The following is a 53,121-nucleotide window of genomic DNA, read 5'->3' as shown; positions in this document are numbered from 1 at the left end:
GGCAATTGAGGGGTAGAGTGAGAAGTGCATGAAAAATAGCTGAGAAACAAGGAAAAGAAAATCTATCACTCAAAATAGAGGTGTTGGTGCCTCTTTCTAGCGTGATATAGTAGCCCCCATTTTACGTAGGACAGCCTCCTCTAATTTATTTACGACTGCTCGTTTAGACCAGAGGGGGCTGTCCCAAGTAAAAACAGGGCCAATATATCATTTCCTGAAAATATTTCTTAGTTAACCCTACAGGTGCAATTTGAGTCGGGTTAAGCCGAGCTTTTGGTAAAAATGAATTGGAATAAACCCTAACCGCTCCATGTTTTTGATAAAAATTAAACCAAAATTCCCTTATAACACTTTATTTTTCTCCTCGAGCTGAAATTTTTCCAAAACGCAGTGTAAAAAAAGAAGCAGCATTGGCATGGGGACTTCGGTTCAGGTGACTCCCCTTTGCGGTGTATACAATGAAAACCCTCTCTCGTATTTGCTTTCCATCGATGGGTTTAACTTTCTCATCGACTGCGGATGGAACGATCTCTTCGACCCTTCTCTTCTTCAACCCCTTTCCAGGTTACATTTCCCTTCTCTCTCTCTCTCTCTATAACTTTGTTTTCTGAGTTATGATTCTTTGTTTTTGTTTATGGTTTTGGGCTTTATTCGATCTTAGTGTGGAAGAAATCTACAGAAACACGCAAATCTCAACTACCCATTTGAAAAATTTCCTCATCCCTCTCTCTCTCTCTCTTCCCCCTTTCTTCTTTGGTTTGATTTGCTTCTCTATGCAGAAGTTTTTAAATCCAGTAAAAAAGAAAAGGGTGTCTGCCTATGTTACTGTCCGGGGGGGGGGGGGGGGGCGCTGCCTAGGTATGGGGACTAGGTGGGACCAAGGATTTAAATGTCGGGTTCGGTGTCGATTTCGGCCACCACCCGGTGGAAATTTCGACCAAAATCGTGTGAAACCTTGATAAAAATTTCAGTTTTAATAAAATTTCCACTGAAATGTATAAAATTTTGGTGGAAATTTCGGTAATATCGGTGGAAATATTTAACATTTTGGTTGAAATTTTGTAAGTAAGAGTCAAAATTTTGAAATTTCGGCGGAATATTTTTCTGATTCAATGTACTTTCGGTTTTGGTCCAAACTGACACCGAAATATTTCGGCCCAAATTTAAAACTATGGGTGGGACCCAGCATGTTAGGGACGGGTTTGAAGGGCCTAGCCCAATATGTTCCATCATGTCTGAAGCTTTTGGGGTATTGGTTAGGTACTTAACATCTAGTATCGAAGCTGCTACCACATCCTATGTTTGAGTCACAGAAGGCCGGCCCGTCGAGAGGACCTTGACATTGAGAAATATGACCTTGTCGGGGAAATGGGTGTTGAGATTCGGTGAAAGAAAAAGATGCCTTTCGACAAAAAATCATTGGGGCTAAATATGGGTTCCGATGGGGAGGAGGGTGGGTTTATAAGGGTTATGAAACATGGTGGTTGGTTTGTTCAAGTCAAGATAGGACTAGTGGTCACTTTTTTTTTTTTTTTGGGGGGGGGGGATTATATTTTAGGTTTCACAACGTCTTGTGGTTAGGTCTGGTTCCTTCTTTATTGTCATGTCTTTTCGAGCTTGTATCATCTAGATCTAGTTGATCTTATGAGGTATGTACTAGGGTGTGTGCTATGAAGGGGAAGGTGGTATGAGCAAGGTTTAAAATTTCAATTTCAACCATCAGTGAAACCGAAACATTTTGGTTTCGGGCTAGTCAATAAGCTATCACTGGTCAATAGCCTTAGATATCTTCATATCCGACCCCTCCCCTGATGGTATTCAGCCTTTCTCTCTCGTCAGTTTGGCTTACTTAGCCTTCTCCCCCCTTACGTGGTTGGAACTTGTCTCAATGAAAAAAAGAAGAAAAAGACCAGAATGAGCAGCAAGCGAACTGACTAATGGGGGGGCAATTGACCGAAACTTGTAAACTTACGTAAACATTTAGGCACAAAATCACGGCCACCGCCGAAATCCTTGTTAGATTCTTCACCACCGTTTTTTTTTCTTTGCCATTTTTAAAAGAAATATCTTAAAGGAATCTCGTTGTTCTCTTTTCTGCAAGTGTAGTTGATTTTTGTTAGGGTTTCTGTTGAAATGTCCACATTTTCGATATAAATTTTACTTTTTTTATCTGAAAAGTTCAATGTTTCACATATTTCAACCCAAGTATTATGGCAATCCCGAAATTTTGTGCGAAATCTTGTATCTTTCGGAATCCTTGTGGATTTCATTTCGGTAGCAGCCGAAATCAAAATACTTCGCTTGAAACAAAATGTTTTGGCCAAAATTTAAAACTATGGGTTCAATGGTCAGTGTTTAGGTGAACCTCAAACAAGAAGAAAATAGCTTTGTTGTATCTCTTTTTATTACGTGCCTCCATTCGCTTCCCAAGTTGTTAGAAGAAGGCCACATATCTCCTTTCAAACTTTGTATCCATATAGATGCTTTTCGGTAAACTCTTTTTCTTCGTTGCTTGTAGCTTGCGATGTATCTCCTTGTGCACATACATCTAGGGTTTTCTCTCTATTTCTTCATTGAGTTTATATGTGATGATGGTCAAGCATAAACATGCGAGACACATAATAAAAGGAGTATAGGCTTGCTAATGTGTCCTTTGTAGGGAAGAGGAATAAACTTTGGGTCATGTCCTCCGTTGTAAAGTGAGACAAGATTTGAATGACTATGTATCATGCTATCACGTGGATTGTCTTTGTAAGGTCAATTTTGTATATTTTATTGGCCAAAAGGGTCCTTTAGGGGTTGTTCTTATCTAGGGTAAAATTAGTGTTTAAAAACACGGATGCGGTGCGGAACGCGGCCGAAGAAAATCCTAGTGGACTCTGCACGACGTGTTCGATTACTTGGTTGACGCGATTGAGCACTTGGCTGACGCAGTCATAATTCGGGAGAGTCAACGAAGATTTTATTGACTTTGTAGGGGAAAACGCGGAACATGGCCAAGGTAAAACTATGGGTAAAATTATTTATGGAAAAAAATTCCAGGGTCAGTAAGGTTGACATGTTCTTAAAAAATAGGGAAAATTTTCAATTTTGGGAAAAAATCTATTGTAAATGAGGGACGATCAGGGAGGTTCACACCTTGGATTGATGAGTTTCACGAAAGTGCAGAAGGTGTCTCTATTTCCTACTTGCATGTGAGGAGCTCGGCCAATGGTGAGACCGATAGGTTAGCTAGGGTGGGGTTTGCAAGAGTATCCTTGGAGCTGATCGATTTTCTCCCCCCTTGAGGTCCTATCTTCAATATTTTGTTCCGTCTATCGCTTTTTTCTTTGCTATCTTGGACCATCTCAGTCCTTTGTATTGTGTCTTCTTTTAATAATTGCCTTTCAAAAAAAAAAATCCATGGAAAATGAGATGGTATTCATTGGAAAGAGAAAATTTTACGCTAGCTCCAGAGAAGAAGGTAAAATTCTTTGGAAAGTGTTTCCTATTAGGTGATATGGAACATTTGGAGCGAAAGAAACATGCGAATTGTTGACTGTAGAAGTGGAATGATTGGGAGGATCATAGTGGAGATTAGGGTGTTCTTTTTTTTATGGTAAGCATGAGGAACGAACTACATGCTATCTTGGTGGGTGATGCACTTAAGAATTGAAAGGTAGTGTCTATGAGCTTCCCACTGGTTTTAGGTGCGTTGTAGCAAGACGGTGCCCTCCTCGGAATATTATCAAGCTAATTTCGATGTGAGTTGACGACTTCACGTGTTTAACTTGGGACTGGCTACCATAGGAGTTATGTCTAGATTAATATAGAGTTGACTCCAGTCCTATTGTGATTGAGATTCTTATGAAGTGGAAGTGGGATCACTACTAGTAGGACTCTGGTTATTCAAGCTGGTATTATTTGAAACTATTTGTGTGAATTGCAACTTGATGAACATTGTAACATGGGCCAAACAATGTGCTTGAAGATTGACCAATTCTATCTTTTAGAATTAATCAATTGTAGCCGGGAACTGGTTCTTTTCTTTCAATACATCCCAAGGAGTACCAATAAGAGGACACTTTTTTGTATTTGACCGGATCGAACTCTGGATTGGGCTGGTAATGCCTCTCTTGTAAAAACTGTTTTTGGTTTTTTACCTGCTTTTCTTCATTAATAAACTTTCAACTAATTGCTCAAAAATAAAAAACTTCATCTTTTTCTCCTTTGGTGAAAATGTGCTTTAGTATTTGTTTTTCTGCGTGCCCATCTGGAATTATATGGCATGAAACATGAACATGGTATGATATGCCACATCGTGCTTCCTTTGGTTTGAGTTGTTTCCATCGAATTTCCTCTTAATTCCTTGAAAATGGTTGTGATTTCGCAGAATAGCTTCCACAATCGATGCTGTTTTGCTATCCCATCCAGATACTCTGCATCTCGGTGCTTTGCCATATGCCATGAAACACTTTGGACTTTCTGCTCCGGTTTATTCAACAGAACCTGTGTACAGACTAGGTCTTTTGACTATGTATGATCACTATCTTTCTCGAAAGGTAACTTCCTTTCTCACTCCTTTTGTTTTGGTTCTTTGGAATATTTATTATCCAATCCTGTCGAGGAAATTTTCTAAATTTGTAAGGCATATGGCTCTGATAATGGTTGTGATTTTCTAAATGAATAAGATGTCGCAAAGCTATGTATGGATTCATAGACTTCTAATACTCTTCTATTATTATTTTTAGTAAGTGATTAAGTGTTACTATGTAAGAAGACTATAGCATGAGTTTTCAAATTAAATTTTGATGGTGGGTCATTGGGCAATTTGAGTTCACGGGTAACTCATGTGGCCTTTTCCCACGCTTGTAGGGTTGTTTCTTCTTTTAACCATACTTCATTCAAGGATTTAGAAATACATATAGATGACTCATGCCTGAAATGCTCTATTTCCGACAACATCATTGATTCCTTTTTATTTTTCTTTGTTTGGATAGGATTATTAATCACTAATGTCTTTTGTCTTAGACTTAATTTTCTCTTCCTTTGCAGCAAGTTTCAGATTTTGATTTATTTACTCTGGACGACATTGACGCTGCTTTTCAAAGTGTGACTCGACTGACGTACTCTCAGAATTATCATATCTCTGGTTGGTTTTTGACATAATTTTATGAAGCAAAGCCAGAAAAAGTCAACTATAACATCTATCAACTATTTTTTCTTTTCCTTTTTTAGGTAAAGGAGAGGGGATTGTAATCGCACCTCATGTGGCTGGGCATCTCTTGGGAGGTACTGTGTGGAAGATAACAAAAGATGGGGAAGATGTAGTATATGCTGTGGACTTCAACCATCGTAAAGAACGGTTATATGCTCTTTATGTTATAAAATTACATACACCAAAGAAAAGCTTTGCGCACACACACACACACACACACACACACACACACACATATATATATATATATATATATATATATATATATATATATAGAGAGAGAGAGAGAGAGAGAGAGAGAGAGAGAGAGAGAGAGAGAGAGAGCTTGAAGCTCATATAGCTTATATGAGCTTGAGGGCCCAAACACATGGGTCCCACATTTTTTGTGGTGATCAAACCATTCATTTGCAAGGCCCCATCATAGATAAGGTGTGTACCAAAAACCAGCTCCATTGGATCATCCTAACCCCTCCAAAAGCGGAGGGCAAAAATGGGCAGATTTGTGGCAAACGGTGTCTGTCCATTTTGCCCTCCACTTTTGGATGGGTTAGGATGATCCTATGGAGCTGATTTTTTGTACATACCCTATCTATGTGAGGGCCTTTCAAATGAATGCTTTGGATCATCCTAACAATGTGGGCCCACATGTGTTTGGGCCCTCAAGCTCATATAAGCTATATGAGCTTCAAGCTCACAATCATTTTCCTCATATATATATATATATATATTTCTGTTACTATGAGAATATACAACATGCTTACTGGTATGGTGTATCAGGCACTTGAACGGAACAGTTCTAGAATCTTTTGTGCGGCCTGCTGTTCTGATAACGGATGCTTATAATGCTTTAAACAATCAGCCTTCTAGGCGGCAAAGGGATCAAGAATTTCTAGGTAGTCTAATCTCTTGAAGTGTTTTTTATTTTTATTTAATTTATTTATTTTTTTGAAAAAAGTGGTTATTTTTTTGCACTATTTTCTTAAGTTCTTGCTTATAGATTGCTTTAGGATCATCTTAAATTTTGCTGTGATTTTTTCTGGGAATTCGTTTAAAAATTTTTAGGTGAATTTCCTGATATTTAAAGAGCTCCATTCATTCTAGAAACATTTTATTTACTATTATATGAGTTTGGAGGACTGCGTTTAAGAAGTTTGGAGCTGTTAATATGACTTTGCTTGATGCTATGCATGACCTTGTTTGTTACTGAGTTGATTGGTTTCAAAGTGTTATTTGCATTTTATAGCTATCTGTTTTACTTCATGAATTACTAATAAAAATTCTCTTTATACTTTTTAGAAAAAGAAAATGGGTTTCCCTCAATCTCAATTGAGGATCACCATTCCTAAGTTAAAATTTTATAATTTTAATGGAAAGTCATTATTGTTATATCCTGCTAGGGGTGTAAATGAGCCGAGCCGAGCCGAGCTTGGCCAGGCTCGGCTCGGGCTCGGGCTCAAACCGGGCTCGGCTCGGCTCGGTCAGGCTCGGCCAGGCTCGCGAGCCTTACTGAGCTCGGGTTATATTATGTTCACACCCCTCATCTTCCCTGGACAGCCCTACTAGTGTAATTTGACTACTTTTTTTACACTATGGGGGGTGGTCCTAGTAACAAATGGGGTTCCAAAAATGAAGTGACATATTTTGCCCCCCCCTTTCACTCCATGGACAACCCTTTTAATGTATATATTAATATATAATATATATATTTAAATATATTAAATTCTTAACGAGCCTTAACGAGCCGAGCCGAGCCGAGCCTAGCCTAACTCGGGCTCGGCTCGGCTCGTTACGGATTCGAGCCGAGCTTGAGCCGAGCTTTTTTCGAGCCGAGCCCGAGCCAAAATTGACACCCTTATATCCTGCTCATGCAAAACAAAATATCAGTTTGTCTTGATATATTTACCTAGACTATGCCAGATTCCATTTGTTTGTCAGCTGCAGTCTCTGATTTACTAATGATTCTAGGTGGCTGTTATGTTCCTGCAATATTTAATCTTTTGAAATTCTAAACATTTTCTGACATTTTTATGGATTCTCTTTTTATATTGCTATTAGATGCAATACTAAAAGCCCTTCGAGCGGATGGGAATGTACTCCTTCCTGTTGATACTGCCGGACGAGTGTTAGAACTTATGTTGATATTGGAACAGGTAATTGGAAGTAAATTTTTTTTATTTGTCTTTTCTTCTGTTGGGTAACCTTCCAAAATCCTCAAGGACATATTTTGATAAATGTTTCAGTACTGGACGCAACATCACCTGACTTATCCCATCTTCTTTCTGAATAATGTGGCAACAAGCACGGTCGATTATGTCAAGAGTTTCCTTCAGTGGATGAGTGATTCAATAGCAAAATCCTTTGAACATACACGTGACAATGCTTTCCTGTTGAAGTGAGTATTCTATTTAATCATATTGTCCAAATAATGTGTCATGTTTTATAATATCACTTCCTTCGCCTACATTGCTTTCTCCAGTCGTTTTTCTATGTATTACAATAGTCGGACTTGTAGTTATTGCGTTGTTAGATTCTAATATTTATTTAGAGATGTAACTCAAACTTGATATGATGCATATTTACTGGAAACTTCCTACTCGAATGGGAAGCTCGCTTCCCCGGAAACTTGCTTCGGAAGCTAAGGTACTCCCGCTTCCTGAATTTAGGGGAAACAGACAATTCGTACATGTTTCCTCTTAATTAAGAGTACGGTTTCTATTTAGACACTTATTTCTTCCTAAAAAAATATTTTCTCCTTTTGATAATGTTGGAGCATATTTGAAAAAAGAGTGCATTTAAAACTTAAAAACTAATCTTAAATGTCAAATGGAAATTATGTGGATTATTTTTCAATAACTTAACATTAACTATACATGAATAAAACATGTGAAACTTTAACCATTAAAAAAAGAAGAAGAGAAACTGTGAATTTCTAACACTTGTAGTCCTAGTTATTTGTGATGTCTTGTTTTCTACTTGTAATCCTTAACTTTCATGTGGATCAATAACCTTCTTCAGTACCATCACAAATCCTCAAACGATTTCCCACATCAAACTTGCTTTGACACCAATTGATGCAATTAAACTACTAGGAATGCTCCATAAGTAGAGAACTCACTGAAGAATTGAAAAATGTTTCAAATAATCCAATAGATCTTGCTTTGATACCAATTGTAAATTCCCAGATCTGGCCTGCGATCATTCCAGATCTAGAACAGACCTCTAAAACCCATAAGTTTCAAACTTTTACCTTGCTAAACCTAGCCTACAGCCCCAATCACTCGCTACCTATGTACAGTCATTTTTTTACCATTCCAAGCTTTGCAGACCTCCTACCATTACAACTTACAAGACACCTTCCTGAAGCCTGTTACAGGCATATATTCATCCTGCAGTGAGGTCGTGAACCGGCTGTCACCTCCGTTCAGAATTTAGCTGTCTTTTAGCCCTTTTAGCTTTACCTAAGCCTTCCACCGCCTTTTTTTCACCTTATTACAGACCCCCAACTGGATTTTATTTCTGCTACAAATTATCACCCTACTATCTGCCACAGATTTTTCTAACAATCTTACCCTGTCTCTGTGATCTGTTACAGAATTTTATTTCTGTAACCGTCTTTAAACATTCAGCTTTAATCCTTATTTTTCAACCCAAAACTTTTCCTAAAACCGATATTCAACCTAGTCGACCATTCCCATTTACCCAGAAACTTCAGAACTGTAGCATGGACATAATTGTGGCCTGTAGAAAGTAAATGTATTAGAATGATTTTAAGCTGAGCTGAATAAATACTTAGAGAAGTTCTAGGAGGAGACCGCAGTGAGGACTCCAGCCTGGCATCCTCACTGTGGTGTCCTTGAATTCTTTTCTTAATGCATTTTTCATCTATCAATTGACATTTCAGACTATTATTTACTTTTAATCAGTTATTTATATTGTTAATTCCAGGAATGTCACGCTCCTAATCAACAAGAATGAACTTGATAAAATACCAGAAGGTCCTAAGGTAAGCAGCTTGTTTTTCTTAATGAATACATAATTTCAGTATGGCATGAACTGATACACCTAATTTAGGTTGTTCTAGCATCCATGGCCAGTCTTGAAGTGGGGTTCTCTCATGATATATTTGTGGAATGGGCAACTGAAACAAAGAACCTAGTATTTTTTACAGAAAGAGGCCAGGTATATTTATTCTATTGCATATCTGCTATGCTGCTTTATACTAACATATTTTATTTTACTGAGGTTGAGAAATTATGACATGAAAAGATGGTTGCTCTGATATTTGCAATTTATATGATTATACCCTCTGTTTGCATTTTTATGATCACATATAGTAAGCAGGGAATGTGTTTTTTTAATGGTGTTTAGAGTTCGTTTAAAGCAGGAAATTTGTTTAGAGTTCGTTTTCCGTCAAAGATTCATTCTCATAAAAAAAAAAAAAAAACTAACTGTAAATGGACCCAAACTCCAAAATGCTAACTTATCTCTTAAGCTATCTCAACCTTTGTTTCATTCCAGTCTTAATGAATTGAAACTTAACCTAAAGATACCTTTTTCAGTCTGAGGTACTTACCATAACAGAAAAATAAAGATCGCCTCTAAATCTACTATTGATGCTTTTCATGATAGGCCCTACCAAAAACCCAACTAAATAACCCCCAAAAATCATGTCAAAAAACACCAAAATTCTATATAAAAAAACCATCTCACCAATTTTCGGTGCAAAATTGCAAATAGAGACCACAAAAGCCCACTTCAAGAACTCTTCTTGCATTAGTTTCTCGATTTCTCATTAATTGGTGAGAACTTATCAAGTTCTTTCTCGTCTTTGTGTTAAGTTTCTGTAGTTGAGAATTCTGTGAAAGGTGTCGGGAATTTCTTTCCATGAAGGTAATTGGATTAAACACTAATGTTTTTTCATGCTTGTGCATCATCTCAATATTGTGCTCTCTCTCTCTCTCTCTCTCTCTCTCTCTGAATGGTAACACAAAAAAAAAAGTCTTCATAGAAAATTTAAAAAAAAAACACTTTCAAAAGTCTCACCTACTTTGACAACTCCAATAAAATTGTTGTTTCCTGAAGCTCCCATTTTTTCAGTGTTGCTTTATGGAGCTAAGATAATACATTAGATTATCAATGTGTTTTTTAATCAGAAATTTATTCTCCATTGATTTTATTAGAATGTTCTCCATCAATAGGATTGTCCAAATTCAATGAGTTATTCTCCTGTTAGAGTACACATTAAAGATAGGGCCTCCAACAGCTTACGTTACATCACCAAGATATTTATCAAAGATTACAATCATTTGTTCTAAAGCTTTGAAGAGCCTCTCTTCCAATTCTCCATGTTCGATACATTGTCTTCAGATCTATCCAACACCTCTTGGATGTATTACATCCTCAAATTCGTATCAGTTGGATGATCTTAGCCATCTTATAAATCACATTCTTTTGAATGATCAAAATAAATGTTATTGATTGTTCCTATTAAAAACAATGTTATTGATTGTTCAAAAGAATCAATTTGTTTGATGGTTGAGATGAAGATTTCCAAACAATGAGGTGATCGATGGATTGGTTTGTTTGTAGAGATGAGATGGTTCTCTGGTTGGATGGCATCTGGAGTGCAGTATAAACTTACATAGTGTAGTGCATTATTTAATATTTCCTCAGTTTTGATCATTTATAAGAATGGCTTGCCTATTTAACCCGTGACTTCACTCTTCTATGTTATGTGTTAAAGTTCTATGACAATGTAACTTTGTTCGAAGGTTTTGGGTGATGGAACACATTTTGATCTTATAGTGTGGAAGCTTTGTGGTTGGATGGGCTATGATTCAGAAATAAGAATTTTGAGTCTTTTGACGGATTTTTTTCATACCGCATTTCTCAAAATGCCTCCCTTGAATTTCAAAATTCAATCTGAGAATCCTTGTTTGCAGAGTTCATTGCAATGTTTTAGACTCGCCAGGTCAACATTGACTTGCCTGAGCCGACTATGTTGGATTTTCCTTGTCATTAAAAAACTCGCTTAACTTGCACAAGTCAATGGAAAAACTTACCTGTTTAACCATTTACTTGCCCGAGTCGACTCAGTTTTTTCTTAGTCGATTTTGTTAACTGAGCAGGAGTTCTTAAACATTGGTAATGTAATCGAAAGTGTTCTCTACAAGCCTCACTTAACTCTATGTTTTTTTTTTGAACAGCCTCACTAAACTCTGAATGTTCTCAATGGATGTTGTTTTTGTCTTGCAGTATTGCTTTCTTTTTAGTTGTTAGCATAGGGATTCACAGTCAAATTCTTTTACTATAGGAATGCTAAACTGATGAATTTATTGTGTATACGAATCTGATATATCCGTTATCGGTTCAAGCATATTATGTTATGACAAATCCTTATCACATATAAAGTCTGCACAGCATTATGAGAAAGGGAAAGATGCACCCGATGCGGTCAATGATTCCCTAGCTTTGAAAGTTGAAAATGATATTTTGGTCTTTGTAGTGATAAATACTTCTGATATATTAGAAGATTCAAAGGATTGAAAGCAGTGGGCCGGTAGGGGCTGAATTTCGCGATGATCTTGACCCATAAAGGCTGAATTTGGCATCGATCTTGAGCCATATTACTTTGTGTATCTGCTTTGTAGAGGAGAATGAAGGGCGTCCCTGCAAAAATCAGCTTCTAGGGTGTCCTTATTGGTTGATTTCTGCAAAGTCAACATGGTTTCCATTTTTTTAGGTGCCACCCACTTTTTTCGGCGCCTCACTTTGCAGATTAACCAGTAGGGGGCGCCTTTGAAGCTGATTTTTGCAAGGACATCCTTCATTCTATCATTTCTCCTGTTTTGTATAATAATAGCTGTCCATTGTCGTTTCACACCTGATTTTCTTGAGTAATTGTTAACCATGAGATTCCGTATTTATTTCCAAAAGTTGGGTAACATAGGCACACTTTCACATTTTCTGTAATTTTTATCTTTGCAGTTCGCAACATTAGCTCGCATGCTTCAGGTGGATCCACCTCCTAAAGCTGTAAAGGTTACCATGCGAAAGAGGGTTCCTTTAGTTGGGGAGGAGTTAATAGCTTACGAAGAAGAACAAAATCGAATAAAAAAGGAGGAAGCTCTAAAAGCTAGTCTTGCCAGAGAGGAGGATTTAAAAGCATCCCATGGATCTGATAATCTAGCTGATCCCATGGAAATTGATGCAAGCACTGCCAATGTTTCGTCAGATGGTATGCCGTTGATTTTTTGGTTTCGTGTATGCAAGAGACTTCGTCTCTATTTTCTATGGTTTGCATTTGAAATTTTCTCCCCAATAATATTATTCCAGTGAATGATTAAAGTTGTTAAGTTTGTTTATTGTCCATTTAATTTCGAAGTGTATTTAAATATGCTTTCTGGAGGGAGATCTACTTAGCGGAGTATCACATGTCAAATGTTGGTGCAAGGGAAAAATTCTTGAACGGATGGTTACTAATCCAACGATTAAATAGCATTTGAGAAACGATTGAACCAGCTGTACCTATTTTCCAATCATTCTTTCTTTTTTCTTGCTAAATTTTGGCATTTAAAATCTTTACTGGGTTATTCTTCTCTTGTTAATGTCAGACGTGAGACCAAACAGAGAATTTTAGAATCTGTCAAAATGAAATTTCTCTACACATTCTTTTTCTCGGTAGGCACTTGAGCCATGAAATTTCTTTGCACATTCTTTTCGGAAACAGTGTTTTTTATAAGCTGGGCTTGTAAGTTTTGTATCAATGTTTCACCTTCCCACCTTTACTATTCCTCCCACACAGACTTGGCTATGAGATGCAATTGGGGCCTTTTCCATTCTTTGTTCTTTTTTGTGCTGCCCCCAACTTTCTGTACAGATACGCATGATCTCATTCTGGTGTTGCCTATTATCTATACTATATATAAAGAGAAAACCCCCCCTCCTACTTTTAAGGAGTACAGCCATCGAGATGATCCGGGAAATCCAGAATCGGGGAGTATTACGAGATGATCAAGGAAATGTCATATGGGCCTATTTGGGCCCATAGGAGTCTCGGATGCAAATGAGGCAGAAGTGCGAGCCGTCCACCATGGTATTAAGCTTTTAATCAATGTCGACTTGGAAAAGGTTGAGAGAGAAGGAGACTCAAAGAATGTGATAAGTTAGATCAATGGGACACACTCAACACCGTGGAGATTCGCCGCCTTCTTTGATGAAATCCAAGATAGAGTTGAAGGGACACACATAAATGCTTATTATGTGAAGAGGTCCACAAATGGCGTAGAGGATAAGCTAGCCAAAGATGGGTATCCAGGGAAAGAATTGAGCAGTTTGACTATCTTCCCCCTTGAGTTTTCCTTTGACTTTTATATTCTATTGTAGCTTCTCTTGTATCATTTTTCCGGACGGCCGGAACCTCTTGGTCTCTTTTTCTTAATATATGTTCTACCTACCATTAAAAAAAGAGGAGTACAACCATCGACCAACGAAAACATAAACATATTTAAAGCAGTCATTATGACTGTTAAATGAACTACTAATAATGATGTGCAAGCATGGGATGCCGAGTTTCTATGTCTTAAGCTAATTTTTCCTTTGGTAGTTCAGCTGATCTATTCAAGCCAGTAAATGGAATGATGATGAATTCTCTTGGGTAGTTATGTTGCTAGATGAAAGCTCACTGACTCTCACATGCGAAATTAGTCGTCAAATGATGGGTGGATGTTTTTATTGAGGGCCTTATAATCCTCGTCTTTGTGTATTGGTTTAGCTAGTGTTGGGAAAGTTTTGCTTTGTTTCCCACAACTTCCGTGGGAAGCAAAAGGCAAAATAGAAACTTTTGCTCTCTAGGTTTTGGAAAAGCCCAAGTATAAAATCCTCTTCAAAGACACAAGGAAATGGGCGGCAAAGAGGAGGCATGGGCTTGAGAGAGAGAGAGAGAGAGAGAGAGAGAGAGAGAGAGAGAGAGAGAGAGAGAGAGAGAGAGTTCTCTCGGGTTTGCTCTTGGATACCTCTTGGGCTTTCTTCTCGAGTTTCCTGTCAGGTTATTCTCGGGATTCTCTTGTGTACGGTCTTTGGTTGAGAGGGCAAGTAAAGGGGTGCGGGTTTGTGGGTTTTGGTCAATTCATTGTAATCCTAGTATATTGTTTTTCTGATAGTGGAGACCGTGTTCTTACCCGTGGACATAGGCATCTTGGCCGAACAACATAAAATCTTGTGTGCATCTTGTGGCTTGTGTTTATTTTTGCTCTTCCGTTTACTTATGCATGATCGAATTGGATTTGGCCGACTGATTTTCTCAACTAGTGGTATCAGAACTGCAGTTGGAGTGATCATCGAGGTTGGGTGGAGTGATCACGGCTGTTGTGATTGGATCACGGCTAGAGTGATCATCGTGATTGGATCACGGTTAGAGTGATCGTCGGAGGTTGAAAGATTGTTCGAGAGATCCTCGTTCCAGGTGGTGCTTCATATTGAGGGTGATATGAGATAGCGGAAAAATCGAGTTCTACCCAGCTTAACATCTATAGGTTTGATGGAAAAGGCAGTACAATGGGGACTAGTAGTCCCACTAGATTTACATAGTATGAATTGCCCAGAAGTATTCTCCTTGGCCCAAAAGAAGACCCGTTACCCCTTACATTACCCAATAGCCTCAATTCAAACGAATCCAGGAAAAAGTGCCATATTTGTGGGGCCGACGAAGGCAAGATCGTAATCAGGGCCAAAAAGGCAAGCAGAAACAACGGGAGTCAGATCCTTCCTGCACCAAGCGATGGGCAGATCTTACACTCCGCCCAGACCAAAAGTTCGAATCCTTCTCAAAACCCTTAGAGGATTGTCTTCCCCTAGCATTAAACCCCTTCTAAAGCCTTTATAAGCCTCACCAAAATCCTGGAAAGGCAACGCATTCATCAAAACATACTTGTTATCACCATCTAGATAGCCATTCAGTTTGTACTTTTAAACAATTCGCCTATGCCGAACACTTTTCCAACTCCTCCATAATATGCTGAATTTGGAAATCTGGCATATCAAGGAAGAGGTCCTCCGGAATCTGATCCAAAAATCCAGGATTTTTTCTGCTCGCAATCCTTTCTTCCACCAGACGGATTCCCACCGCCTTAGTAGCTTACCAGTTTTGCTTCCTCGTAGTCCTTTCTTCAATCACGAGTAGCTTAAAGAAAGGGTGTTTGTACAACGACGAATGTGTGTCTTTGATCGTAGTAAACCCACAGAGCACATTGCTGTGTTTAACGGGCTTGTGGATCAGCTCCACAAGGTTGATGAAAAGTTGAAGGAAGAAGACAAGACTCTTTTGCTTCTTACTTCGCTTCATGATTCATATGCAATCTGGTGACGACTTTATTGTATGGTAAAGATACGATGAAGTTAGAGGAAGTTATGACATCGCTCTTATCGAATGAGATGCAGAAGAAGCCTGTTCTTGATCGGAGTCAAGAGCATGGGCTGGTTGTTCATGGTGGAAATCAAAGAGGAAGGTCATCTGACAGGGGATCAAGGGTGTGCAATGTTATCGTTGCAAGGAATATGGCCATATCAAGCAAATATTGTCAAAAGTGCGCTGAAACATCGTACAATGGTGCTACAAATACGGTGGTGGCTATAATAAATGAGCAGAGCGAAAAGGTTGGAGACTTTCTCACAGTCTCCACTGGTAATCCCACTTTTGCTCATGATGAGTGGATTTTAGATTCAGGATTGCTCTGTTCATGTATGCTCCAGAAGGGAATATTTTGATGTGTTTAAGGAGACAAGGGCATGTGTAGTGTCCTTGGGTCTACTTGTGATGTTACGGGAGTTGGAATGGTGAAGATCAAGATGTTCGATGGAGTGGTTCGTACTTAGGGTGGTGTAGCATGTGTCCCAAAGATGTGGAACAATCTAGTTTTGCTTGGCCGGTTGGACTCCAGGGGTTGCATGTATTCAGCTGTAGAAGAAGCCATGAAAATCACACGTGGCTGTATAGTTTTGATTAAAGGAGAGAAGTTTGACGAATTATATCGTTCAGTCGGGGACATGGTGACTAATGTTCCTAAGATTTCGATGGCTTGTTGGAAACGGGGTGGTAGCGTGTGCACGCATAGGGTCTCTTTCTTAGTTAGTGTAGAGACAAGTTTTCAGGTTGCAGACGATGGTGAGAAGGTGACAATACTTATATTGGGGAGGATGGATCGAGATCTCTCTCCATGGTTGACTGGGTGAGTCAACGGGTAGGCAGCTACACATGTGCGTTGGCCGTGTTGATCGAATTGACATGAGTCAGAACCAGGATGATTCGAGGGTGTGAAACTGGTACTTCAGAATGCCAATGGGGGCTTGCGGCGATAGAGGACCATTGACGCCATCAACGGAAAATCTTCATGTGGTTGGGAAACAAGCCAAAGAGGAGATTGTTGGGAAAGTTGCCTTGTTTCCCACAACTTCCGTGGGAAGCAAATGGCAAAATAAAAACTTTTACTCCCTAGGTTTTGGAAAAGCCTAAGTATAAAATCCTCTTCAAAGACACAAAGAGGTGGGCGGCAAAGAGGAGGCTTGGGCGAGAGAGAGAGAGAGAGAGAGAGAGAGAGAGAGAGAGAGAGAGAGAGAGAGAGAGAGAGTTCTCTTGGGGTTGCTCTTTGGTTCCTCTTGGGCTTTCTTCTCGGGTTTCCTCTCATGTTATTCTCGGGGTTGTCTTTTGTGTACGATCTTGGTTGAGAGGGCAAGGAAAGGGTTGCGTGTTTGTGGGTTTTGGGTTAATCCTTTGTAATCCTTGTATATTGTTTTTCTCACAGTGGAAGATCGTGTTCTTGCCCGTGGTCCTAGGCATCTTGGGCGGACCACGTAAAATCTCGGTGTGCATCTTGTGGCTTGTGTTTATTTTTACTTTTCCGTTTGCTTGTGCAATTTCGAATCGGATTGGCCCAACAGATTTTCTCAAAAGCTAGTTCATTTTGTCTTGGATTTGCCTTTTCTCTTCATAGAAACATTCCTACTCTAAACTTCTTGTTGTTGAACATGCTTTAACTGCATTAGCCTTCTCTTAGTGTCACCCATGAAATACTTGTTTCCTAATAAAGCAATTGGTTTGGAAAAGCAGTACTTCAAATTGACCATCTGTTCTTTTGGTTGTCAAGTGTTGGAATGAGAATGATTCTATCTATAGTCTAGGACTTAATGGATTTTTCTTCTTGAATTAAATATATGCAATCGCTGTGGAGATTATAGTGATTAATACCTTTTTTATTTACTTTTCAGTCACTAGCCCGCGCATTGGAGGACATCGGGACATCGTCATCGATGGATTTGTTCCTCCATCTACGAGTGTTGCTCCAATGTTTCCCTTTTTTGAGAACTCTTCTGAATGGGATGATTTTGGGGAGGTCATTAATCCTGATGACTATGTAATCAAGGAAGATAACATTGATCAAAGTTACATGCATGTAAGTTCTAAGTTGAATCTACACATTAGTTTTTGCTCTTCTTGTAGCATTTGACAAATAGATTTAGAATTTTGTTTTTTTCCCATTTTGTCTGAACAAAACCACCTCTATGCCGATAGATCTCATGTTGTGTAACTTGCCACCATACTAACCGACTTTATGGATGATACCAAACTGTAAACTTTTGAACAAACTGCCTTATTCATCACCACCTATTCTTGCATTGAAATGACCAATCGACCACTTATCACCATCCTTTTTTTATACTTATAATGCTTATTATGTCCCACACCCGTGCTTCTAGACTCCTAATTGAACAGAAAAGATGCTTGGGCAGTATTTGAATATGCCTAAATTTCATGTAGGCTGTGGATCTGATGATTCCTCTTTTTATTTTTTTTACAGGCCAATGGGTTGGATCTGGATGGTAAACTTGATGAAGGCTCTGCCAGTTTGCTCCTTGATTCTAAACCTTCAAAAGTTGTTTCTAATGAAATGACAGTAAGTGAATGTTTGTCTTTTCTTAGAAGGGATTTATGGACAACATGCAACAATAAAGCATAAGTGCCATGGATGTTGAAAATTCTGAAAGTTCCATGACCTCTGATCATATCACTTCTGTAAATACACACATTGTTTCTTACTTTTGACTTTTTTTTATGTCTCCTTCAGTATACATTAGTTGCTTAGGATTTTTCGTTCTTACACATGGGCATAACATGCAATTCAGTGATATGGAATCTGATAAAACTATTTATGCATTTAGCATTCAAAAGTTCATCAAGTTAATCCGTGAATCTTTCCATAGGATTAGCTCTATCAATCTGTGGTGGGGTGGGCAAATAAACATGGGTTGGTCATCATGAGTTATGAGAGTTGAATGAGTTATGCATAGGTTTCTTAGTGAACAATTCGTGGCCCTTTTTTTTGTTCTAAACATGAACTGCTCTTGGAAATAATAAGCAAATGGTAGTGTAGGGACTTTGGTTTTGGGTGATTTTTGTACACTCAATTGTTGGATTTTTTTGCCAAAATTTTCACCCTTAGCAGCTATTACTAGATTGGAGGCTAGTCCTGGGTCGTCACTACCTTAGTGACGCGCCACATCGGTGCCATGGTGTGGTAAAAAATGAGCAAGGGTCCTCCCACTTTACTGGACGGGTGCGAGGGTAGAAGGAGAGTTAATATAGCTTGTCTTCAGAAGACTAAATGGGTAGGCGAAAATCTAGGGAAATAGAAAATACGGGTTTCAAGTTATGGTATACAGGGAAGGAGAGTAATATAAATGGTGTAGGGATTATAATAGATAAGAGCCTAAGAAATGAGGTTGTAGATGTTAAAAGGAAGGGTGATAGAATTATTCTAATTAAATTAATATTAGGTGAAGAAATGATTAATGTTATTAGTGCGTGTGGCCCTCAAATAGGATTAAATGATTGTCAAGAGGCAATTTTGGAAGGATATGGATGAAGTAGTCCAAGGAATACCACATGGAGAGAAGTTATTTATAGGAGGAAATTTAAACGGGCATGTGGGAAGAACTAATGGAGGTTTTGAGAGGGTTCATGGAGGACTGGTGATGCAGCACCGTGAAGAAAAATTGAGGAAAGGGGAGAAAAATAGACGAAAAGGGATAGAATTAGAAGAATAGGGGAAGAAGAGACGAAAATAACCTGAAGAAGAGACGAAAATAACCAGAAGAATAGACGAATTTAGGGAGAGAAGAGAAGAAATTAGAGGAGAGAAGAAGAAAACCAGAATTAGAAGGAGAAGAATATTTATTCAATATCAATAATCATCAAAAGTTTTTAAAGTTCCTAATACAATGAGGCCTATATATAGGCAATGCGCTGGAAATAAAATTCCATGGAAAATAATTAACTTTCCTAATTCTAAATAACATAGAAAATAAAATCCTAGAAACTAATAACATGGAAATAAAATACTAGAAACTAAATAATACGGAAATAAATCCTAATATGTGCATCATTGGAGAGAAATAGATGAAAGAGGATAGAGTTAGAAGAATAGGGGAAGAAGAGACGAAAATAACCTGAAGAAGAGATACAAATAACTAGAAGAATAGATGAATTTAGGGAGAGAAGAGAAGAAATCAGAAGAAAGAAGAAGAAAACCAGAATTAGAGGGAGAAGAATCTTTATTCAATATCAATAATCATCAAAAGTTTTTTAAGTTCATAATACAATGAGGCCTATATATAAGCAATGCAATGGAAATAAAGTTCCATGGAAAATAATTACCTTTCCTAATTCTAAATAACATTGAAAATAAAATCCTAGAAACTAATAACATGGAAATAAAATACTAGAAACTAAATAATACGGAAATAAATCTTAATATCTGCTTCAACTGGGGTTTGGCAATAGGAATGAGTCAGGAGAAGATATTTTGGAGTTTGTAGTGGCATATGATTTGATGTTAACAAATACTTTTTTTTACGAAAAGAGATTCATACTTGATAAGCTTTAGCAGTGGCACCAATTGTAGTAAGATAGATTTTATCCTCACTAGGAGAGAGGACAGAGCTGTGTGTAAAGATTGTAAAGTCATACCCGGGGAGTGTTTAGTCATACAACATAGATTGGTGGTATTGGATATATGCATTAAACGTTGGAAGAGAAAAGATACAGATGTTAGACATCCTGAGGACTAGGTGGTGGGATCTCAAACGGGAAAAACTAAATATGTTAGGATAGACTGCTTAAAGAAGGACATTTAAGTCGTGACGAAGAGACTAATATTATGTGGAATGAGATGTCTAGTTATATCAGGAAAGTGGCTAAAGAGGTATTTGGAGAATCTAGAGGAAGTGGGCCGCTGTCTAAAGATACGTGGTGATGGAATGAGGAGGTCCAAAAGACGATTAGGTCTAAAAGGGAGTGTTATAAATCTTTGCATAAGTGTAAAAATGAGGAGAACATTGAGAAGTATAAATTGGCTAGAAAAGAAGCTAAGAAGGCAGTAAGGGAAGCTAGAGGCAAGGCTTATGGGGATTTGTACCACAGGTTAGGGACGAAAGAGGGTAAAAAAGATGTTTACAAGCTTGCTAAGATGAGAGAAAGGAAGAGCATGGACTTGAATCATATAAAATCCATCAAAGACGAGAATCAAAGATTGTTAGTAAAAGAAAACGAGGTTAAAGAGAGGTGGAGAAATTACTTCGATAAGTTGTTTAATGGAGAACCCGTAGAAAATTTGGAGATCTTGATAGCGCTTTTGATGATACAAACCAGAGGTTTGTTCATTGAATCCGAGCATCAGAGATAAGAGTAGCTATGAAAAATATGAAATTAGGTAAGGGTATGGGGCCTGACAGTATTCCTATTGAGACTTGGAGATGTTTGAGTGATGTGGGTTTGGTTTAGTTAACTAGATTATTTAACAATATTTTGAAGACTAAGAAGATGCCTGATGAGTGGAGGAAGAGTACATTGGTACCTGTTTATAAGAATAAAGGGGATATTCAGAGTTGCACCAATTACTGGGGAATTAAGCTAATCAGTCACAGCATGAAGCTTTGGGAGATGATAATTGAGCATAGACTAAGAAAATAGACTAAGGTATCGGAGAATCAGTTTGGCTTCATGCCCGAACGATCGACTATGGAAGCTATCTTCTTGATTAGGTGGTTAATGGAGGGATTTAGAGAAAATAAAAAGGACCTACATATGGTTTTCATTGATTTGGAGAAAGCGTATGATAGGTTCCTAGGAGTGTTATGTGGTGGGTCCTTGAAAGGAAAAAAATGCCTACTAAATAAGTTGATGTGATTAAAGATATGTACGATGGAGCAGTAACTAGTGTCAGAGCTACGGAAGGAGAGATTGAAGAGGATGTTAACCACATAATAAGAGCAGGTTGGTTGGAGTGGAAGCATGCTTCAGGAGTTTTGTACGACCGTAAAATACCTACAAATTGAAGGAAAAGCTTTATAAGACAACTGTGAGGCCAGCCATGCTGTACGGCTTAGAATGTTGGGCCACCAAGAAGCAACATGTGCATAATATGAGTGTAGTGGAGATGCGAATGCTTAGATGGATGTGCGGCCACACAAGGTAAGATAGAATTAAAAATGAAGACATCCGTAAAAAAGTGGGGGTGGCACCAATTGAGGAGAAGATGGGAGAGCACCGCTTAAGATGGTTTGGGCATATCCAATGTAGGCCTTTGGATGCTCCAGTGAGAAGAAGTGGCTCGTGCCAAGCTGATGGAGTAAAAAGAGGTAGGCGCGGACCGAAATCAACTTGGGTAGAAACAGTAAGGAAAGACTTGATGACTAGGAACATAACAAAGAACATGACCTTGGATAGGAGAGAATGGAAGAAAACGATCCATGTAGACAAACCCAACTAGTGTCAGAATTAGACTTAGTCAATTTGAGCCGAGTAGATTCTTTCACCTTCTTCATGAAAATTTTCTAAAGGATTCATTAGCCGACCCCAACTAGTTTGGGACAAAGGCTTAGTTGAGTTGAGTTGAGTTGAGCAGCTATTACTAGATTGGAGGTAGTTATAGGGAGAGTTCCGTTCTTCTTCATCTCTACTTTTTGTGAATGTGGGAAATAGCTTGGGTCTATTTACATATTGTTTTTTTAATGGTCTATTTACATATTGTTATAGGGAGTGTTTCTTTCTTTTTGTTTCAACTTTTTATGAATGTGTGAAATAGCTTGGATCTATTTACATTTCATGCCATAATGAACTGCACCCAACTAGTGTCAGGATTATACCTAGTCAATTTGAGCTGGGTAGATTCTTTCACCTTCTTCATGAAAATTTTCTAAAGGATTCATTAGCCGACCCCAACTAGTTTGGGATAAAAGGCTTAGTTGAGTTGAGTTGAGTTGAGTTGAGTTGAGCAGCTACTACTAGATTGGAGGTGGTTATAGGGAGAGTTCCGTTCTTCTTCATCTTTACTTTTTGTGAATGTGGGAAATAGCTTGGGTCTATTTACAAATTGTTTTTTTTTTAATGGTCTATTTACATATTGTTATAGGGAATTTTTCTTTCTTTTTGTTTTTGTTTTAACTTTTTATGAATGTGTGAAATAGCTTGGATCTTTTTACATTTCATGCCATAATGAACTGCAATATATCCTTATACTTCATCTAAAGAGTTCGTGGATTTAAAAATGATTTGTTTTAATGGTTTCAAAATGAATTTTATCTACACAAGAATACTTTGTCGTAGACTTGAATTGTGCACCATGTGCTTTTTATTTCACATTTCCACTTCATTTTGATGTTTTACGAGGCTTCAATTATTGTGGCTTATTTTGAGCTTATTTACAACCTATTTTAGGTAATTTTTCCTATAATGATTGTTCAATTGATATAGTGGCTGAACTTGGTTGGATAAAATGTTTTTATAATATAATAGTGTGATCATCTGTAATGTTGACTTTCAGATTAAAATTAAGAGTTGTCAAATCATCCTCTTTTTATCGTATATGAAAATAGTCATATTAGTGTATTTGGAAAACATTGTTCAAGATAATATGGAGGCAAAATAAAGTCAAATGTCATCAATGTCAGGTTTGATATTGCTAGCTTGGTGACATCGATTAGGTCTTAAAAACAACTCTAAAGGCATGGATTAGGTCTCAAGGATCTAGGCAAGTTAAAATACTTCCTTGGGATTGAGGTAGCCCGTTCAAAAACAGGAGGAATCTTCATATCCCAATGTACGTACATCCTAGACATTCTTAACGAGACATGTAATCTTGGGGCAAAGCATTGAGCACTCCCATTGAGCAGAATCATAGACATGTAATCAAGACCCTTTCAGAGATATGTTGATTCATCTCTGTCCCACAATCGGCCTAATATTGCTTATGGAGTTGGTATATTTAGTCAATTTATGCATGCCCCAGGACCACACATTTAGAGGCAGCTCACAGGATTCCTGGATATTTGAAATCTTCTCCTGGAAAGGGAATTTTATTTACTAGACATGGTCACTTGAGAGTTTAAGTTGATATAGATGCAGATTGGGTAGGCCCGGTTATTGACCGGAGGTCTACTTCAGGAATCAGGATATTGGTCCTTAGCTGGAGGAAACCTTGTAAGAAGCAATTTTTTATGGCTAGATCTAGTGTAGAAGCATGATATAGATCTATTACTCAGGTCCTTTGTATCGGAGTAGAGATTCCATACTTCAAGGCTAATGAACTTGTATTGTCATAATAAGGCAGTGATAAGTATTGCTCACAATCCAGTTCAACATGTCCGCACTATGGCCCTGTTCATTTGAGATTGTGGCAACTTATTGTCACCCTCCAATCCAATTATTGGACCCAAAATTAATGTAATTTTACTCCCGGTCCCGAATGCCATCTTAATATTAATGAAATACGCCATTTAAAAATAATAATAATAATAATATATATATATATATATATATATATATATATATATATATAAGGAAAAGGATTGTACGCTCGAGCATACCAAGCTTATGGTACGCTCGAGTGCCCAATCACATGGGTCCCACATTTTTTTGTGGTGATCCAAAGCATTCATTTGCAAGGCCTTATCATAGATAGGGTGTGTACCAAAAATCAGCTCCATTGAATCATCCTAACCCTCCAAAAGTGGAGGGCAAAAATGGGCAGATTTGTGGACAAACAGTGTCTGTCCATTTTGACCTCCACAGAAGGATGGGTTAGGATGATCCTATGGAGCTGATTTTTGGTACACACCCCATCTATGTAAGGGCCTTTCAAATGAATGCTTTGGATCATCCTAACAAAGTGGGCCCACATGTGATTGGGCACTCGAGTGTACCATAAGCTTGGTACACTCGTGCGTACAATCCTTTTCCTCTCTCTCTCTCTCTCTCTATATATATATATATATATATATATATATATATATATATATATATATATATATATAGAGAGAGAGAGAGAGAGAGAGAGAGAGAGAGAGAGAGAGAGAGAGAGAGAGAACATTTCCTACACACTTGTGTAGGTAAGTTACCTACACACTACCTTAAAATACAGTGGGGGCCCACATTGTTTGGGTGATCCAAACCATTCATTTGAATGATCCTCACATAGATAGGGTGTCCACAAAAAATCAGATCCATAGGATCATCCTAACCATTCAAACTATGGAGGCAAAAAATGGACTAATTTGTGAAGGTTTATACGCGTCCATTTTACCTCCACAAATCGTAGGGTTGGGATGATCCTATGGATCTGATTTTTTGTGGACACCCTATCTATGTGAGGACCATTCAAATGAATTGTTTGGATCACCCAAACAATGTGGGCCCCCACTGTATTTTAAGGTAGTGTGTAGGTAACTTACCTACACAAGTGTGTAGGAAATGTTCTCTCATATATATATATATGGGAAAAGTGAGTATGGTCAGTTGGCCAAAAAACAGTGGGGGCCCACACTGTTGGGGTGATCCAAAGCTTTCATTTGGAAGGATCTATCATAGATAGGGTGTCCACAAAAAAGCAGCTCCATTGGATCATCCTAACCCTTCCATGGATTGGGGGTGGCAATTGGTTGTCATAATCGCAAACGAATAGGGATAAATATAGGGAAATGTTACCAGCACTACTGTATTTTGATGAGGGCACTCCTCACTTTATTAAAAGTACGGTATGGCCCGCACTATAGGATGATCCAAACCGTCCATTAGATGGGCCACAGCCTAAATAGGTTGTGCCCCAAAAATTATTTCCATAGGTTGATCCTAACCCTCTGATCTATAGAAGGTTAGGGTCAATCCTCTAAAATTCAGATCGGAGGGTTAGGATCAACCTATGGAAATGATTTTTGGGGCACAACCTATTTAGGCTGTGGCCCATCTAATGGACGGTTTGGATCATCCTATGGTGCGGGCCACACCGTACTTTTAATAAAGTGAGGAATGCCCTCATCAAAATACAGTAGTGCTGATAACATTTCCCTAAATATATAGAGGTAGATCATCATTTTATAAAGGAGGAGTTGGAGGTTGGATTATTTGCTCTCCCTATATCTTTATTCTGTTTCTGTTGGACAAAATATATATATTCTTTTCTGTACCAGTTTCAATTTGCAAATACATTTTATGTATCTTTTGAGGATTCAGAATGTGCAAAATGCTTCTGAATTGTATGGTCTTTGAGCATACTTTCTCCTTTTTACTATTTGTAAATGAGTTATTATATTGTTAAATTCATTTGCGATCAGTAAAAGGTTGCAATAGTCTGTTGTATTATTTCTCCTGAGTAACCTACTTGTAAAATATTTCAGGTGCAAGTGAGGTGTTCATTAATTTACATGGACTTTGAGGGTCGTTCTGATGGCCGTTCAATCAAAGCAATCCTAGGACATGTGTCGCCGCTCAAGCTTGTATGCTACTCTTTATGCTATCAACCTGTTTCTCAATAATTCAGCACTTGTTGATTTTATCAGTTTAAACTTGAAAGTTGAAACACTGCTACGTAGTCTTTTTTGATGAAGTTAGTTGACTTTGTTGACTGCTGACACTGTAATGGTCTTACATTTTACCATGAGATCCTGCATGTATGTAAATTATATCTACTTTTTGATTGCATGGCTCTGTAAACTGTGTTCTTTTTTTTGTTGTTGAATGTAGCTGTAGATTCTCGACTCATTGCTTTTGTGAGCCGAGGACCAAAATCCTGGGAAACCAATTACTCACACATTTTCCCCTTGAAATTCTCTTTCCAGTTTCAGATTTCAAAATTTTCTCTAAATAAACTTTAGTTCATGGTGTTTTTGTCACACTGTTTAAAAACTCCCCGAGTTGACTCCCTTTTTACTTGTCTGAGATCTTCTCGGAGCCTGAGTTTTGCCTTACCAATCAATCAAAACTCCTTTGACTCACCCGACTTATTGAAGATTTGTCCACGTCAATTTTGACTAGCCCAAGTCGACTTTGGTTTACTTTACTTTGATTTACTTTAGCCCAGTTCTCATGCAGATCTGAAATCTGAAACAGCGTCCTGCCATTCCTAAATTTCTATAATTTTGTTGTATATGTACACATATTTTTTCATTTACTTAATATTTCTAATATTATAAAGAACCATTGCCCAAATTGTTTAATCTGTCCTTGGTCTTTAGCCTCAAATTCTTTTTATGCTTCTCTTCTTCTTTGTTGACATTGTCAACATTATCCACACCAGATCACTATTAGGTCCTTATGCACAACATTTGTGAGGTGAATGATAATAATCAATGATTTGGTTGTTCTTCTCACAATGTTTAATGCACGTGGCTGATAATAATCAATGATTTGATTGCTGCTCTCACACTGCTCAATGCACTATTGTCCAATCGTGCCATATTTTTCACAAGTTATTGTACTTGCAGTTTTTTTTGGTTACTGTGGAACCCACAATATAAAACATATGTTCTCATATGATGTTTAACTGTAGGTTCTAGTTCACGGTTCGGCAGAGGCTACTGAGCATTTGAAAGAGCACTGCTTGAAAAATGTTTGCCCTCATGTATATGCTCCTCAAATTGGAGAAACAATTGATGTCACTTCAGATTTGTGTGCTTACAAGGTATCCACATGGCATCTTTGAAAATTTACAGATAATTAATGGTTGAAAGCCACATAATTTTATGCTTACATCTTTTGCTCAATGATCACAGGTGCAGCTTTCTGAGAGGCTCATGAGTAATGTGCTCTTCAAGAAGGTAAATATCTTGGCAGTAATTGATAGATTAAATTTTTTGTTGTAGTTAAATATGTATTATTTCCAATAAAAGTATGATTTGTCTTAGTTAAATATGTATTAAAGATTCACCTTTTTTCCTTTTTGCTTCGGGATATAAAATTGAAGCTCTTGCTTGTTCAAGGTTTTGTCAAAGTGTAATTAGTGGGATCAGAACATTTGGGTGTTAGAGTGAGGCCACAGAAAAACATTCTTTTCAGCATAAATTAGAATGAATTAGCGAAAATGAGGAATGCATTTTAGTTTTCCCTTTGTCCAGATTATTTACTTTCTCTGTAGGTGTCGTTTTGGTATATCTGACTAGTGGTCTTACTAGCAAGGTTTGAAATTTGGGATTCGGTGGAAAGTTCAGTGAAAAACTTATAATTGCAGCTGAAATTTTAAATTTCGGTTTTGGTTTTAAATTTTGGTCCTGGCCGAAATCCGAAATTTAAAATCATGTTTACTAGTTTGTTATCATCTTTTTTATTGTGATCAATGCCCGTGTTTGAGTTAGTTACTTGAAGAAATGTGTTAAAAGTATAAAAGAATAAATAGCGCCTTTCTCCAATGGCTTAAGCTTTTGGAGTTACTGGTTGTTTCACACGGTATCAGAGCAAAGGTCCTGATTTCAAACCTCCTCGATATCAAAAATCCAAATGGGATGGCAAACCCAAAAAAGGGGCCACATGTGCCACGTGTAGGCGAACCCTAAAAAGAGGGGCGACACATGAGGGGGAGTGTTAAAGTATAAAAGAATAAATAGCGCCATTCTCCAACGGCTTAAGCTTTTGGAGTAATTGGTAGTTTTATAAAATGGATAATGGTTTAAGTTTTCATGGTATCCTATTATATCCCTCGATCCCGATCTTTGAACCGTTCACTTTGAAGATTGACCTTTAGTTCCAATTCCTAACCAAGAATGCGGCCGAAGGGATTGGTTTCCTATCTTTCCTATGAATTAGAGACAATGTATCAGTTTCGTTGAGTCCTCAACATTGAAAACTCTGCAATGTAAGTTGTGGTTTATATCTCACATACTGACTTCCCTTATGCAAGTTATTGTGTTGCACAATGACATTCTGAAAATAATCAACTTTGGTTGTGTTTTAGCACTTTGATGAACAGTCTGGCTTGTCATTTGAGAGGCCTCCCAACGTAACCTTGTTAACATGAGATGACAACACTAATCTTTATTCTTTTTTCTTTCTTTTTTTTGAATGGTTATAATTTGTCTTGTGTTCTCAACATGCAAACAATCATTAACAAAATGAATTTTTTTAATGATATCTGTTACTTTAGAACGTATATTAACTCACATCTCTTTGCATGACCATTTCATCCTTCAATTCAATTACTTTTATAGGTGAAAGGCAATCCTATTGCACATGAATCTAGCAGAAAGAACTATCTATGAACGTCTATCATGATACTTTAGCTTCATTGTTCACAATTTTTTGGAACTACTGTTGGGAAGAGTTATTTCTCCCTTTGTGTGATAGCCCATTTTATACTCTCTTCATTTTCCTTTTTTGATACGACGGTGATCTTACAGCTTGGTGACTATGAGATAGCTTGGGTAGATGCTGAAGTAGGCAAGACAGATGACATGCTTTCTCTTCTTCCTCTCTCAACTCCTCCTCCACCTCACAAATCTGTTCTTGTTGGCGATCTGAAATTGGCTGATTTCAAGCAGTTTCTTGCAAGCAAAGGTGTCCAGGTACTTTCCATTCTTTCTTGTTTAAACCCGTTCTTTTTAGTCAGCAATTACATATACTTTCCTTACTTTGAGCCATGGATTTAAATTTCGGTTTCAGTCCCTACCTAAACCGACTTTTTTTTTCAAATTTCGTTCATTTTGGCCCAAACTTTTACAATTTCGGTCAAATGACCAAATTTTGTCCGAAATCCAAACTGAAATCCGAAATTTTAAGAGTTTGGTCCCACCTGAAATCCAAAATTTAAAACCATGGTTTGAACTAGGAGGGAACTATTTTTTCGTTCTTTCAGTTATATCATTTTCGATTTTTTTACTTGTTCTGTTGTTCATGTTGATTGTTGTGGGGAGACTGGTTGTTTTTCCTCTGCTTTATGTCATAGTTTGTTTGCCCACAGAGAAAACTTCATTGTATCAACTCCAACATGATATGTCTCCTTTTTTTAAGTTTAAAGGCTGTTAATGTTTGAATAATTAAACATAAATAGTCCTACCAGAAATGTTTGAATAATAGAACTACTTGCATAATGGAATTCATGGGTGACAGAGAGGGGCGGGTACCCTTGGCGATTGCTGTCGTGAAGGATATCCTGGACAATGTAAAGGCCAGAACCCTTAGCTCTAGAGGCTGACACTTTAGCTAAAGATGGTGTGGCTAGAGTGGATCTTGTGTTTAGTGATCACTTCCCTCATTGAATTGCCTTGTCGTCATTTTGATGGTCATGTATGGCTTTTTTTCACCATCTGGGTAGCTTGCAACTCTTTTCCCTCTTTTTAATAATTTTTAACTATTAAAAAAATCAATTTTCGTAACGGTTACAAAATTAGTCCAAAGAACCCTTATATGTAACATATATTTGCCATTTTATGACCCAACCTTCCCAAATTAAGGATTACTAATCATAGATACTTTTTCGCCTTTAAAAAGGCCCCAATAAACACTCTTAAAGATAGAAATTTCCCAAAGAAAACTAATCAGATTTCTTTTTGAAATATTACTTCTCATCCTTAATTTTTTAGCTATAAGTCAGTCCTAGTTCAACTCTCCTACTTCACCTTAAACCTCTAATTCAAAATGGAAACTCTTGAAGCTTCAAACAATCTAATTTTTTTTTTCCAAAATATGGATTTTCTTAAACCCAGCTAATATACTGCGAAAAATTAAAATAAAGTTGCAACAAATCACAAAAAAATTCTTCAAAGATCACCCTTCTCAAAATTTTGGTTTGAAGGACCTATGAATATGTGCTGCATCAATTCCCTCTTGGTTGGAGAAGATTCGATTTTGGTGAATTGATAGTCCAGTACCTACTGCTTTAAAGTTTTGAATGAGTATACTTTTCCATCGAATAAGGTATATGGAGTAGAGCTCCATACCTCTTTTCACAAATCCTCCAAACATATTTCAAACTTTTGGAATAAGTATACTATTCCACCAAATGAGGTATTTGGAGTAGAGCTCAATACCTCTTTTCACAAATCCTCAAACTTGTTCACATATTTTCCAAAAGAGCATAAAGGGCATAAAATCTTGATGAAAGTTCACAAGGTCATGGTGAACAATGTGTACCCAAAAAATTAATAATGAGACTCCCATGATTGGTATTGAATTCATCATTTTTCACGGAGTCTTCAACGCCATCATCATAAATCTGTTAATCGAATTTTCCTTGCAGATCTTCCTGTTTATTGTAATATTCATTGAAATTGGGCCCTCCAAAGAACTTTTTGAGCCATTCACCTTGTCTAAATAACCATCTTATTCTTGGTCATGGATTCCTTTCGGTATTCCTTCCAAACTCTCTCCATCTTTAGAGCATGTTGGATGAAGTCAATGTCCTCTTTTGCCGTAGGCTTCATCCTCCATCTCATCATGTTGAGCTTGTTCCGCCAAGACTCCTCCATCCTGATTTCCATCAAATCAAACCCCGTTCCCACCTCCTAGTTGAGTTGGATCTTGAATTTCTCCTTGGACAACTCCAAATTTATTGGTAAAATTATCTAACAGATTGTCTGCCAATATTGGATCCCGACAATACTTATCTCTATCGGCCAATATTTCAAAGCATGGGCATAGGGGGAAAAGTAACAACTATGGGTTTCAAACATGAATTCAAACCCAAAACTAGTGTTTCAAAATGTAGTTGAAGAAAATCCTAGTCGATGGGGTCGAGTACTCGGTTGATGCGGTCATAACTCGGGAGAGTCAAAGGAGTTTTTTATTAACTCTATAGGGCCAAACGCGGAACGCGGTGGAAAAATGTGGAACGTGACCAAGGGAAAAAGGAGTCGACTCGGGGGAGTCCATGATGATGTGGGAGAGTTTTAAAACTATGCTCAAAACAAAACCAAATACATACCTCAGTAAATAACAAGGAGAGTAAAATTTGATCTTGTCTGAAAGAAAAACAATAGAGAATATGCAAAACTAGTTGCATCAATTTTAATTTTAGTAATGGTTATAAAACCAGGCTCAAATTTTAGACTGAGCTGGGCTAATACAGAGTATATGGAGTGCAACTTTAGTAATGTAAGGAGGTGGGGCGAAGATGTAGTAAATATGACTGGACAGAAGGTACCTAAGAGGGATATCTTTCGATATCTTGGTTCAATCCTACATAAGGAAGGAGAGCCTTAAGAGGATGTTAACCACAGAATAAGAGCAGGTTGATTGAAGTGGAAGCATGCTTCAGGAGTTCTGTGCGACCGTAAAATACCTACTAAGTTGAAGGGGAAGTTTTTGTAAGACAGCTGTGAGGCCAACCATGTTGTACGTCTCAAAATGTTGGGCCACCAAGAAGCAGCATGTGCATAAGATGAGTGTAGCGGAGATGCAAATGCTTAGATGGATGTCCGGCCACACAAGGTTAGATCGAATGAAAAATGAAGAAAAGGTGGGGGTGGCACCAATTGAGGAGAAGATGAGAGAGCACCACTTAAGATGGTTTGGGCATATCCAACGTAGGCCTTTGGATGCTCCAATGAGAAGAAGTGACTCGTGCCAAGTTGATGGTGTAAAAAGTAGGGGTAGACCGAAAACAACTTGGGTAGAAACAGTGAGGAAAGACTTGAGTGCTAGGAACATAACAGAGAACATGACCTTGGATAGGTGGATGAAAATGATCCATGTAGATGAACCCAACTAGTGTCAGGATTAGACTTAGTCAATTTGAGCTGGGTAGAGATCCTTTCACCTTCTTCATCAAAATTTTCTGAAAATCCCTTATATAGACCATATACGGATTACAAAACCTTCCTAAAGTAAGGGCTCCTAGACTTACACTTTCCAACCTTTAGACCCAAAATATTATGTCAAATCCTCCCCTCAAAAAAACTAACCAAGTCCCTTCTATCTGCCATGTGAGTGCTATGGAAAGAAAGAAATGATAGAGTGTTCGAGGGAGTGGCCAAATCATCCTATTTCTTGTTCATCAAAGTTTTAGCTCTAACGATTGCTTGGGCTAAATCCCTTCCGTCTTTCCGCTTTATTTTGGCGTTTGCGTTATGGGACGGATGGAGCGTGATATGCAATAGCAAGGAGAATCGCCCTTTGGTGGTTCAACAGTGACAACCCTTGCCCGATGGTTTGGTGAAATTAAACTTCGATGGGTCAAGTTTCGGTAATCCTGGTCCTGCAGGAATTGGAGGTGTGTTAAGGAATTCAGGGGGAGAAGTGATATGGGTTTTTTCAGGGCCTACAGGGACAGCGGATGCTACCAAAGCGGAGGTTAGGGCGATCCACAAAGGTTTCGTCTTAGAGGATAGAAGTAGCATGGGCCGGTTGATTGTTGAGGGTGATTCCCTGAATGTTATAAGGTGGCTTAAGGGTTGTTTGGTGCCACCTTGGAGATTCGCTTCTTTTTTTTTATGAGATCAAGGACAGAATGTAAGGTCACTCTATTTCTTTTGTCCATGTGAGAAGGTCTGCTAATGGGATAGCTGACGAGTTAGCCAGGGAAAACGTCCTCATGATTTAGAATTATTTGATTTCCTGCCCCCTTAATAGGGTGTTATGATTGTAGTTCTGCTAATTGTCTTTATCATTGTTCGTTGTCCTTCCTCTATGGAAGGACTCTCTCAGTCTTTCTGTTTTATTAATGAAATTAGCCATTACTCAAAAAAAAAAAAAAAAAAACTAAAACTAACCAAATTTCCTTCAGAAATATATCTTCTTTTCTAAACTTTCTAACTCTAAGCCAGTCCTAATTCAACTTTTTAAAGTATAAAAGAATAAACAACGCCTTCTCCAACAGCTTAAGATTTTGGAGTGATTGGTTGTTTCAGATGGTATCAGAGCAAATGCCTGGCTTCAAACCTCCTTGATAGCGAAAATCCAAATGCAATGGCCAAACCCAAAAGAGGGGCCACATGTAGGCCAACCCAAAGTAAGGGGGCCACACGTGAGGGGGAGTTTTATAGTATAAAAGATTAATAACGCCTTTCTCCAACAACTTAAGCTTTTGGAGTGACTGGTAGTTTCACACAACTTTCTAACTTCAAATATCTCCTCAATTCCAAACAGACACTTTAGAAGCTTCAAAACAATAACTCTATAAGCCAGTCTTAGACCGTTTCACACTTTCAAACATATCCAAAATATTATGTTAGATTCACCCAATGAAAACTAACGCTCTTTTTTGGATTTTAAGTCCAAAACTAATTACAGTTTTGAGTCCAATAATCAGTTCGATTCTCAAAATCCAAAATGAACAGGGCCTAAGCAAATCTCCTTCAGAAATATAATTGTTTTCCTAATTTTTTTAACTATAAGCCCATCCTAATTCAAAAAAGAAAAAAAACCCGTCCTAATTCAACTTGCTTGCATTTACTTAAACCTCCTCAATCTTAAAAAAAGAATTCTTCAAAGGTCATTCTTCTCCAAAGTTTGATTTGGAGAACCTATGAATTCACATTGCATCACGAACCCTTAAGGTGTATTCTCAGTCAAATAATTTTTTCAATTGAAGTAAGGATCTTGCTAGCATTTTGCAGTTCTTTGGGTGTCGAAGCCTTTTGTTGGAGTGCCGTAGTGGAGAAAACCAACACTAATGACATGCTCAAGAAGAAAAAACTTTTCTCCTTCCGGAGTAGGTCTTTCTTTGCAAAGAATAAGAAGAATCCTTGGGCATATTTGGGGAGAAGAAATGAAAATATTCTCACAGGTACGGCAAATTCTATTGGAAAAACGTCACTGACATCAATATATGCAAATTCTATTGGGAGAAACATCACTGACAGATGGGCTAGCACTAAGGTAGTCTTTTTGGATTACCAGTCACGCATCTTGCGAGGGTGGGTGGAAGTTTTCCGTTTTTTGAGTGCCAAGTCTAAGAGAGAAACCAAGGTAGGTTTTTCCTCCTCATTTCATAAAGGCGAATTTTGATGGGAGCTCCCAGGTCGGCTGATATTGGGGTTGTGTTTAGAAATTCGGTGGGTTTGGTTTTAAATGTTCTCCTTGGCGAAGAGCAGATTTTGATGAGGCGAGGCTCAGGGTGCTTCTTGAGTCTTCATATTTTTAGGAATGATTTCAAGGGTTCTTTTGTAAGAGATTCAAGCAATTTTATTATTTGGTCTAAGAGATGAGTTTCACTAGGGCCTGTAGAAATGATAGACATCTGTTGTGATATCTCAAACTGTTTTTTGCATTCCCCTAGATTAACCGATGTCGTTCATCGATGGAAGATTAGCTACTTGAGGGCTAGAAAGAATTTTTGTGGCTAAGTTATAAATTCCGTTTCGTTCACCGTTTCTTTTTGGCGACTGGAACGGAATGTTTCGGTGCTTCGTCTATTTCGTTCAACGTTTCATTCGAAACTTTTCGTTCCGCTATGACAAGGGAATTTATTTTTAAATTTTTTTATGAAAAAAATCCAAAAAAATCAGAAATTGTTAGAAAAATATAAGAAAGTAGACTAGAATTTTGGGTCCAGAATTTTTTCGAATTTTGTATTAGAATTAAAAAGTTGACTTTTTATCCTTTTAGATTTGGGTCTTGAAACTATTTTTAATAGATCCAAATTGGAGGGGGGGGGGGGGTGCGTATTCCCTTATTTACATGTAAATCTTAAGTAAATGGACAATAAAAATGACTTTATATGTAAATATTAAGAAGAAAAGAGAATCAAGAGGAGGAAACAACAAGAGATGAAAAAACGAAAAATTGGGTAATTCCGGACGAAACATGGCAGAGTTCCCCTGTTTCGTCCGGAATTCCGGTCTCCACCAGATTTCCTGCCAGAATGATCGGAATTCCGGCCGGAACGAAAAATATGCCCAAACTGTTCTGGATTCTAGACCGGAACCAGAATTTCGGTCCATTCCGACCGGAACGAAACGGATTTTATAACTTAGTTCTGTGCTGATTTCTCTGTAACTTTGGCTGTATCATATTTCTGTTTTATTTTGCTTCTGTTTTCCGTTTAAGTAGAGTCTACTATCTGTTCCATGTCGTTTCTAGACACCTCGTCTAAGAGTGCAACTTGGGTCGGGCTCAACCCGAACCCATCAGGTTCAACCCGATTTTTTGTCAGGTTGGGTTGGGTTCGGGTTGGAAAATGCTAACCCGAAATTTTCGTGTCTCGTTAGGGTTGAGGCATGTGACAACCTGACCCGAGACAAAATTCGACATCTGATGTTAAAAAAATAATTTTTTAATCTGTAGTATAGAAAGCAAAGATTCCTAGCCCTAGCGCATCTCTTTTTTCCCTTACTTTACCCTCTTCATCTTGACTCGTCCAATACTCTGGTGGTTTGGTGCTCACGAAATCTGCTTTCTCCTCCTTTGCCCTCTCAATCTCAACCTCCCTTGTTGGAAGAGGTGGAGACGCTTTTGTTTTCTTTTCCTTCTACATTGAAGAACAATAGAACCAGCTATCTGCCACTTTTTGATAGGTAAGCGCTATATTTTTTTGCTTTTTGTTTTTCCATTTTATGCCTGATTTTTGGGTACTTGATTTCTGTATTTTTTATGCCTGATTTCTGTATCTTCTATGCATGATTTTTGTTGGGATTTTTATGACTGATACGTGTATTTTATGGTTGATTTCTATGGGTTTTTTTTGCTTCTGAAACATGAGAATGAACAGAGATCAGCAAAGTCAAAATTTAGGGTTTTTCATTTGCTTGGGTCGGGTTCGGGTTGGAATAATTTTATGCGGGTTGGGTCGGGTTGAGAGTCAGGTTAGGTCAGTGTTGGGCAATTAGTTCCTCGGGGGTTCGGGTTGGCCTCAACCCTACCCAAACCGGTCCGAGTTGCACCCCTAATCTAGTCGCCCTGCTGGACTTCATCTTCTTGAATAGAATTTGATCACTTGTTATCGCTAGGGAAAAAAAGAAGAAAAAAAGAGTGAAAGTTTTGAAGTTCTCAATTATTAATAATGCAGTGTAGCTTTCTGTTTTTTTTTTGTTTTTTTTTAAAAAGTGGTGTAGTTTTCTGTATTCAACAACAATATTAAAGTAGCTTCTTATTAGCCATGTATTGCGAAAGTGATTTCTATTTCTTACTATTATTCTCTAGGTGGAATTTGCTGGGGGAGCCTTACGTTGCGGTGAATATGTGACACTGCGAAAGGTTGGGGATTTAAGCCAGAAGGTGATTATTCCTTTTTAATATTTATGCCATGCATGGCTAGTTAAGCTCTAGTTCCAATTGTTACAAGTTCTGTTCTGAATAACTCTGCAGGGTGGTGGCACTGGTACTCAGCAAGTAGTTATTGAAGGTCCTTTAACAGAGGAATATTATAAGATCCGCGAATATCTATACCAACAGTTTTATCTGCTATAAACCAATGGGAAATTCTTTATTGGCTGGCGATTTCAGAGCTGAGACATGGAGAACTTCGTTTCTTCGAGAAAGAGTATAATTTTGAGAGAAGAAATATAGCTTCTTGTTGGTTTTTGCCGGCTTGGTGTGATAGACCCTTCTTGATTCACAGAGATGTATCAGAGATGAGGTCATTCTAGGCGCTTCCCCCCCCCTCTCTCTCTCTCTCTCAAATTAAGACTTTTTCAACGCCTACCTGAAGTACTGAATGGATGGTTTAGATTAGATTAAGTTGGTTGAAATGTTTATCTTAGGAATTAACTGTAAAAAATCAATTTTTTTAGTTATGCAATGTGAAGCTGTGGGGATGTTGAAATATAAGAGCACTCATCTAGATTCTTGAGGTAGGCTTACTATTTAGATGCTCAGAAGTCATCTGCTTCAAACAGGGATACTTGCTTTTGTTTTGGGCATGATAATGGTTTAGAAGAGTTGTATCTTTCCTTATTGTTGATGGAGGTTTTATTCTTAAAATACTAAATTAGTAATTTTTTTGGAGCTCAAGCTATTGTTTTATTTTCTTAGATTAGTAACTATTTTGGAAAGGAATAATATTTTCTAAAATTTCATACTTTTTTACACGTGCGGGCGCACACACAATTAAAAAAAAGAAGATAACTTGAACCAACCCTATTCAATTTTTGCTGGAAGGACCTTCAATTTATGATAATATCCTTCAAAATTAAACGTAATCATATTATTTTACTCTAAATTGTGGGAAGAAAAAAAATTTCCTATGAAAAAATTGTCAAATGCTTTTTATTGCAATCCAAACAGGACCTAAAGAGAATGATATCTCCACCCCTGCCAATATTGCATATAAAAGATTGCATTTCCACAGAGATGGATTGTTCATATTAGATTTGCTCAAATGAACTAATATGGTTGATGCTAAGCCTGTCTCAACTCCCCTCTCCACAAATTCTAAGCTAGACTCTCTGGATCGCTTGGGCTGCAGTTACTGATGTGAGATGGAGCTAGAAAATGTGAGATGGATCCAGAAAAAGGGGGTTGAGTTATATAATCCAGAAACACTTTGTGTTTATATTCCACAGAAACGTGAAATCAAAGTAGGTGATAAAATAAGAGGTGGCCTTTTAATATTTAGTGTTAACTCATCTTGGTATTTTATTTGTTACGAATAAAATTTGCCCAATTGTTTGTATCAGCCAACCATAGAAACTATAGATCATTGGTTAGCGGTTAAGCATATCTTGCGCTATCTCAAACTTACAATGCACTTCAGATTACTTTTACACTGCATCTTGATCCAAACATTGTGCCAAGAACTTGGGATCTCTCTTTTGTATTCTCCAATATTATGGTGTGATAACGTTGGTGCAACCATGGTTTTAAATTTCGACTGAAATTTCGGTCAACCACGAAACCAAAATCAGGTATACCCCAAACTTTACATGATTTTGCCCAAAATTTCCAAAAATCAACAAAAATCCTTTTTTTTTTTAAGGGGAGTGATATTTACGCCTCTTTTTATTACTAGGGACACCTTGTGTCAGTGTATTAATGACTAAAGAGGGGCTTATGTACTTTACGTTAGAAGAATCCAGTGGGTTTGATTGCCACGTGTGGCACTGGGTGTCCCTGGTGATCAAAAGGGGCGTAAATATCACTTCCCTTGTTTTTAATTATATAATATTTTCCAGAAATTTGTTATAAGATAAAATATTATATTTAATTTGTAATGATCTCCCCAAAAATTTTCATTTACATATAAATTTTGAAAACAAAAAGAAATCTCCGGAAAAGTTTTTCCTCGAGACATGTTTTTCCTGCCAACCAAACATGGTTGATGGAAGTTTTTTTTTCTTTTCTTAAGAACATTTTCTTTCCACGATTTAGAGGAAAATGATAGGATTGTAGTTATTTAAAGGGATATTATTAAAAATAGAATAGGGTTAGTTCAAGTTATTTTTTGTGTGTAATACTTTTCTTTTCCAAACTTTTCTAGAATATTCTTGCAATCCAAACTGGGCCTAAGTTTAGATATGTTAGAATTAATCCCATATATTGACTTTTTATGACTGTTTTTTTTTTTTTTTTTTGAATGGTAGGACTTTTTATTGCGTTAAAGTGGATTTTTAATCACTCTTAACTGTTTACCTCCATGCTATTGCTAAAAAGTAATTGAGCAATAAGAAGCCACTTTAGAGCAGTAAATTAGAGTAATTCGTGTGATTACTCACATTGTTTCTAAGAACGTGATTTAAGAGAAAAAAAGTTAATTTATAGCGATAAATTTTCTTTTTTCGTGGAATGCATATCTAAAGTTTTTAAAAGTTGCAAAGGATATCTAAGAGAAATATCTTCATCTTTTACATGGTCTTCTTTGTTCTTATTCATCTTCTTTGATACTATTTTGGCACTAGATGAACCTGAACCCAACCCTATTCAACCCGATCTGATTTGGAGACGGGTTGGGTCATGGTTGACCATCCTCAACCCGAGACTTGGGTTGGGTTGGGTTGGGTTGGGTTGGGTTAGGGTTGAGAGAATGCTACCTCGGGTTGGCCTCAACCCGACCTGAGTTGCGCCCCTAGTTTTTTGACGTCAAATCAATTTATAAGGGGAGCGCATGCGTAATGCAGGGTGGTGAAAATATGATCGCCCTAATTTAAAACGTGAACCTACCCGAAATTCAGCTACTTTTCAAAGAATATAAGCAGTAAAAATTCAAAGATTTGAAAACAATATATACGCACGCTGAAAAAGTGTTGTTATTTTTTTCGAATATATGACGCGGCTTGACGTCCTCTCAGGATATTCCACGAGATCAACGGTGAGGTTCCAGAAACCTCACTTCTGGAATTAAATTAAATGGCAATGATAAATTCGCACCCCCTGGAGGATAATTCGCACCTCTTTCGCGTAAAAAGTGTGGTTAAAGTCGATTCACAGTATTCTTCAGTGGGTACGAATTTGTCAGCTCCCTAAATTAAATTAATGAAGAGATTAGAAAACGCAAAAAACGCGACCTTTCACTGTTTCACCCCGTGAAAACGAAGGACTGGTAATCTCTCTCCGTTATCTCTACTCACGCACTCCAAAATAAAAACCCTAACCCTAGAAAATTCCAATTCCCGATTCTCTTTCCAAATTCCTCTTCCCTTATCTATTTAATTACTAGCAAAATTCCCTATAATCTCTCCATAAGCTATAGATTTCTCTTTCTATCTATCCTGTGATTGTTCGTTCTACAATTTGAGGTTTTTTTTTCCTGTTCTTACCTTTGATTTTTGTGGAATTTCTCATTTTTTTCTGTTTGGATCCTATTATCTTCTTTGAATTCCTTTGAATTAGGGTTTTAACTAGAGTAATGGCGTCTCTAATCGCTACTTCTAGTCCTAATTCGTTTCAGCTTCGTTTAGGGTTTAAAAGCAAGAAATCTAGTTTTGTTCTTCTTCGAATGAATTTCCGAAACCTAGATTATCGTCGAATTAGTGTGTGTTCTGCCTCTGGAAGTGCGGCGAGAGATGAAGGCGAGTCGTGGATGAATTCAGATGCATCTGATTCATTCTCTGGATGGTTTGATAAGGATTCTGGCAATGGATTATCGCCGAAGCGAGGGTTTGGAGGTAGGCGTGCTTATTGTGTTTGCTGAATTAGAGGGAGTCTCTTAGGAAGCTCTAGCTCTTTTCAATTCTCTTCCTCCTTAGTTCCTTCTTTGTCTTTATATTTCACTTGTTTGATGTATCTTTGGCTTTGTATTTTGACCACCTCGTCCGCCTTATTTTATAAAATTGACTATCATTTTCCAAAAAAGAAAAAAGAAAAAAAAAGAAAAAAGAAAGAGGATCATAATTGGATGTGTTTCATTTTTGTGTTACGTGTCTAATTCGTCGTAACATAAATAAACAGAGAAAAGATAGGGAAATGGTTGATTCGAGGCAACAAGACCGACCTCCTAAAGGTTCAATTCGAGAGGAATAATAACTCTCCTAAGACATAAGTTTCTATTTTGGTTGCAAATTCTTTACATTTTCATAAGAGTAATGCTAGGGAGACCGAGGGTATGACTGAGCAGAGGACTGAACAAATAGCATCTTGTCACAAATCACAAGTGATGTAAGGCAGCCCTTAGGTTTAGGAGAATACGCAAAAAAAGTAAATTTTTTTGACATATGGCACATTCCCATTGGTGGGTTCTCTCTTGGTCGTACTCTCGGTCTCCGTATCATTTTCCTTTTCATTAAGATACAACTCCTTCAAAACAAACACAAAGGTGTGCCATGCCACCAACCCATTTACCCACTTACATGACACATAATCAGTAATTAACACGCACAAATCTAAAATGCATAATCCTACCATAACTACTTTGTAACTACATCGTATATGCTCCTTAACATGTACGTATCATTTTGTTTCATGGAATTTGTTTCGTTTAATTTTCTTGATGAGGAAATTTGGGATATATTTCTTACAAAACAAAATCAATAATTTAACGACAATGAATTGTTCTGGCTAAAAAAAGATTGTTTTTTTTTTTTTAACAAATCATGATTTCTGTCCTAAAGAAACAAGAGGTGCAAAGGCATATAATAAAGAACAACTCTCCAATGACAAAATTGTAATAGAATTTCCGATTGATGTAGTCGATTTAGAATGGTCTTTATTCCTATGGAGTGGTTAGCTCATTTATCTCTTGTAAAATATGATGGGATTTAATGAAATGGTCTTTACAATGCAAGTAGGATTTCCAAAAGATGGAATTCGATTCTTATCACGGGGCAGTATGTACATTTTCTTCAGGCTCGGACGCATAGTCTGTCTTTGAAATATTAGAGAAACTTGACGGCATTCAAGGTTTTTTGTGGACTAATGACACATCTTTGGTAGTCTACTTTCAGGGATTGTGGGAGTGGGATTGGCAGGAGTATTTCTTGCTGCTGGTGTTGCATTTGCCTCATTATCTTTTAGCAAGAGGAGTACTGCCGGTATGTGGGGTTTTTATTTTATTTTTTGGGTACATCTGGGAGTATATTTTTATCGGGTAGAATACAATGTCTTAAGCATGGCATATGCTTCTTGTGGTTCACAAATCACACCCACTTATTATGCATCAAAGGTTATGTACATTGCACCCCCCCCCCCCCCCCCCCCGCCCCCCCTCTGGAATGTTGGTTAGGGGTGGTTTCAAATGCATGGGTTTGGAGTGTTTGTTACCTAAGATCTTTAACTTATCTTGGTTCTGTATGAATTTTATTATCGGTAGGTGCATTATAGAATTGGCAGGGAATATTAATGTCCAAAGTCAACTGTGTTGAGTATGCTTCTGAGTATTTGGATGCACACAGGACCCAAACTCCAGATGGAACCCCTCACAATCCAGCAGGAAGTGCTGCCAGCCACCGAGGACTGGGATGAAAATGTAGATCAGCTTGAAAAAGAAGGCAATACAGTGTTGCTAGATGAAGGAAACCAACAGAACGGTTGTGATTCAAAATGCAACACAGGTATAAACCTGGACTCCTTTTCACCTATAGAAACTTCTGAAGCAACTTCTGAGAATATTCCTTGTGATAAAATCAATGTGAGGACCTCGTTATTACAAAATGTTGCAATTGATAGCAATGGTTTTGATGCCATTCCCCATGCTTCCGGTCAAGAAGATTTGCAAATCCACCCTGGTGTTGATGACATTACAGAACCCAGTGCATCTAATCCCAGGCCACCTGAATTATCTGAATCTGATGTAGTTCAAGATTCTCACAGCATTACGATTTTTGATTTACCAGTCCCAGAGGCAATTATTGAAATCAAAACGAATGTGGGTACTGTCGAACTTGCTAACTTGCCCCTTTCTGATGATGATTCAAAAAATCTTACCATCGACAGTCAGGAAGGAATTTTTATTTCACCGAAAATGGAAAATTTCGAGCTTAATTCTGATTTTTCTCCTTGTTCGTCTGGCCAGCTGCCCAGTGACTCTTTAACTTCGGGTTGTGTGGTAACTTCCGAGTCAGATATTATGCTAGATTCCCAAGTACATTCTAAAGATGTAGTGGAGACCCTGACCCCTGTTTCAAGCCAACAAGAGTTCAATCCGAGCGAAAAACTGCAACTCCTAAGTGAAGGCATCAGTTCACCTCCAGAACGACATAATTTAAATGAAACTGAGCCATTTGGAGCAACCTCGGAATCAGTACTAGCTGATCTATATGGAAATGAATCAGACATGAATGGTCATAACGAAATTAATAGGAGCAGCCTGTTTGATTCACCAATACCCGAGAGTTCTTTTTCCTATGCTGGTATTCCTGCTCCATCTTTAGTTTCTGCAGCCCTGCAGGTGCCTCCAGGAAAGGTTGTGGTCCCCGCAATTGTTGACCAGGTTCAAGGCCAGGCATTTGCAGCATTGCAAGTTTTGAAGGTACTTTTATTCTTTGCTTCTGCCGTAACTAATGTTTTTGACAGCTCTTCATTGGAGAGTTTTCTACTATTCGAATTTTTTGTGACCGCTCAGTACCCTTTTAATAGCTAGTGAAATGGTATACTTTTCTTTTGATTAATATTGAAAAGACATACTTAACTCCAAACTTTTTGCTTTTGCTAGTTGCCTATAAAGAGTTCATTGCCTGTGCTAAATGTATTCACTTTGTTTGTTGTCAATTCCTTCGTTTTCTTTGCCATTTGAGAGCTTTTATATATAATCTTGTCTCTTCAAAATTTCAAACATTGCCATACTGAATTGACATGCTTGCTTTTTGTTTCTTGGGCATCATTGTTCAACTTCATATTAGGGCGATTTCTTCTCCCCCCCTCCCTAGGTCGATGGAAACCCTAGGGAGGGAGGCGATTTCATCTCTCTCTCTCTTGTGTCTCTCTCTCTCTCTCTCTCTCTCTCTCTCTCTCTCTCTCTCCCCTTTTTAGTGTTTTTCCCCATCTCTCGCTGGTCTCTTTCTCCCTCTCTCCTTTCTTGATCTCTCTCTTTCTCCCCCTATCTTCTTTTCTTTCATTTTTCTGATCTCTTCCCGATCTCTCTTTCTGCTTTTTCTGTTCCTCCTATTTCTATCTCTTTGGTCTATCTTTCTCTTAGATCTATCTCTTCTACTTTCTGATCTCTCCCTTGATGGGCAAGGGAGGTGTTTGTGGCCGGACGATGCCCGGAGTTGTGCAGATCTCGCAAGGGATGCATCAAGGGTGGCTGGAGGTGCAGAGTGGCCGGATCTGGGTCCGAGTGGGCCGGATTTAATGGGGAAAGGATCGGAACTGGGTAGGGTGGATGGAGAAAGTGGGCTGGTGAGTTGGAAGTGGTGGACATGGCAGGAGTATGAAAAATGGTGGCCGGATTCGGAAAAAAGGAAGAGGTTGGATGTGGAGGTGATGGTGGTGATGGTGGAGAAAATGTATGATGGAGGATACTGACGACGATACTAAGACGGCCGGTTATTCCAAACCCTCCTCTCCCTCTTGAAACGCAGAAGGCAAGTGAGATATCGGAAATGGTGCTGCGGATGATAGGCAAAGGGCTTTAGGAAGCCGTGGGTCGCCGGATCTGGGGGTCGTGTTGAGTGGCGGAGGTGATGGGTAGCCGGAGATAGCATTGGGGTTGCCGTCTGAAGTTTGGGAGGTAAAAGATGGGTTTGATCGAGGTGTAAGGTTGAGGCTAGAAGGGTCGGGGTGTTAAGTTAGGATAGTTGTTTTGGGTTGCAGGTAGTTAGCTGGAGTGGTGACAGGCGGTGGTTGGAGAGGTAGTGGTTCAGGAAGGAGGTAAGAATAGGGTTAGGTGGAAGGTAGGGTAGGATTAGAGATTTAGGGTTTGGTGGAAGTGAAGAGGAAGAATGTTAGGGTGAACAATGGTGGTCTCTAGAGTTTGGTGGAAGGAAGGGTAGGGTTAGGGTTTTAGGTTCTGGTGGAGGTGAAGAGGAAGAGGTTAGGGTGAACAATGGTGGTCTCTAGGGTTAGACTAGGGTTTTTGGCTTGGTTGTTTAACGGGGATCTCGGGACGGGCGGTGGCGCAAGGTGGAGGCCGCCAAAAATCAGATTCGATTGGTTGGCTACTGTGCACGGTTAGGGGCGCACAATAGCTTCAAGCCTTTGAGCGGGATTTTTGAAAATCGAATTCGCCAGTTAGAAAGTGGTGGAGAAGTTTGTGTGACGTGGCATGTCACACATATGACTTGATGGGGTCCACAAATATGGCACTTTTTGTTGGATTCGATTCAATTGAGAACATTGGGCAGTGTAAAGGAAAGGAAGGGGGAATGGTGAAGGCAATTTAGGCTGTGGTAGTAGATTTCGAAAGGAAAGTGAAATAGTTATTTGGCATGGTGGCAGCGCATGGAAGTGTGGACCTCATTGTAGCGGTTGATCCAGAAGATCACTTCTTTTGGTTTTTACTGGCCTAGGAGTATGCTCCTGGCCACCCTTAATTGATTCTATGTAATGCAAGTAGGGACCCTTGGTCCCCAATGTAATCTTCATAGTATCAATGAAATTGTCAATTTAAAAAAAAAAAAAAAAAAAAACTTCATATTGAAGATCTTTTTATAAATCATGGATTGTCTTATTTTGCCTGCGCATTGCTATCACCTTCTGAGGGATAATGGGTTTTCAAGAGGCAAATTTTCATTTGGCCATACTTATCACCTTCTTTTTTCCCTTGTTGCTAAGGTGAACTCAATTCGGGTCCTCATTTCTTTAGCTTCCAACTTGGATCGGGCACTTCAGGTTGACATGAAGAATGCCTTTCTCCATCGACATTTGGAGGAAGAAGTCTATATAGATGTTCCTGTAGGGTTCCCTCTTTCGTCAACTAGTGAGAGGGTGTGTAGGCTGAAAAAAGGCATTATATGACTTGCTAATTGGGCTTGTTCTTTCTAAGCATAGCCATATGAAGATAGAACCGTACACTGATGCTGATTGGGCTGGTTCTATTGTTGATAGAAGGTCAATATCAAGATATTATACTCTTTTATGTGTTAACCTAGTAACATGTCAAAAGCAAAAGGCAGTCATTTGTTTCTCGGTCAAGTGCAAAGCTGGAGTTTAGGGCCATGACATCTGAAGTATGATAGCTGTTAATCATGGTTCAATGAGACTATAGTTGATAACAAATCAGCCATCAACATTGCACATAATCCAATCCAGCATGATACGACAAAGCATATTGAGTTTGATAGACATTTCAAAATTAGGGAGAAGCTGAGTTCTGGCCTTATTTGCACTCTTTTTTGTGAAGATAGGAGATCAGCTTGCAAACATCTTGACAAAAGGGAGCCTGTAGTTCAGTGTTTCACTCTATCCTATGCAAAATGCGCGTGATGTCTTCGCACCCGCTTGAGGGGGGAGTGTTAATAGGAATTGTCAGTTAATCAGTTTAGTGTCTTCGTTGTATGTTATGTTTATATCTGTCTTGGGATATGTATATACTTTCCTTTTGTTGTTTCTTCTCCATATTTAAATATAAGTGGGAATTAGACAGTTAACCACTCTCTAACTCCCTTTCTCACACACTCTTTTCTTCTGTTTTTCACTCTTCTTCTCGCTTCAAACACTAGATTGACAAACCAACTATTAATAGTAAAAAGACATTAAGCTCTTTGTGTGTTTATATGGAAGTGAGTTGAAGGTATTGAGCTATCATGTCTAGCAAAAGTTGTACGTATAGCCCACCTAGCTTGCACATGATTTCCACTTGAGGACGAACTAGTCATCTAGAGAATTCATCCTTTAGAGATGATTGAACTCAGAGAATATGAAATGATAGCATTATTCTGACCCATTTTCGTCTTTAAAGGTTATTGAGCCTGATGTTCAACCTAGTGATCTATGTACCCGTCGGGAGTATGCTCGTTGGTTGCTTTGTGCAAGCAGTGTTCTTTCAAGGTATATTTCTCTTCCGTACAATGATTGCATGAATTTCATACATATGCTGATGATTTTACCACAAATATTTGAAACAACTACGAATGATTTGATGTGCATAACGTAAAAGTTTAGATGTGGTAGTAAGTAAACCAGTGGTTACTAACTGCTACGTATGTGCAGAAGCACGATTTCAAAAGTATATCCAGCAATGTTCATAGAGAATGTTACCGAACTTGCTTTTGACGATGTGACTCCAGAAGACCCCGACTTTCCCTTTATTCAAGGTGAGAAAGTGGGATTTTATGCTTAAAATTGTACATAAATTAAAGCTCTATGCTTACTCTGTGAGAGAATGGGCTTTCCTGTCATGTAAACTGTGAAACAACCAATTACCCCAAAAGCTTAAGTTGTTAGAGTTGGTCTTATTTAGTCATTTATACTTCAACAACCCCCCTCACACGTGGCCCCTCTTTTAGGTTTGCCGTACACATGAATTTTCAATATCAAGGAGTTGTTGGGTTTTGAACCCAGGACCTGCCGTGAGACAATTGCTCTTATACCATGTGAAACAACCAATTACTCCAAAAGCTTAAGTTGTTAGAGTTGGCGTTATTTAATCATTTATACTTCAACATAAACCATTTTACATTCAAATTTAGTATGTGTTTGATGGTTTTGCATAGAGAATATTACTGAAAATGCATTGATCAGGCTTGGCAGAGGCTGGACTAATTTCGAGCAAGCTCTCAATAAATGATGCACATCATTCTCAAGACAAAGAGCACAATCCTATCCTCTTTTCACCTGAAAGGTGAATTCTCAAATGTTAACTATAAAAAATAATTTCAGGTCTTGCTTCTTATGAGCTTCTCTATTTTTCTAACTTTTTTCCACTGCAGCCCCTTGTCACGGCAGGATCTCATAAGTTGGAAGATGGCATTAGAGAAAAGACAGCTCCCGGACGCTGACAGAAAGGTTATTTGAATTTGTTACTCAATTTATTCAGCAATTATTTATTTACACTAGTGAAACCTTTTATTGACGTGACACTTACCCATGTGACTTGTGGTCAGATTCTATATCAGTGCTCTGGCTTTATTGACATTGATAAGATAAACCCAGATGCATGGCCTGCTCTTGTAGCTGACCTCTCTGCTGGGGAACACGGAATCACTGCCCTTGCTTTTGGTATTCCTCATTTTTTTTTGCTCATGTTTCTTTAATCCATAAAAATGTCCTCATTACCATGGTTTTAAATTTCGGCCGAAATACCGAAATCCAAAATTTTAGTTGGGACCGAAACCGAAATCCCAAGAACCCAAAATTTAGTAAATATCCCAAAATTTTCTGCCGAAATTTCAGAAATATTGGAAAAATGAAATTTTTTTCACAAATTTACTAATTTTCTGAAATTTTGGTTTTGGCCAAGGCCGAAACCAAAATTTAAAACCTTGCTCATTACATGCTCACTTCACAATGTTACTTGATTTTTTCCATAGGCTACACTAGGCTCTTTCAGCCAGACAAACCAGTCACCAAGGCACAAGCTGCTATTGCTCTTGCGACCGGCGATGCCACTGAAGTTGTGGGTGAGGAGCTTACTCGTATTGAAGCGGAGTCAATAGCTGAAACTGCCGTGGCAGCCCATACTGCTCTAGTAGCTCAAGTTGAGAAGGACCTCAATGCGAGTTTTGAGAAGGAACTTTTGATCGAAAGGGAAAAGATAGATGCCATTGAGAAATTGGCTGAAGAAGCAAGGCTGGAATTGGAAAGGTTAAGAGCTGAAAGCGAGGAAGAAAATGATGCTCTAATGAGAGGGCGGGCAGCTGTTGAATCAGAAATGGAAGTTCTTTCAAGATTACGGGTTGAGGTGGAGGAGCAGTTACAGAGCCTTATGAGTAACAAAATGGAGATATCATTCGAGAGGGATAGGATTAACAAGCTCCGGAAGGAGGCAGAAAATGAAAACCAGGTAATTGCCCAGTTACAGTACGACCTTGAGGTTGAGAGGAAGGCATTGTCCATGGCCAGGTACCAATTCAGTTGCTTTCTTTTGCTTTCTCTATAAACAAAAACCGGGTTCCTTTTATTTTGATATGTTCTGCTAAAAAATTAGTGCTTTATGCTGTTCTTTTGTTTGCTATGTTCTGTTATGAAATCAGTGATTTTTGTTGCTCTTTTGTTTGCTATATTCTGTTACACAATCAGTAAATTTATGTTTTTATTTTTTTGTGCTTAGAGGTATGACTTACCTTTGGCTGCTGGTTAAAATTTGGGCATTCAATAAAATCATTGTCATTGTGACAAACAATGAGAAAGTTTAGTTCTCTATTATTATACATAATAAAGCTGGATATTGTAGATTTGTAGTATATAAAGGAAGAGTGGAAGATGGAGAGGTAGAGGAGAAATTTTTGAGAGGATAGGAGTTGTTCAATTTAAGTAGCATCCTATCTTTTATTAACTTTAAGAGAAATTACATGGCCTCCTATATTTTATTAACTTAAGAGAGATACATGAAATGACTAAAATACCCATAGCTGTAAATACATGATAAAAGTTCTCATATTTCAAAACTTATGTCCAACATATCTCGAAGTTCTCATATCTCAAGCTGAAGTATAGATGTCAATCATGTCCGACATAACTCGAAGTCAATTGAGACTTGAGACTCGAGAGAAAGAGAATGTTTTCGTTTATTAAATGTCTGGTCAGTTGATAATAGGATTTGCCTGTTAGATCTAAGTAGCTAGAGGATTCAAGCAGATCAGTATATATTGGTGTTCCATTTAACATTTTATGGTCGATTCAACTTTTGTTATTCTCCCTAGGGTTGGAGTATTATCATTTACTAATGGGACCCAAAATAGATACACCCAGACAGAACCAGATGTGCTTTATTGGTCAATCCTTTGCACCATGGAGAAAATGAGTATCAGCATGATATTAGCATTCCTCAAATCTCAAAATTATGTTTAATTTTGAGTCCCCAAAAGCAATTCTCTAAATCCAAAACGAACGGCGCCTTAACTTTTAGTTTCCCTACTATTTGCTTTTTAACTCCTTTCTTGTTTGAATTCTTTGATGTCTGTGCACCACGCTAGTTTCCTGCTAGTTTTCCTACACTATCTGCCTCATCCCATATTTATCAGCAGTTTTTCTCTGACAAGGGATTAAGTAAAGATACAGATGCTTATTATACACAGATATGCCTCACCGGCTTTATATAATAATAAATCTTATACAATATTGGATGCTCTTTAATTTGCTAATTTTCAATTTAAATTTTAGATCTTGTTTTCCTTGCTCATTTCATTGATTATAATGATGATGGGAACATTCAAATTGCAGATTTTTTATGACTAATTATTCACTAACACATTTTATCTGTATTTATCCTACAAATTCCCGTTTACACATCCAGTTTAAAGTTTCAGAGATGGACTTTGTTGCCTTTCAAATGTTGCGGGAATAATCCATTAATTCCCATGTGTTTTCAATTTATTATTTGTTAATCAGGACTTGGGCAGAGGATGAAGCAAAGAGAGCAAGAGAGCAGGCCAAAGCACTAGAGGAAGCCAGAGAAAGGTGGGAGAGGCATGGCCTCAAAATTGTCGTTGACGAAGAACTCCGAGACTACGCTTATGCCGGAGTTACATGGGTTGAAGCTGGGAAACCTTCACCCATTGACGGAACTGTCAACAGGGCCGAGAAATTGGTGGTTAAGCTCAAGGCAATGTCAAGCGAAATAAAAGGGAAATCCTTCTCAATGGCAGGCGAAATAAAGGAGAAATCCGCCTCAATGGCAGGTGAAATAAAGGAGAAATCCACCGCAATGGCAGGCGAAATAAAGGGGAGATCCTTCTCCATTATCGAGAAAATAATTCAAAAAATAGAATATTTGATCTCAGTTATGAAGCAGCAGGTTGCCGAAGCTGCTAGGCAAGCCAGAGACCTTCAAAGCACCATCGCTTTGAAAGCGAGTAGATCAGCGGAAGAGTTTCAGGAAAATGCCATCAATTTTGGTTCGAATGTTAAAGACGGTGCGAAGAGGATTGCCGAAGATTGCAGGGAAGGAGTAGAGAAAATCACTCAGAAGTTCAAGACATGAACTTCCATTCCTGAATATTGAGAAGTATTCCTCCTTATCTTTTGTATGGCATGTAAAAGGGAAAGAAGATTGAGAAGTCCTCTCAATCTTTCGGCAAGATAACTAATTTGAGTGTCAATGCTGGTCTACATGCCAAGCAGTTCATTTATATATGTAAACGCTGTTAAGTGATTTGCTTAGCAGAAAGTTTGACTCTCACTCTCTCACTCATCTTCATCCTCTTTTTAAGTGAACCAGGGATCCATGGCCGAGCACGTCGGAGTCGGCTTGTCAAGCGTGATGATCCTCCTTATCTTTTGTATGTCATGTAAAAGGGAAAGAAGATTGAGAAGTCCTCTCAATCTTTCGGCAAGATAACTAATTTGAGTGTCAATGCTGGTCTACATGCCAAGCAGTTCATTTATATATGTAAAAATTGTTAAATGATTTGCTTAGTGGAAAGTTTGACTCTCACTCTGTCACTCATCTTCATCCTCTTTTTAAGTGAAGCAGGGATCCATTGCCGAGCATGTCGGAGTCGGCTTGTCAAGCTTGATGATCCTCTGGCGTTGTTTAGAGGTGCAATTCGGGTTGACCTTTTGAAATTCAGGTTGATCTTTTACCATAAGTTAGGCTCGGGTTTGGGCTGATTCCAACATTTTTTAGCAAAAGCTCAACCCGGAGTCGACAGTGATAGAAAGTTCAAGCAGGGTGGATTCGGACTTGAAATTTGAATTTTGGGTGAGGTTTCTAAAAAGGGTTCTTTTATATTTTAATGTAGTGACTAGAAAAATTCTCTCCCTCTCTATCCTTTCTCATTCTTTCAGCAACCACAGGTCCACAACTCTCATGATGCTTTGTTTCCATCTCCGTCCTCTTTCTGCGCCCAAATCATTCTCTCTTGAACAGCAACTGCACTGCAGAAACTCTAGCATTTCCCTCTTTTCCAATCTCGACAATTTTCAGAATGAAGCTTCGAAATGCAGTGGCAGTTTACAGCATGTTTCCAGAGTCCTTGAAGCTTTATCCTATCTGTGTTGCCCAAAGAAACTGGTGCTGGTAATGATCTTGGCCTTGAAATTTCTAGTTTTAACCGCTCTTTGCAAATTTTATCAATTATTAGTGTGGCTTTTCGACAAAATTGTTCTATTGGCTGCTTGTTGATTTGCGTCCATTAGAGCAATTTGATGTTTATATGATGTCTGGGAGATTTTTTGGTGAATATTTCTTATTATAATAGTTTCAAATTTCCACAGAGATTAGAGCTGAGGGTGCAACTTGGGTCGGGTAAAACCCGACCTGCATCGACCCGACCCGAAAATAACATGGGTCGGGTTTAGAAATCATGGGTCTTGGGTGGGGTTAGGTTTAAAGAAAAAAAAACAAGAAACCCGACTCGACTCATACAGGTGTAGTGTAACTTTCTTGAATATCTCTTGAATAACATAGTAAATTTCTCTTAAATAACAAAGGGAAACAATCCACAAGGTCTTCCTTAGCATGTTTACAAATGATAGACTAATGGAAAAGATTGAGGAAATGAACTTCAGAATGAAGGCAATCATGTTGGTAATACTAGAGGCAGAACAAATCTACCTTCTAGAGAAAGAGAAGGCCAAGAAACAAGATGGATTAGAGCAAAGAACTAGCAATGTTCCTGTGTTTGTAAACAGATTTCTGTAAAAAAAAATTGCTCTAATACTCTAATCAAATTGATATTTGTCTTAAAAAAAACCATAGCAAATTATTTTCCAGTATATTGATATAATTGTTTTCATTAAGGTGATCATGTTTGTAACGTGAAAATATAGTTTCCTTAGATTTATACGCATGATGACAAATTTAGAGATTTTTGGTGTCAAAATTTATTTTCTTGGTACAATCTTTAAAATTAGTCATTATCCTACACTAAAAAAATAAAAACCCAACCCAACCCGAGAAACTATCTTGGGTAGGGCCAGGTTTACGAATCTTGGGTTTTCCTATGAAAAATTAGACCCGACCCGACCCAATATTATTTCTCGGGTATGGTAGGGTTTTGGAAAACCCGACCTGAGTTGCAATCCTAATTAGAGCAAAGCAACCAAAATGTTTTTGTTTGCAACCCAACCGAAACACTTAATGAAATTGAAGTGCATAGCAAAGCCAACAACATAAGTGCATGTGAACCGTATAGTGTATAAAATTTTACATGAAATACATGTGAAATATGGTTTGTACTAAAATATTAGACGTGCGTTGAGAGCATGATACTACATGTTTGATGCTGGTAAAATATAATGATTATTATACTTTACTTTTTGCTTA

The 53,121-nt window shown here is 38.1% G+C and overlaps 2 protein-coding genes across 7 annotated transcripts; both read left to right on the top strand.

The window, feature by feature from the left end:
* Positions 1–264: 264 nt before the first annotated feature.
* On the top strand, positions 265–37,391 carry CPSF100 (cleavage and polyadenylation specificity factor 100). Its single transcript, XM_077385760.1, has 18 exons — positions 265–564; positions 4,373–4,541; positions 5,035–5,131; positions 5,218–5,344; positions 5,975–6,090; positions 7,253–7,347; positions 7,438–7,589; positions 9,143–9,200; positions 9,269–9,376; positions 12,185–12,434; positions 17,459–17,643; positions 18,049–18,144; positions 25,919–26,017; positions 27,070–27,201; positions 27,293–27,337; positions 28,910–29,074; positions 36,588–36,662; positions 36,753–37,391. Exons 1-18 carry the CDS (start codon positions 416–418, stop codon positions 36,852–36,854), a joined length of 2,220 nt encoding a protein of 739 aa, XP_077241875.1. The 5' UTR covers positions 265–415; the 3' UTR covers positions 36,855–37,391.
* Positions 37,392–39,867: 2,476 nt separating this feature from the next.
* On the top strand, positions 39,868–51,041 carry LOC143882253 (uncharacterized). 6 transcript variants are annotated; one of them, XM_077385755.1, is made up of 11 exons: positions 39,868–40,486; positions 41,762–41,848; positions 42,209–42,681; positions 42,829–43,284; positions 46,654–46,742; positions 46,905–47,008; positions 47,436–47,535; positions 47,624–47,699; positions 47,798–47,912; positions 48,224–48,755; positions 50,244–51,041. In XM_077385755.1, the coding sequence occupies exons 1-11, from the start codon at positions 40,228–40,230 to the stop codon at positions 50,833–50,835; spliced, it is 2,883 nt and encodes a 960-aa protein (XP_077241870.1). In that variant the 5' UTR covers positions 39,868–40,227; the 3' UTR covers positions 50,836–51,041. The 6 variants fall into 6 exon arrangements, with proteins under 6 accessions (XP_077241870.1, XP_077241869.1, XP_077241873.1 ...); XM_077385758.1 differs by having other exon boundaries at positions 39,871–40,486; positions 42,209–42,367; positions 43,196–43,284; XM_077385754.1 differs by having other exon boundaries at positions 42,209–43,284.
* Positions 51,042–53,121: the final 2,080 nt, after the last annotated feature.

The sequence above is a fragment of the Tasmannia lanceolata genome, unplaced genomic scaffold (genome assembly GCF_043159265.1).
Source record: "Tasmannia lanceolata isolate RefF3 unplaced genomic scaffold, GAP_Taslan_0.1 ptg000007l, whole genome shotgun sequence".
In the NCBI taxonomy this organism is placed as follows: domain Eukaryota; kingdom Viridiplantae; phylum Streptophyta; class Magnoliopsida; order Canellales; family Winteraceae; genus Tasmannia; species Tasmannia lanceolata.
This window is presented reverse-complemented; position numbering and strand designations above follow the sequence as displayed.

Excerpts from the sequence above, each read along its gene's own strand:
- CPSF100 (XM_077385760.1), top strand. The coding sequence starts at position 416 with ATGGGGACTTCGGTTCAGGTGACTCCCCTTTGCGGTGTATACAATGAA. Across the intron at positions 565-4,372 it reads CTTCTTCAACCCCTTTCCAG|AATAGCTTCCACAATCGATG; the intron begins GTTACATTTCCC and ends GTGATTTCGCAG. Across the intron at positions 5,345-5,974 it reads TTCAACCATCGTAAAGAACG|GCACTTGAACGGAACAGTTC; the intron begins GTTATATGCTCT and ends ATGGTGTATCAG.
- LOC143882253 (XM_077385754.1), top strand. The coding sequence starts at position 40,228 with ATGGCGTCTCTAATCGCTACTTCTAGTCCTAATTCGTTTCAGCTTCGT. Across the intron at positions 40,487-41,761 it reads GCCGAAGCGAGGGTTTGGAG|GGATTGTGGGAGTGGGATTG; the intron begins GTAGGCGTGCTT and ends GTCTACTTTCAG. Across the intron at positions 41,849-42,208 it reads TAGCAAGAGGAGTACTGCCG|GACCCAAACTCCAGATGGAA; the intron begins GTATGTGGGGTT and ends GGATGCACACAG.